The sequence below is a fragment of the Aulonocara stuartgranti genome (genome assembly GCF_965226115.1).
Source record: "Aulonocara stuartgranti genome assembly, chromosome: 12".
Lineage (NCBI taxonomy): Eukaryota > Metazoa > Chordata > Actinopteri > Cichliformes > Cichlidae > Aulonocara > Aulonocara stuartgranti.
The window spans coordinates 13,517,924-13,590,012 of record NC_138948.1 but is presented as its reverse complement, the minus strand read 5'-3'; the positions used below and the strand labels follow the sequence as shown (position 1 = coordinate 13,590,012).

Sequence of the window (72,089 nt, the reverse complement as noted above, 5' to 3'; positions counted from 1 at the left end):
TCATGGTTTATTTGAGATGTAAATATTAATCTCAAAGAGAAAAGCGTGTGCATTAGACATTATCAGAGCTGGGCTTGGATACAGAGGACTTGCTTCTATTTAAACCTTTTCTTATATAAAGAAACCTCCCATGCCTTTGTTGGTCAGTAAATTTGTAAACAAGTCAACACGTTCTTATTTAATCTTTTAGGTTTAGTACGTGCTATCTCTGAACACCATGTTCTAATTGTATCTACGTTTGGGAGAGTTTTATCTTCCTGCAGATGCATTTTCCTTGTTGCATGCCCCCCCCCCCTTCTTTTATATTTTGCTCCTTTTATTGATTAAGTTTGATATAAACATCTATAATTCTCCAAGGTGGGAGCGCACAGGTTGGTCCTTCTCTTGTAAAGCAGAAAAGATGCAAGATAAGATGGGTTATTATTAAAGACTTCTCACTGAATCTCCAGAGAAAGATGTTTATTAATCTTTCGTTATTCATCAGGGTCACTCGCTTCATATTTAACACTTTAAAAAGATAAGTGAAAACAAATAATGTTTAATTCATCTGTCCATTTGTTTAGAGGGCATGCATGGCTTTTATGTGTCCTGACGCTGGCGCATTGTTCCTATATTAAACGAATAAATTAAGGTGATGTGCAACGGCAATTAGACATTGGATTTATCTGCTGTCTGATTTATTTGCCTGTTATTTTGACACCGTGAGCTGAAATATATGACCTTATAAGCCAATTAAAATGCAATCAAAATAATGTTTTGCTCTCAGCCATTAGCTACAGTTACATGGTAACTTTAAAATAATACTTTCTGACTTTGAACACCAGACTTTGACAGTGTGTAAGTTGGGTCTTAGTTAAACAACGCGAAATTTCCATCTCAGTAAGTAACAAGCAGGATTAAGCAAGTGACCAACGAAGCAGCAACCTTCAGCGCTGCAGTTACTCAAAATGAGACCGGCCTCTAAAGCAAGTCAGTTCCCATAGAGGCTCATGGTTAAATTCCCAGCTTCACAGTAGAAATAAGCACGTTTACAGCGTGTTACGACACACCTGTACAGGTAATACAGTTTTGTATAACCCACCTCTGCAAATCTATTCACTTGGCTTTAATTTGAATCATTAAGATGATAATTTTTTCCTAAAATTGCTTTGAGAGGATGGGAGTAGGGGATTTTTTTAATTGCTGCTTTAAGGCTTAAATTTATGCATAATTAAAGGCACCCTGCTCCAAGTGATGCGTGGGTGCCCTGTGATCTCGTCCAATGCTTGATTGTGTTTAATTTGTCCAACAAGTAGGCTGTTTTTAGGTTTTAAGACAGCTTTTCACTGCTCAAATTTTGCATCCTGTTTAACAGTCAGACAGGGTTAGGATGATACAACTTGCTAATCAAACTAGCTGCAGGATAGTGCTTACTTTAGTTCTTAACTTCTGATCTTTTGTGTAAACATGGTAACTTCCAGTTTCAAAAGAAGAAAGACCAATGGCTAAAGCAGTAAACAAAAGGCTTTAAGACCAGAGTTAATACAGTACTTTATTAAATTAATGCTTAACATTGAAATTTGAAAAGTCATGGATATTTTTGCATAAAAATGCATAATTTCATGCTTGCACATAAAGGAGTAACCATTACAGAAAGATAAGCTGGTTGTAGCTGTTAACTGTGGTACCCATCTTTCATTAGGTGGTAATCTAGTATATTTGTTTGTAATGAATATGCTCTTGCACCTTTGTAAGTAGTCTCAAAATCCAGATTTGAATATCTGGATTTTTATTAAGCTGCTTGAATGGGAAATTTTTTATTTTAAATATCAGATGTAGCTGCACTTGAACTTATGTTTTCCTTTTATCTGCGTCTAAATTGTTGATGTTTGTGAAAATCGTCATGCGTCCTGTTCAAAGACACCAATGACATCAGTGCAACGGAAATGATCTAAGTTATTCAGCAATCACGTGACATGACAGGGTAAACACGAGTTGTGTCGTAAAATCATTACAATTACAAATTATAAACCAAATAAAGTCATATTCATTTCTCCACAATAGAGACAAATGATGAATACTTGTTATTTATAAGGACTGTTGTTGCTAGGTATTCCTGTGTCTGATCACAGGCGGCCAAAACATTTAATCAACAAAGCTTTTTAGAGTCACATTGACCAAGCAGAGGTGGATGAACCGCATCTGAGCGTTCAGTGATGACATGACTATTTGGCAAGATGTCTCACAGCTGTCCCACTGAACTGATAAGCATGAAGAAGCGCAGTGGCTACAGCCATGATGTTGAAGCAAAAATAGAAGCAGCGGGATGTTTTGATATGAATCAATCCTCAAATACTGGAAAGAAATCTCACGTGCTCCCACTTCCTGTGACAGGACCATGTGAGGATAGCTGGCAAAAGTTTTCAGCAAACGTTATTCAAAGCCAAATGAAAAAATAGAATAAAATTAGAAAAAATAAAATTGTGTGTGTGTGTGTGTGTGTGTATATATATATATATATATATATATATATACACACACACACACACACACACATGTTATATATATATATATATATATATATATATATATATATATAACATGTGTGTGTGTGTGTGTGTGTGTATGTTATGTAATATAATATAAGTATTATATATATAGATAGATAGATAGATAGATAGATATCTGAATGATTTGATAAAGCTGCTTCTTAATGGCGTAAGCATCAGTAATTTGAATGGAAGGTTTCCATTCAGTTACCTGCATTTCAAAGAAATGACACAGCAGGAGCTCACAAACAACATCCAGCATGTCCAAAACTAATTCGTAGACTCAGGGATTGGAATATAAATAAGCTAATTAAACGGTGTTCCTCATTTGTCTTGCTTTTGCCCTTTGGCTATAAGTTTGCTCCATCAGCAATACAGCTTCCTGCAGACTTTTTCCACTGTGCTCTAGTGGCCAAATATAGTCATCCGGTCATTTAAAGATTAGCAGAAAAAGTCCTTAATGTCTCTTTGGTTTGCTTTCCTTGCTAATGATTACCATCATAATGTCTTATGCGCAGCTTAAGAAAAGTAAGAGCTACAGTTTTTCCCAGGAATATCAATTGGCTGGATTAACGCTTCAACTTACCAGAATGTTGTTGTTTGACTGTTGCTACGATGAGTCACATCTACTTTGGAGAAAAACTTTCTGGAAGGAGAAGTGCTGTGTAACGTGTAAAACACAGACTCTTATTTGTCATTTTTATAAACTAGAGTGAGCCTCCTTCTCTGGTGTGGTGCGTACCAGCTGAGGAATAAATCACCCTATGAAGAGATATGTTCACTTTAGATGGATGTTTTAGTCTCGAATCTGACTGAAGGTCATGCTTGCAGGAACTGTGAATGAATATTTTTATAAGGTACACGTGATTAATTATGACAACTTCATCGACAGTCTAAACAAACTGGCAGAATCTGATCTAAAAAAACAAATCTTCAAAAAAAGGGACTTTCTGTTTGCAAGTTGGCAATTCAGTGCCAGTTCAAACAGTTTACATGTGATTCTCTGCGCCGTGGCTTTGTTATGCTGAAGGAGATCGCATACGGATGTTATCTGTAAATCAACCAGACCTCAAGATAAACACATCCTTGCTATTTCTAAACTTTACATTTAAAAACAAGCTGCAGGCAGAATGTCCTCAAGGACAACAATCCCGTCCACCTGGGCTTATTCCTGGAGATGCTGGGAATCTTTCGTCTGGTTTAAAGTAACTGTAAACTGCTCTGTTTAGAGCTACCAGGTCAGCCCCTTAAGCTCTGCGCTATTTGTTGATACATTATTGGGGGGAAAAATCATAAAGTAATTCAATAAGAGTTCCAGAACTTCAAGGCCAAATTGTCTGCCTAACCAAGACTGTAAAGCGGAGAGTAAACTGCAGTCTTATAACTGTTATTCTGCCCTCGGTTGCAACCCAAACACGTCTGATTCAGCAGAAAAGAATCGCAACGAACAAATCGTGAAATGATAAAATGTTTTTGAATGTTTAACACAAGCACTGCTGAGTCATAAGCATTAGTGCTGACTGTTTGTGGGTTTGTTTGGCTTTTTTTATTTTCCATATATGGTTTTTGTACTCCTCCCTATGACATTGCTGTATGGTAAACAGATTAAAACAGTTCTCAGTTTAGGAACAAGTTGACTCAACTTTTAAATGACTAATTAGAAATCTGGGGAATTATTTTGTCAGAGAAACCCATTCTTACCTCCTGTTCTATTTAATTAGTGAGATTTCCACCCAGAGGTCAAGAAACAAGTTGACACAAAAAAAAAGGTATGCAGTGGTTGTAGGTAGCCTGCAACCTGCAAAAAATATTGATTGAAGTTTAATTTCAAATATTCCCTGCAAGCATTTGTGTTAAATTCACAAACAGATCTGCAATTGTAGGAACAGTGTTTGGACATTTTGACACATTAACTGCTCGTTATTCAAATTAATTTAACTCTTTTTGTGAAGACTTCTGTGATGCGTGAAAGTATTCCAAAATAATCAAAAATATTATACTTGAAGTTCATTTTCACTTCAGCAATAAATCCACTCAGTGTTTAAATAGTTTGGCAATTTGAGAAATAGGTTATGTCCCTTATTCATCGAGTTGGAATGAAATTAACAATACTCTCTGAAGCCCAGAGCTTAACGATGCACAAAGTCCAGGCCTTGCCGCGTTTTTTGATGATTATCTTACAATAGCTCCCAGCTAAAGTTTTTTCATACAGATTTAACAACAAGAGATAACATGTTTAACATGAGCGAGCATTAAAAGGCTGCTGAATGGATTTAGTTACCTTTAGAAAGAGTAGCACAGAGTACTCTCTCACTCCAACTCAAACATAAACTTACAGCTGTTAGTTATGGCACATCTGAGAACCTGTCAAAACCTTTTCAAAATGGTGAACAAGCACATTATTACAAATTGCTGAGCTTTTCATGTGAGGCAGTGTGAGAGAGAGAGACAAAAGTGAGAGGTTACATATTTTTAAGCAAACATCTGCCTCTCCAAAGCTCTAGAGCAACATTTGTCAGTTATGAAACTGGTGGGCGTGTAGGCAGCTCATCCCTGCGTACAGGGAATTAAATAAGGAATGAAGACAGTTTTCTTTGACCCATCCCCCGAGCTATCAAATCTGTCTCTACCTGTCCTCAGCGATCATGCCGCTCTACGGGTAGCAGTCATAATCTTAGAGCCAGCCTAACAGTAAACCAAAACACAGGAGCATTGTTGCAAGGGAAATAATCCAGAGCAACGCCTACTGTAAATGCTGTAGCAAATACAGAGTGCCACACACCTGTAATAGCAGTTTTTCTTCTCTATAAATGACTGTTCTGGGAAACAAAACCATGGGAGAAAAATGTGCATTCCCTCACCCGTAAATTATAATACTTTGAGGACATAGGAATCTATAAATCCTTTCCACAACACAATGTAGTAATTGTTTGGCACAGGAATTAAAGCAAGAAGAAATGCTTTTGGGAAGTAGGGTTTTTTTTTGTGTGTGATTTGCTTTCTTTAGACAGTACAGCTCACACAAAAACAAACGTACAAATAGAAAAGCCCATGCAAAAACCACATTGTGCAATGGTCTATCTACAATAACTATCTACAGAATTGTATTTAGAGGAAAATTGATTATTTCAGTAGTGTTGGTGGTTATTACTCTAAGTTACAGTGCAGCTATGCTGCAGGTTATCTGACTTCAATACACAAATCCAGGAAAAGCACATTCATGTGAAACCTAATCTTTCCAATCTACTTACAGCACATTCGGATAGCCCTGAAACTAAACATAACTTCAGAGAAACAAACAACTGGAAGTTGTAGGGTATGAGTATGTTCACGCACACAGCTGTGTTTTCTGGTCGGGCTGACGTGTTAAGGCCAATTATGTAATACGGACTACATATGAATGCAATGCTAAAACAAACAAAAAAAAAAAACATTTTCAAGGCTGTAAAATGTCTGTAACTTTGACAGCAACAGATTGTGTTTTGATGGGGTCACTATAACAGGATGACGTCAGATAAGGGGACTCAAGGTCTCAAGAGTTCAACGTGTTCTGTCACAGTCTAGTTAAAAAGAAGCAGTAGCCAGAAGTTATGGACTCTCCCCGTGTGTGTATGTGTGTGTGCTTTTTTTAAAGGCTTGCACATTCACAGTAATCTTTACTTATTAACTTAAAACAAAAACAAACACCTTCCATGCAGACAATTTGTCCGTGCTGGTTTTGCACAGGTGACAGGTAGCTCAGGGTTAAGCACAGCACAGGCGACAGTCCGGCTGCATCTACAAGTGCGCCCGCACACTGACTGACCCCACCCACCGAAGCTAAGTGGCAGAAACTGTTTGTTTGTCAACAGTCCTTTATAATCATTCCTTGCCCTCACATGCAGTGCTGGGAAAAGGTATTTTCCCGCCTTCTGGTTTTTTGCATATATGTCCTAGTTACGTGTTTCAGATCATAGAACTAATTTCTGTATTAGACAAAGACAACCTGAGTACACCCAAAATGTGAAACTAAAAAATTTAGAAAGATTCGATTTATTAAACTTTGAAGTTTAAATAATTAAAACTACCGTAGCTAAAGTGACCTAGCCCCTTGTTAAATCATGGATTAACTGCTGTTAAAGAAATCTTTTGAAAAGCTGAGCTCAGTTTTTCTGGCCACGCCCAGGCCCAGATTACAGGCAGACTTGCTGTATCAGCAGTGTAGGTTAGTTGTCATTTACTTCAAGTTCAAGTGAACACCAGTGATTTCCAACACATTGTCCTGACTCAGGTTATGTAAGTGTATCATGGAAATACAGTGTTGAGGTCGGTACCTAAAAAAAAGTAATGTATTACACATTACTTGTTCCTTTTCTTGAAAGTAATCCAGTAGCATTCTTAAAGTTGGGTGGATAAAGTGATTCATAACACTCTTTATGTGACTTTCTCAATACTCTGCAAAATGAACTGAAAGGCTTTGTCACATAATTACCAGTTAAAAACATAAACCTTAGCTACAGTCCCACACACCACCACAAATCCCCATCTACAGGACACACATAGAACATAAAGCCAAAAACACAATGCAAAGATGAAAGAGATTTCAAAGCAATCGCTGCCATACCGACACTCTTCTACTTCGAGCCACTGAAGTTTTGAGTGCAGCACATTAGGATCAGTTGTAACTTATCGCACAATAGCAAATATACATAGAAAAATGTGTGACTGAAACACACACCCTTAGTAATTTAATCTAACAGTATTTTTGCTGACTGAATGGTACGACAATAACTAACTATGAGTAGCATGCGATTAGATGTGCATCTGACTAGTTTTTAAGTTGTTGCTATAAATACTCCAAAAATATATATACATTGTTGTGCTCACACTCATAGTAGGTATAAAAGATGAATGCACTGCTTGGGGAATTCACGCTATGAAGCCTCAAGCCGAGCATTTTGCAGTAAAAATCCTCATATTAAAAAAAACTGATGTGAACTGTGAACCAAGGGGACTCTGCATGCTCATTGGCTGACGACTTCTGTTTGACAAATCATTAGCCAGTTAGCATACTCTAGAAAATTACTCTAATACCAACCATAATTTAACTTCACGTACTGTTCAGTATGACCTAAAATTAGCAACTCAGCTTATAAAGCCATCACAGAGTATTTACTGAGGTGACACGTGAAGGAGGCCGGGATTATTATCCCATAGATTTCTGTACAGCTGATTGTTTGAAACCAAGACTCACCCCCTGCTGGCCATTAAGTAGAATGCTGGTAGAATCCTACATTCATCTACTGACAGTGATCAAACCTGTTTGATTTTTCCAGTACAGATGACAACATTTTGATTTTTCTGCTACCAAACTGGCCTACTGTTGCCATTTATGCCTACAGTATATAGTCAGCTAAATCAAAACATGTAGAATTCTTTTCCAAGATAAGGTAAGATAAAGATTCCTTTATTGCCGCTGTACATAGACATTGTACACTTCAGCTGGCATTTACTCGCCAGCTGAGGTTTGACATAGCAGCAGGTTGAAGGCTGAATTGCATGTGATTGTGGATTGTGTTCCAGTGTATCAAGTAGTAGTATTAAGTCACAGAAAACAAACATAAAAATTGCATAAATATTGGTTCTCCTAAACTGGAAGAACTTTCACAGATCGTGATGGACTCACAGACATTTTCATCTTGAGAAATGAAGAATCGGTTTGTGTGGCTCATCTGATAAATTTCAGAAACCCCGGAAACCCTTTGTAGACTGGTAAAACTTAGCTATGACTAACACTTTCCACTATTTATATGTATTATATATACCTGACGTTCTTAGACAACTAACTACCTCACTAATTCATCTCTACAGATTAACTACCATGTACATCTGCTGGTTTGTTTAAATGTCACTTTTGTTTTGATGTGTTTTGTGTTTTTTGACAATTATTGAAAGGAATTAAATAAAAAGAAGACTACTGCTCTCACCTTACCATCGTGTTTATGTACTCCACAGTGAAAATGATGGGTGCTTGTTTTGCCTTTAATTGAAACAAAATGTGTTTGGCGGCTGAATTTTAAGTTACTAATAAACTGTTCTCTTTAAAATATGATCATAGGAACAGAAAGTTTTGTTACAGCCTTATTCAAAGAGGCTGTTTGTTTGACATTTTATGACACTCTTATAAACATATGTGATCAGAATTAGACTGGAGACTAACTGATGTCACTGGAGCCTTTTCACATTTTGTTGATTTTTATCAGTACCTAAGGAACAAAAAGACCCTTGAACCAGTAAGCAAAATATGAAATGGTTGTAAGGAAGTCAGATTATCAAAGTATAACCTTTAGTTGAATTATTGTCTTATTTCCCATCACCTAATCTTGCGTATTTTCATGTGAATCGTTTGGTTAATCTTTGCGATCAATCATTTCTCAAAGTAGAATCCACCCTAACAGATCAAAATGTAAGAAAAATAAAGATTTTTTCCTTTTCTTCCTCCCTCCCTCTCTCTGTCCTGAAGTGGAAACTTTGAGAGCAAAAAACTACACTTTTATTTTTCAGACTCACTTTTGTTTTGTCCTTTTTCCCCTACCTAATAATGTTATACCATGGTGTAAAGAAATTGCTGTGAGTTGTGGTTAATCTCTGTGTTACAAAATGTGACCTTTTTCCTGAACTGCTGATTAGGGCTGTGAAGTAAAATGAAGGGGAGGGGCTGAGCCCAGCAAGACGCCAGAAGGCAGAGCCTCATTTCAATCTCTCTGGCGTGGTGAGTGAAATCTGCTTCTGTCTTGCACAGCTAGCTGAGGATCTGATAAGAAAGCACCACGGAGCTGTTGGTTACCACAGAGGCAGCATGCGGAGGATGCTTTGGGGGATTTTGTAAGTTTTTTAAAGGTTAGTTTTCAGATAAGAAAAAACTACTTTCTTATTTTGAAAATGCTTCCCAGGCTTCTTTCACTTGTAGGTAAGTTTCTTGCTCTGGACTGGAAATACAGGCGATAAAACGAGTTGCTTCACTTGTCTTGAAGTGCGTTTGGACTTCACAATGAATAATCAAACCACAGGGAGGACCATGGTCCCCACCATTCCGTCCATTATGTTCATTTTCGGGGTGGTTGGAAACCTCATCGCCATCGTGGTCCTTTGTAAATCTCGGAAAGAACAGAAAGAAACTACGTTTTACACGCTGGTGTGTGGCCTGGCGATCACGGACCTGCTTGGCACGCTGCTGGCCAGTCCGGTCACCATCGCCATTTATGTGAAAGGCGCGTGGCCCGGAGAGGACCCGCTGTGCCAGTACTTTGGATTCACCATGCTTTTCTTCTCGCTGGCAGGGCTCAGCATCATATGTGCCATGTCGGTAGAGAGATACATTGCTATAAACCATGCCTATTTCTACAACGACTACGTGGACCAAAAACTGGCGGGACTGACTCTAGTAGCGATCTACATCTCAAATGCTTTTTTCTGCGCCCTGCCAATTATGGGCTTTGGGCAGGTGAAGAAACAGTACCCACAAACGTGGTGTTTTTTAGAGTGGAGGAGCAACAAGACCAGCGATGCCGCCTACTCCTACATGTATGCTGGTTTCAGCTCTCTTCTTATTCTCTCCACTGTCATCTGTAATGTGTTGGTGTGTGTGGCTTTGATCCGGATGCATCGACGCTTTGTGCGTAGGATGTCGCTTGGCACCGATGTGGGACGCAGCGTGGACCCGCGAAGAAGAGCACGCAGCTTTGGTCGTCTGGCCGGTGCAGAGATTCAGATGGTTATTCTACTCATAGGCACATCGGTAGTAGTCCTCATCTGCTCTATACCACTTGTTGTAAGTTTAATTTTTTTTTCGGTTGCATGTTACCATTACGCACGCTTTACGCATGGTTCTTTTTCACACAAAAATGTTTTTTAAGTGCAGAAAACTGTTTAGTTAGGTTAAAAAAAATGTGAAAAAGAATAACTTTTCCTTTTACCTTTTCAGCCACAACACTTACAGTCCAGATTAATCACACTTACTCAGCACAGCTGCCGTATGCAGGATTATGTAAAAGTGTAAAACAGTTTACATTAGAGGTGAACTGACTCTCTTCCCTTTCATGTTTATATTAGTGGCCTCTCAAACATACGCATCCATATCTTTTCATTCAGTCACTATTCTCCTCTCCCCTGCAGGCTCAGGTGTTTTTAAACCAGCTTTATAAGACTCCAGTGGAGGTGCGGCTGGACAAAAACCCTGATCTACGGGCAATACGTTTTGCCTCTTTTAACCCTATCTTTGACCCCTGGATCTACATCCTGCTCCGCAAGGCTGTTCTCATCAAGCTCATTGAGAAAATCAAGTGCCTGTTCTGTAAAATGGGAGCAAGGAGGCAACAGAGACAGGGAAACTTCCCCTGTATTGATGCCTATCAGCTCTCCTCTGTGATCTCTAACAGGGACTCTAACTCCTTGGTGTCTAGTGACCAACGAGATAGCAACAGCACCTGTCAAACCTTCCTCTACTATAAAGATAAAACTGAGATGTGCACTGAAAAATGTCCTAAGTCAAACAAACTCTCTGCCTCACAACCACCTTCAGCAAGAAATTCACAAGCTTCTTACTCATCCCAAGAGGGCAGCGCTGAGGATCAGACCAGAGACGAGACAAATGCAATCACAGATCATCCATCATCTCCATGCCCTAAAGATCCAGCACTTCAGGTCACGCTGAACACCGAGACAGTAAAGGAGAAATGCATCTGACCCAACCAGAGAAATACCGTTTTATTTCTCTACAACAGACCTTTTGAAGAACTCAAAAATGGAAGTAGCACATAAATAATAAGTAACTCTTCTATCTAGTAGAGCCCATGCAGTGGGAAAGAGATAAGTGCTGTGAGTGATATCGTCCCGTTGTTTGTTTCAGCACCCAGCAATCTCTGTGATGACTGACTGTGTGAGCAGATTTTGCCATTTTGCCTAAGAAAGATGTTATGGTAAATGGTCTGTATTTGTATAGCGCTTTATTTGGTCCTAACACAATCATATACCCATTCACACACATGGGTGTGTTAGCTGTGGGCACTGACAGAGGCGAGGCTGCCGGACACTGGCGCAACCAGGCCCTCTGACCACCACCAGTAGGCAACAGGTGAGGTGTCTTGCCCAAGGACACAACAACACAATGACCGAGACTGTCAGAGCCGGGGCTCAAACCGGCAACCTTCCGATTACAAGACAAACGCCCAACTCTTGAGCCACGGTCGCCCCTATATATGTTCGCGCGATCGCCCCTATGTTAGACACATAACATTGATGAAAAAACTTATCATTCTCAATTTCATTTACTTTGTTCAACCATTGTGGAAACCTTTACTGTAAAGCTCTATTTACTGTCTCCAAACTGTGCTGACTACAAGCTTGTGGTCAGTGTAGTAAATGAAATAGTCCTGATTGTGCTTCTTGTGAGTAGTCACTATGAGTATTCACATAGTTATTGTTAGGACTGATTCATTTGGAAACTCTACTGTACAGTGAGTTTTGAAGGGCACAGTCATGTTAGCTCCATGACTAATGTAGAGTAGAGTTTATAAGGTTGTGAAAACAGACGTTTTTGTTCTATAGCCCGGAAAACACACAAAGATACTGTCTCAAATTATTAAAAAAACAAAACAAAACACAGCGAGGGCACAGAGGCTCTTGTTCCACAGTAGACTGGGAAATTTCTGCATAATTTCCACAGCTACAGAAAATGTTCTATAAATCAGTGGATAGATGCTGATTAATGAGATGCATTAAGCGGTCAGCTTGAGAAGAATCAAGTTCTAAATGAGCGATCTTGTGTAAAATATTTTTTTTGTGATATATAACTATTCTTCTCTAAGAGAAGGTCAAGATGAATAAATTCCAGGTCCAAAAGGATTACTCGTCCAAAAGACATATTTATGCGCAGTTATAAATTGTATCAGTCATGCAGTTTGATCAGTATTTACACTCACAAATTGTTGTCTTTCAACATCACTATCTATAAAGTCAGGACTCAAAATATCAAAGAACCTATTGAAAAATGTTTTGTATTAGTTAGGACTGAAGCTAAAGGTTAAGTTTAGGAGTAACACTTCTCTTTGAGTGTAATGTTTAAAGTGAGATGTTCAGTTTTGCAGGAAACCAAAGTTTTTGTTGTCAAAGACATGCTGTTTACAGTGAAACAAAATCAGGAAAAGTCTGATGATGCTCACATTTAAAAAGATGGTACCAGCACCTTTTTCCTCCTTGAAAATCACCAGATACCACCCAATATCAGATCTAATATGAATTATCCAAGATCACAAGTCTAGATTTAAATATTATTCTCAAGTTTCATGTGAGTATACAGCGTAATCCTCCTCTCTGTTGCATTTATAAGGCAAATTCTCCATTTTAATATTAAAAGTTAAACCTTCTGGTATTCTAACACTATACAGACTGAACTTTTGAACTCCTGCTGGTTTGAAGTTTTTCACTCAGATTTTCTTTTTGTCTGAGTTTGAACATGAACATTGTAAACATTGTACAGTGAGGGCAAAAGTTAGGGATTGACATACTAGTTGAAAACTTTTAATTTATTTTGAGTCATTAAATTATGCACTTTATGCTCAGTTGTGGTTCATATTGTATTGCAGAGTGAAATTTGTGTACATGCATATACTGTATGAGCTTTGAATTTATTTGCTGTGGTAATATATTATATCTGTAAATATGACTTGATGTACAAGAAAAAAACTGAGTGGAAATGACTGAGAACTCCTGTCTGATAAGAAATATATATGTCTACATTTATGATGCAGTTGTAAATGAACACTAACTGTTTCAGAGCAAACATCGCCTTTGACATGTTGTCATATTTTATTACCATAAAGCAGAACTGCTTAATACGAGCTTTCTTTCTCACAGTCACATTTTCCTTGTTTATATTTAGTGAGACCATCTCTTCAGCACTTCTCTCCTGAAACAATAAACACAATTGAAAGCTCCAGTTCACTGCAATTAAGCTTAAACAAGCATTGCAGTGGCTTAAGCAAACACCGGAGTGTGAGAGGATCCTCCAGTCTCTGGGAACAAGACGCGTTAATTTAATTAAACTGTGAAAATCAGGACTGTACCATAGCGGGAGATGGTGATACGTGGAACATTCATGAAGATTCTCAGTAATTTGATCATCTTTGTTCACCAGAGTCTGCAATACCCAATTAAATGTATTAATGGAAAAGCAACAAGACTGATATCTACCATCTGGGTGAACAGGTGCACAAGCACAGCCTGCACAAATGTTCAGGATTGCTTCAATAACCCCAAACAGGCAAACAAGTAAGTGGTGACGTCTTGATGCATTCTCAATCATCCAGATAAGTAAATCTCCAAAAATTGATTCTGTTCATCTGGACGTTTTCAGTGGGAGAAACGTTTCGTCACTCATCCAAGTGACTTCTTCAGTCTCAGCTCAGCTGACTGCAGGTTTCCTCAATCGGTCATTATGGAAGTGTACTGTTTATAAGACAGAATCAAATTTTGGAGAAGTAAGTGGTGAGACCATCAGCTTTAAATTTCAGCTGTGAAAGAATATCTCTGTGATGCTCAGAGAATTTGATCTCATGTGATGCACAACTTGACATGTTGTGTAAGTGGCAAAGCTGTGATGCTGCTTTATGTCAGCGGGGTCCTCTAGTGACAGTCTGCACACTGTCACCTCTGTGCTCATTGATAAACAACAGAAAGCACCTGTTGCTCAACAGTGTCTGCTGTCGGCCTCGGTTAAGGAGGAAATTAAACAAGACGAGTCTGAAAATATGTCAGAGCCAAAGCGGAGCTGAAGCAAGTCTTAGTGCAGGCGCTTCATCCCTCGGGTGATGGTGAAAAGAGAAATTAAATGTAATTCAAAGGGAAAATATGATCCTCTGTAGTGTGTTTGGAGCCATTCTTTTCACATCAGTGTGACAACCATCCTTTCTCCATGTGACATCAGTGAAGCCACACAAGCTAAGTGCTAATCTCCTCTTTTGTTACAGCAATTACATTTTTTAAATAAAGTTAAACATACAAATGCAAATAGATTAAACAAACAAATGGTATAAAAAAATTAAAATATGCTATTGTAAAACAATATTTTGATGAGGTAAAAATGAACCCAACATCAAAATATGGACAATAAAATAAAAGACATACAAATTGAAACATAGACATAAAGTTACAATATAATATACAACAATTAAAATATTTTAATTTCAACATAATTTTAAATGGCTTACTAAAAAAAATACAAAAATATATTTTAACAAAGTACTGCGGTCTGCATTAGGCTATAGCCCAATGTCAGCTCCTATATAACTCTGAGACCCCTTTGGGTCTCAGAGTTATATAGGAATTTCTTGAATGTAAATTTTTTTGTCTAACGATTGCTTGTTTACATTTTATTTATTTTATGCTGAGAGCACCACAACCAGAATCTGTTATGATGCCGATCATTTGCAGGCTGTATTATAATATCTAAGTTAATAAGAACAGCTGACGCAAAAATTTTCCCGTTGTGGGATCAATAAAGTCTTATCTTATCTTATCTCTTATCTTTGATGTGGAAATTGAAAGACATACTGGAGGTGTTGGATCATCAGTCCAAAATTATTAGCAACTGAAAGCAACTTGACAACTTTCAGTCTTCAGAATTTTTTGTGTCAGTTTTGATTGAGTAGGTTTTTAGCTTTGGTTAGCTAATACTACAACACAACATTTTAAATTCATATCTCTGGCTGGGATCATGATTGTGGGGTTTACTGCCTGCAATGTCAAAAATAAAGGGCCTGATCTTTTCGAGTGGTAGCAAAAATCTCAGAGCTAATCAGTAAATGTTCTGCAAAACGTTTGCACGTGCATACCTAAAGATGACGATATTTTATTTGATATTAGTTAACTGACTTCCAGCTAAAGCCTTGCTTTTCATACTTGAGACATGCTTTTTCATGCTTATAAGTGAAAATAAAAAAATACTTTAGTACTTAGATGACCACCTAGATTTCTTTCTTTTTTCCCCCCAAATTCTGATTATTATTGTCACATTTCATTCCATAGAAGACGATAGTGTGAACAGCTCCAGGGCAGAAATTCGTTAGGATTGGGCTCCAGACTGTGTTAAATCCCACACAAATATACAGAATGCAGGGCAACTTATTTCAAAGTTTTTTAAAACAGAATTATGTACAACAGCACGTTCCCATGAAACAAGCAACTAGTAACTTTGATCTCTGCTGTTATACAAGCAAATAGGAAAAACTTAACCACATGAGGTGACCTGTTAGGCAACAGACAGTGGAAAAAAACAACACAGTATGTCCTCCAACATATTTCTAAATCAGTTTTGTTTTTACATGGGAAATGAAATACTTCAACAAAATAAAAGTCTTACTGCAGTTACTTATCTGAATACAATAAATGTTGCTGGGAAACGTTTTACACAGTAGACAAAAGTGTGGAGTAACAATGAAAGTGTTACACCATGTGTTACTGTTGCTCCTCTGTGTCTGTGTGTTAGTGTGTGTGTGTGTGTGTGTGCCATGTTTGCATATCTTTGTGGGGACTAACAGCCTTTATGGGGACAAAATATCCGTCCCCACGGGCTTGAAAGCATTTTTGAGGCTACGTCCACACTAATGCATTTCGTTTTGGCCTCCCGTCCACACTGAGACGGCATTTTCACTCAAGGAAAACGCAGCGTTTTGAAAACGCTCTCGAGGACGCATACATTTGAAAACAGTGCTTTCGCCTGGCAGTGTGGACAGCGAAAACTGAGACTTTTTGAAAACGATGACACATTTTAGTCATGTGATGCAGTCAAGTGACCAATTAAACTAAGAGCAGTAGTTTTGTTTGCTCTCAATTTTGACAGCCCTATTAAAGATTAATATCAGTTTGTACATGCTCCAGATAGCTTTTCTTCAAATTCTGTAATTCTCACTCGCTTTTGCGACTTTGTACTTTTGTGTTACTCGCAGCAACAACTCCATCTCATTGTTAGTTCATTTAAAAAAACCTGTGCTTTTCCTTGCCATTTTGCTGCACGTTTCAAAGAGCAAAGTAAATAAACAGCAGACAGAATTGAGGCAGGTCAAATCAACTTGCGTTTCAGGCATGCGCAGGACTGGAACGTAAGCGTTTTCAGCCGTTTCAATGTGGACGCACAACTTTGTGAAAACGACTGATAAACAATAGTGAGGACGCGGAGCGTTTTCAGACGAAAACACCGTTTTCAAATCTATCTGGGCTAGTGTGGACGTAGCCTGAGACTCAAAATGTGGTTTAAGTGCCAGGATTACAATTAGGTCGTGATTAGGTTTAGGCTAAGGGTTAGGGTACGGCATTCTGTTTTGATGGTTAGGGTTAGGGTAAGCGGCTAGGGAAAGCATTATATCAATTAGATGTCCCCATAAAGATATGAAAACACGACTGTGCATGTGTGTGTGTTTGTGTGTAGTCCCCAGAGTCACATTTATCAAAGAACAGTAGGTCATTCCTGCAAGTTTAGAGTTCACAGAGTCAGTAATTTCCAAATGTGCATTTCAGATGAGTCACAGACCACCCAAGATTTGCTTTATTGCTTGCGCAAACTTCATATTATTAAGGAAATTAGCTAAAGCAGGTCAAATGTAATAATAGCAGTTAAAATAAGTGAGTCACCGACACTTGTAGGGTTGTTTATCTGACAAAAAAGTGTTGGTTTTTTTGGTAATTACAGCATGTCAAGATAGACATTCGCTTACTCAGGGCACATACTCCTAGTACCAAACCTCCACATCCTCTCCATGATGTGCCTGACAGTCAGAATCAGAATCAGAATCAGAAAGGGGTTTATTGCCAAATGTTGAGCAGGTTTACAACATTAGGAAATTGCTGCGGTGCTTCAGTGCAAACATAGTGTCATAAATAGCACTTAAATAGTGTCATAAATAGCACTTAAATAGACATGAAAAAATAAAAGTAGGGATAAGAATTAAAAGTGCTACGTAGAAAGATATGTGCATGAGCTATACATGAGATATATACATGAGAATAAGAATTAAGAGTGCTACGTAGAAAGATATATACATGTCACAGGAGCATGGTCACCAAAAGACCCATTTAAGCCATCAGACAACTTAGCAATAAGTAATAAGGTACAGTGAACCCAGCATTAACAGGGGATTCATACTTCTAAGTTAAATCTATACCGTAATTACATCATATTCACAGACCCCTCTGAAAATGTACAACATAACCCATATGTTGTGTTGATACAGCCTTAACCTATTAGGATGTTCAGTACTATTGTGTATTTCCAGCTACTTCGTCACCACAGTTTTAGAATTTATCAGTGACAGATGTCACCAAATTCCTGGAAGGATATTGCCAAGTACAAAGAGGTGAAAAAAACTAAAGAGACAAATATGTTTGCCTCAAAAAAGGGGGGGAGCTAGAGAGAGAAAAGATTAATCCCAGGAGGGAAAAAATGCCAAAAACATCACACAAAAACATGAATGCTGGTAACAATGTTGTAACAGTGTTGACCAGTTACATGGGTTATGTCATAGGCACTACAACATTCACCACAGAAGTGTAAATAAGCCATAAAGACGGCAGGAAGAGAACAAAGACAGGAAGTAAAAATACAACATGAAGAAATAACATTCACAATAAAACAGGGAGGAGTAAAAAGAACATGGAACTGTCATCCTGATTTATCAACACTACATTTATTAATGAATAACTTCAAACAGGTAGTCATTTATTAAATTTGAAACTTAAAAAGGGAAACAACAGAAACCAGCCCAGTAGTCCAAACATAAAGATTGTAAAATCTTTGCCATGGCCAGTAAAAACCTTCAAACTCTTAAAATAGCACCACATCACTGAGAAATGATTTATTAAGACAAAATTAAGTGTCTATATTTATATGTGGTTTAACCCAAAAAAATGCAATACTAGATTCTCGGCTCACCGCTTCAGGTCATCAGGGAGGTGCTCCAACAGAAAGTCACATGTTCACATACTGGAAGCTAGCAGTGCTTCCCAACTCTCACCGTTGTTTCTGCCAACTCTGGGGCCTCACTTAATGATTCTTGCAGCTCTCAGCTGTTTTGTTTTCTTAAGTCACCTAATATAAGTACATTTCTCTGTTGTTTTTTAATATAATAATTAGCCCCTGTGATCACTTATTACATGCTGAGTGGAATGACCCCTCATCGTTTCATTGCACCATTAATCACTACAAACATGTTTATTCGACTTCAAAAGCTTTACCAGATATTCACTGCTGAACTGCTTCGCTCTCCGGGAATCAAATTACTGAATCTCTTTCTGTGGGTTTTCCTTTAAACAAATGTTGCTCTGAAACAGTGTTGATAGCTTAAACCTGTTTATATCCTGATTTGTTTTAAAGTTTCAACGTCTCATAACTCAAGCAAAGCAGCACAGTGTGCCATAAATATTTAAACATATTTATTAATCACAGGCAGACGTACTGACGCAGCGAATGTGGTTATGAATCACAGAGAATGAATGTCCCGGTGTTTTTCTCACAGTTGTCTTGAGTGTTGTTATTTAAAAATATGGCTATTTTGTGCTGGATACAAGCTGAAGATTTACATGACAAACTGTTGTAAATTTGTTTGGTTTAAAAAAGAAGTGCTTGTCACATTAAAGCCTGTCAGGGGTATTACAACATAGCAGGCACCAGAAAAAATAGTGTAAATGAAAACAGGTTTGCAATTTGTAGAGCAATCCTCTAGCCATACTGACTGCTCTAAATGCTTTACCCGTTCATACAGAAGATCATTTATCTTCCCTCTTCACCTACAGCCCAATTAGAATCATCAATTGCCTAACACATCTTGGAGATGCTGGCAGACGGAGAATATGCAAACCTAGAGTTTACCACCACGGCACCACCAAACAGCCCAGGTTCATTTATGTGCACAGTGCTGACATTATACACAGACATTATCTCTGCTATCCTTCCCTATATGTGTATTATTCATGCTGATTTATTTAATCTTTATGTCTCAGTTTATTATAGGAGACAACTTTCGCTGTTCAGATTCAAAGACAGCTCCCTGTCTCAGAAACCTAGGCACATTCATGAGGTCCTTTTTGACTTTGACCAGGAGTCATGATTCCACAATTTCACTACAAACAGCACCGCCAGGAGTGCCTTTGCTGTTTTTTTCCTACTTTCACATGGCTCTGCAAAGTGAATTTGACCCCTAGGGTCAAACTGTGAACATGCAAATTTTCTGGACTGCAGTGTGTGATACCACGTATACGTTTTTTGGGCCTCATCAAGCTAAATGTTTCTTGGATACCTGAAAATGTAAAGGGTGCTGCTTTGACATATTTCAGAACATCCAGAGTACTTTGCAGAGGTTCATGTGCAAGTCGTCAGAACAGAGACTTTTTAAAAAGCCGCCCAAAGGAGACTAGTGGTAAGGGCGAGTGGACAGATTTAAATAACACATGGTTTTGGAATTTCTGTGGGGATGCACATTCCTGATCACACCTTGCAAATGGTCCTGTCCTTGGGCTAACAGATGTAATAAATTGTGGCAGTTCAACACACTACATCATACTTCAGTTTAAGATCAATAAGTCATCTTAAATATCGCTGAGTATATATTAATGTTGGGTTAGAGCTTTACTAGATGATGGTACAGGGTAAAGTGATTCAGATTTGAGGTATTTTACCATGATTTTTAATTTATCTGGCTTTCTTCAGGCTACTGTGATTCAAACAAAAAATCTGCTAAAACTTTGAATCACTGCAAATGGGCTCTTTAAATATCTGTTGTTGCTGCTGCACTAGCCGACTATTTGAAAACCATCTGTAGCTTAAGTAAGTTGTGTCTCTGAGCCAGCAGCATGCATGGGAACTTCTGATGAAAGGTAGCTTATTCTAGCATGATTTAGTGGATGGTTCATTTAGGCTGCTGAAATAAAACAACATCCACAGGTCATAAATCTGCTATTTTATGCCAGTTTGGAAAGGTTTATGAAATCTTCAACTTCAATAGGGCAAAAAAATTAGTGGGAAAAGTGCACCCCTCTGTATTTAATGAGTAAATTACTCTCAAAAGAGTACCTAATAGGCATGTTATTAATCATAATAAGTGTGTATTGCATGTGTTTTTGCTTGTTTCTATGTGCATTTGTGTGTAAATGGGAATTGCCCGCACTGCTCAGGTTTCGTGCTCTTGTGATTCTTGGGTTCAGTTTCTTTTCTTCTCACCAAAGGCAATGAAACGGTATCCTCATTTCAACTGCCCGGAACGGGGACCACTAATTGTAGACGGCACGGGTCAACATTTGTGTAAGTGCTTTAGCAGAGACTATGTATAAGCATGCTCATTTGCACACACTGTATCAGATGTCGCTTCTAAGTGCACTTTCAGCAGGCCCCCCCTAAAAAACTAGCAAAGAAATGATGGCATGAAGCAGTGCAGATGTGGAGCAAATGCATTTATATCAAATCTGTTTCTCTTTTTGTCACAGTCTGGCGAGGGCAGACTGTAAGAATTGAAAAAGGACCCAAAACGCAGACGCCAAGGAACAGGGAACAGAACTTGAAATGTTAACAAAAGGCGAGCCGTTTAATAAGGCTAGTAGAAGAGGTACAAACAAAGGGCAAGGCAAACTGAAGCAAAATTAACACAAACCTAAACTGGGGAATCTAAACAAGCAATAAGAAAAACCTAGGCAAGAAACTTGGAAGCATGGCATAGGAAACATGGCGTGGACAACAGACGACCTGACAATCACACACTGAAAACAGAGGACTTAAATACACAGGAGGTGATTAGGGGAAGTGGAGACACATGAGGAAACAGCTGGCACACATGAACATAATGACGTCACAGTGGGAGAGTAAAACTGAACATGATGAACACAGAACACCAGACCTCTTCACAATAAAACAGGAAACATAATGAGACATAGACATGACAACCCGAACTTGACAACGTAAGACACAGACATGAAACGCATGAAGAGCAGGGGAGATTTAACATGGTTGGAAACACGAGGGGAAAATAATAACTAGAAACACTTAGGCATAATAACACAAACACGAAGGGTGAGGGGAAGCTTAAATACAGGGGAAGAAAACACAAGGAGTCTAATAACCAAATGAACTTAGATAACCTAATGAACAAAATAAACTCAAACTTAAAACGCTGGGTCAAAAGACCCAGGACCATGACACTTTTGCACCCACACAAATTTCCAAACCATTCTCCGCAGAGGAAAAGGAGTGCTTTCGTAATGCAATTCTTATATCCTTTCAGGACATTAAATAATTAGTTTAAAAAGCCAAATACACAGAACCTTTGTGTCAGTCGTCCAGCAGTTTTCTGTAAACTGGATCAAGTTCCATGTAGCATTCAAATACAAACCCAGAAAGGCTTTTGCAGATAAACAGATTGAGTCACACATCATAGAATTCATACTAACTATTATGTTAAGCATGATGATTTCATTTTGAAGTAAATAATTTATTTACAGAATTTATTAACATTTTATAAATTAGTATTTACCAAGCTGCTCGCTTTGCTGGACAGTTTTTTTTTTTCACTTTACTTTTCCACCCTGAACCTCAACACTTATTTACAGCACTTTAAATGATGCATAAAGGGGTTTTTGGTTAATAATTTAAGTTGTGAAAGACCAAATATTTGACATTACATTGGAAAAATGGAAAAATGTGTATTCCTGCTCCATGACCTTCTCTTTGGTACACCTCTTTTTCTGACACTCACCTCTGTAAGATCTAATAAATACAAAACACCATCATTTTCTTTCGTAAAAGCCACATCTCACCCTGAGAAAGTAATCTCCTTGAAGTACCCGTATCTTAAATGCTGAAAAATAACAGGAAGCCCAGACTGAAGGTTGAAAGATGTTGATTAAGTAGAAGTTTGAAATAGATACTAAAGCTTATCTTCAAAGACCAGGATGTCTTTCTGTCTGGGCTTTGACGCTGACAACTCCACATTCTTCTTGTTTCTGCTGGTCAAGTCACAAACTGCTCAGAGCAGGGGTGCCCAATCCCGGTCCTCGAGAGCTACCGTCCTGCAGCTTTTAGATGCATCCTTGTTCCCACACACCTGAATCAAATGAATGGCTTGTTATCAGGCCTTTGCCAAACATGATGGCATGCTGAAGAGATCAAACCATTTGATTCAGCTGTGTTGGAGTAGGGATGCATCTAAAAGCTGCAGGATAGTAGCTCTCGAGGACCGGGATTGGGCACCCCTGGCTCAGAGTATGAAAACATACTTGTGATAATTTTTTCAAATATTTGGAACAGTTTTCAATAAAAGACAATTACTTTGGGGCAACCCAAAACTAAAAGATAAAGTTAAATGAATACCTTTCTTCCTATGAATGTTATGAAGTGGCTTAACATTTAGCTTACTACTACAGTTAATAGCTATCAAATAAACCAGCAGCACCACCTGATTTCATTCTCAGATGTTTGAAGTTGTTTAGAGGACTAGTTATATGTGTACAAATACCGGTTAAGTTGGCTACCTTTTCTTTGTCACTGATTCTGTTCATAATTTTTATGGACAGAATTTCTAGGAGTATCCAAGTGGTGGAAGGCTTCCACTTGGGCGGATTCAGAATCGTCTCTGCTTATCGTGGATGCTGTGGTTCTGTTGGATTCATTGGGTGAATGCCTTCAGCTCGCACTGGAACAGTTCGCAACCGAATGTGAAGTGGTGGGAATGTGAATCAGCACCTCCAAATCTGAGGCCATGGTCCTCAGCTGGAAAAGTGTGGAATGCCCACTGCAGGTCAGGGATGAGTTACTGTCCCAAATGGAGGAGTTTAAGTATCTCGGGGTCTTATTCATGAGTGATGCGAGAAGGGAGTGGGAGATCAACAGGTGGATTGGTGCTGCGGCTGCAGTGATGCAGACGCTGTACCGATTCGTTGTGTTGAAGGCAGAGCTGAGTGTGAAAGCGAAGCTCGTGATTTACTGGTCGATCTACATCCCTACCCTCATCTATGGTCATGAGCTGTGGTTAGTGACCGAAAGAACGAGATCACAGATATAAGCGGTGGAACCAGCTAGCACCTGTGTTCACTGAGATATTCAACATCTCTTTATCTCAGTCGGTGATCCCCACATGCTTCAAAGAGTCCATCATTGTTCCTGTCCCGAAGAAACCCCACCCTGCTTCTCTCAATGACTATCGCCCTGTAGCCCTCACCTCAGTAGTGATGAAGTGCTTTGAATGCCTGGTCAGAGACTTCATCATTTCTTCACTACCAGACACACTGGACCCACTACAGTTCGCTTACCGTCCAAATCGTTCCACAGACGATGCCATCTCTCATCTCCTCCACACATCACTCACTCACCTGGACACTAGAAAAGGGAATTATGTTAAAATGCTCTTCATCGACTACAGCTCTGCATTTAATACCATAATTCCCTCCACACTCACCACCAAGCTGGAGCACCTGGGACTCAGCTCATCTATGTGTCAGTGGATCTCCAACTTCCTAACTGGCAGACCACAGGCAGTAAGGATGGGCAGACATGTCTCAGCCTCCATCACTCTCAGCACTGGAGCGCCCCAGGGGTGTGTTCTGAGCCCCCTGCTGTACTCTTTGTACACATATGACTCAATCTACAGCAGGCGCTGCTGGACCAAGGCCAGGAATATCACGAAGGACCTCAGCCATCCCAACAATGGACTGTTCTCTCTGTTGAGGTCAGGAAAGCGATTCCGCTCCCTGAAGACCAACACAGAGAGACTGAGGAGGAGCTTCTTTCCACAGGCGATACTGTCTCTCAATCACACCACCACATAGTACTGACCCACACATATGGTTTTTACACACACACTGGACATTTGTTTACACTAGTGGCCACTGCACAACTACACTGTGTGGTCATTAAATCAAATCACTCTATCACAAGTCACTTAAATATGTGGATTGCAAAACCCTGGACATTACATTTCTTTCATTACCATTTATTACTCGTACAGCTGCTCTTATTGTTCTATATTTCTTCATATATTCTTATATATTTTCTATATTTTGTATTCTGTTGTACAGTTATTTTATTTTTAACTTTAATTTTTGTATTTTATTTTATTCTTTCCTAGTTAAATTTACCCTTTATTTTAATTTTCATATTTATTTCCTATCCTATTCATAGTCTTTTATTTTAGGTCACGAGCAGCTGTCTAAGCATTTCACTGCATATCGTACTGTGTATGACTGTGTATGTGACAAATAAAATTTGAATTTGGAATTGAGTTTCCTCAAGGGTGGCTGGCCTCTCCCTAAGAGATAAAGTGAGGAGTTCGGCCATCCGGGAGGGGCTCAGAGCCGCTGCTTCTCCATATCGAAAGGAGCCAGTTGAGGTGGTTCAGGCATCTCATGCGGATGCCTCCTGGGCACTTCCTGGGTGAAGTGTTCCGGGCATGCCCCATCGGGAGGAGACCCCGGGGCAGACCCAGGATATGCTGGAGAAATTATATCTGTCGGCTGTCCTAGGAAAGCCTTGGTGTTCCCCCAGACAAGCTGCAGGAGGTGGAGGAGAGGGAGGTCTGGGCTTCTCTGCGTAGGCTGCTGCTCCCACGACCCGGCCCCAGATAAGCGGAGGAAGATGGATGGACCTTTCCAATGACCTTTTGTGAAAAGTATCAATCATATACAGGTCTACTGCTGTCCTCGATTACTCTAGCTGATTGAAGCTTGCATTGTGATACTAAGTGGGATTGTAAAAGAGAAAATAAAACCTGATGTGAGTTGTACTCAAAAATGTTCTCGCCCAATTTCTGTCATAAATCCCACTTTTAAGTTTATATTTGATCTGTGTGCAGATGGTCAAGAGGAAGGAGATCTGATGTAACCATGACAACTGAGTTATTTGGGGTTTGTTTGTTTCTTTCTGTCTGTCTGTCAGTGAAGACAATGCAAAAATAGAGGAAATGCTGTAGAACGGTATCATTAATCAAATCAGTTGAAGTTAAGTCAGTTTTTATCACAAATGCTTGCATCTGGTGTCCTCAGATACTGTGACTGTGTTCATAATTAATAATAAGTATTCAGTTTGTTTACTTGCTAACATCCAAACATGCTGCTGAATGCTGCTTTGGTGCCACTGATGACTTTAGACCAGGAGTGGGAAACATTATTTCTCAGGGGCGTGAACTGACGGATAAAGCATGCAAAGGGCCACAGCTGGGTTAAAATGTAATGCACAGAGCGCTGAATAACAAAAGAATAAGTCAAGTCAGTGAAAGACTTTTCAAATGTAAACACTCTGAAGTTAAAATAAACCCACTGAAGTGCTCCATCAACCTTTAATCCTTTTAAACTGTTACGTTGTCTTCAAACTAGCATTTGATAAACTTTAGCTTTTAGCATGTTATGCTCAATATTAAGTTGTGCAGGGTTATGACTTAATGACTACAGAATTGAATTCATTGCATATTAAAGTATTTCATTATCGGTACATTAGCAGTGCAGCACTTCATCATTTTCCACATATACTGTGTATCATGCACACCGTCCCGCTTTGTTGATGTTTATCATTAAAGATATTTTTAAGTGAAACTGTAGTCTAATGTTCAACCGCAGCCCACAGAGACTGGGCAACGCTACCCCCAGAGAAATGAGGAATATGGGCTACATTACTATAAAAATATTGGCCACTTTAAACAAGAACATCTATGTGGGTGGACTGTGAGTGTGCAGAGGCATTAATTGTTGCAGACAAAATGACAGTTAGTGATTAAGCACGAAGTAGAATTGATTGCTAAAATGAATTTAGTAAAGCACCAGATGGGTAATTATACGAGCTCTCAACAATGATTGCTGCCACTTCAGGTGAGCCGACAAATTGGTATTCGTTTTAGTAGTTGTATCGGGAGGTTTCTGGCTTTATCTGTGGAAGAGTAAAATAAATTGGGATCAGAAAAGTGAAAGGCTTGTGATGACCTCTTCTTCGTCACCATCACCACAGGGCTGCATTTCTAAAAAGGAGAGAAAGCCTGTAATTTCCTGATGTCTACATTAGCTAGATTAGGGATTTAGTTCATTGTTAATGTAATTTCTTTTTACTAAAAGGTGAAACTATTAAACGTATTCTCTGAAAATATTACAGGATGTCACCTCCATTTTGGAAGAAGGGCAAGTTTAATCGCTGCTTTAAGGAAGCCCAAAGTATCAAGTAGCACCACCGATTGCCTCTAAATTTCCATGAAAGCATGCCGTCACACGATTGTGATGTTTTAGGTGCTTTACCATTGCACAGTGTTGTTTTGTACCCTCCTGAGCACAAAAGGGCTTTCCGGCTTGCTTGCCAACATGACACCTTTAACTTTGGTTTTCATTCTCATCTCTCCTTATGCCACCTGTCGGCCCCAGTCATAATACTATCAGCACAAGCTGTGACCTCTTTCCCTGTTGCAAAACCGCCACACAAACAAGTTGCTCTGAGAACGAACCAATCACCTTGTCCTTGTCAAATAAATCAGTGTTTAGGTTTCACCACAATCTGATCCCCTTGTCACAACATAACACGACCACAGTCATGGACTGAGGTAGCTGACCGAGCAACATGACAGTGCTGTGTTCCTCACGTATCCTTCTGTGGAAGTCGATTTCCTCTTCATTTCCTCCTGAGCATCCTGCGTGAACCCACAAACCCTCCAGTGTGTTTGTTTTGAATGACTTTGCGGAGTGTCTTCTGTGTCGCGAAGCCACGGCTGTGTTATCACGAATCTCCTTCTGGATGGGATAGAAAATAAACATTTGAAGTTTGGGAAACCAATTAAGCTTATAATCTACAGGCTACGAAAGGATCTGAAGTCAACATCACTTACAGGAGGATTTCAGACTCCCACAAGAGTTTACATTTCTTCTTGATGTTTATATCTCTAAAATAAATCAGGGTCAATCAGTTCATTTCCAAAAGCTGATAATGAATCAGGGTGTCGTGGATGTGCAGAGAGGAAAGATGCTCTGTTTGCTTTTTTTAACTACCCTCATCTTTTAAAGACACAAACGTCAAGGATATCACAGACTCTTGTGATTCTTGGGTTCATAGACTCTAAATTGTTTAAATAGATTAAGCTGTTTTCTTAAGTAGCGACCTGCGTTACACAAATGGCAACCACTTAAAATTAAGTAAGATCAGTAAGACAGTTTTAATCACTTATAAAATAATAAAAAAGTCACAAATATTCATCATAAAACTTCTGTGGAATCCTTAACCCTTGTGCCCTCCTCAAATTTTACACTCTTTTGACATCTTCGTGGACAAAAATGTACACACAAAAAATCTGCCATTAAATCCTCATATAACAATTGTTTTTTGTTTTTTGTTTTGTTGCTTTTCATAAACCAGTTAATCAACTTGAGTCCATATCAGAACGATCAAAAATTACATTATTTTCAGGATTTTAATCATTTAAATGCCAGTTCAAACACTGGAATGATTAAGGAAATATTTAAACAAGCATAAATTGCACACCTTATTTGTTTTTTTACTACATAACAAAATGTTTTTTCCCACGATATAACTCCATTTTGCTACTAACTAAAGAATACTAAATACATTTTTAAAAAGTGCCCGATTGGAGGCTCCACTCTGCACACCTCACCTCACAGGTATAACTGAAGCTTGTTAGTTTGGTGTGGTGTGCACATCACAGTTGAGATGCTTTCAATTGCTTCTCTTTAAGTTTAGGAAGAACTTCAAAAATTCTAAGACCAAGCCTACATTTAATTAAGAAGTAAAGTCATTTCTGGGCTTTCTTACCCGAGGATGACCGCAGCAGATTCTCTTGGATATGGATTCTCAAGAACATAAAGCTTTTCTTCTGCTCCACCTCAGGTCTGCCTCAGCTCATCTGATACAAACAGTTTGTCTTTGTCACATTTTTTCTAATGTCAGCAACCATTCCCTTATTTTTGTTGCTGTTGAGCAGTAGATTACAGGATTTTCCTACCGGTCACGACATGGTCAAATCTCCATGTCTGGGGGTGCATTCATGGTTGACTCTTTTTATCCCCTTGCTTAGGGCAAATGGATTTTACTAAAGTCATATTGTTTCGAATCAGTAGTTATTTACTTATTATGGGGTTTTTTGCTCCACACCTGAAATTTTCTATTCATTTGCTGTATAATGTCACTTTTCTTTTTTCCCAGTTTTTAAAACCCAATGATATTAACGTTGCCTCACATTTTGTATGAAGTTTGACAACAAGGTAGTGAATTTACTTATGAGGGGAGTCTTGCTCATTGAATCAAACTAGCATCCCAGGCTACCTGGAGCCTATCCCAGCTGACACTGTACAAGATGCAGGGTACACTCTGAAAGTTGCCAGTCCATCACCGGGCTGACACAGAGAGACAGACAACCTTCCTCACCTATACATACAGATCCACACATCCTCTATCTGGATAAGCCAACCGGCAGCTTCTTGAACAAGAACAACTATAATATGAGTGACCTTTAGTTGACTCCAGTGAACAAGCAGCAATAGTAATTGGCTGACTGCTGTACTAAGCTCTGAGATTCAAACTCTTTGAATCTATGTTCAAAGACATTTCAGATAAATGCTGAGTTTGATGTCCAGTATTTGGCCCCTGTGGACACAGATGACAGCTGATCTGCTCCTCTGTAGCGTAAACTTCTTCCTCTCTCAATGAATTCGAAAGAAATCTGTATTGATTTAGTGCCGTGAGCTTGTTAAGGTTGTCAGGACTGTCATCGTGAACTCCTTTTCCTGGATCCTTCACTGATATGGATCTTATAAACAGCCTCCTTACCCAACAGCTTTCCAACTGAGAGACTACACAGCGAGGGAGTGGGTCTCAATTATCTCTCTTCTCTTTTAACATGCATTTTGTTTATTTTACTGGTGTTTATTCAGTCAATAAACAGCTGTCTCAACAAACTAATGTTATAGTCTAGCCACTGAAGTGACAACATACATCTGCAGAAACAGTTTAACTGTTATTTTTTGTGTGTGTAAGCTGTGATTGCATAGTCATCAACTAATGAGGAAAATTAGGTGAGCAAATTGAACATTAGCTGTAAAATTAGACACGTTCAGTGGCCCAAATCACAGAATGTGAAACCATTTAAATAAGGCTGTGATCGTAAGTTACAACGTAACTGCTGCAATGAAACGCTAATGTGCCTGTTTCACAGATGCAAACATTAACATTTAGGTAATTCGAGTGAGTTTAACTATTTTGAAAAGAATCAGAACTGCATCAAGAGAATGAGATGTTGGGGGAAGAAGGCGGGGGGAAACAGAAGGAGGAAGATGAGGACATGGAAGAGGAAGAGCTTTCATTGTGGCTGAGCCCATCGTGTAAGGGAATATGTCTGCTGTACAGCCAAAGGAAACATTGCTGAAAATGGAGAAAAAACATTTGCCCAGACAGAAAATGAATACAGGATGAAGCTTTTTTTTTTTAACTGCTTATGTTGCAGTGAACAGATTCTTTTTCCAGTTTGTTTAAAACTAAATTTTCATTACAGATATTGTTTTACTTATTACAAGCAGTTTGAAGCACATTGTGATTTTAACTTCATTTATTAAAACCAGCTGGGATAAGCTCCTTTTGATAAGTCAGTCTGGATGACAAAAGCAATGGTCATCCTCTGCTGAGTGGGTGCAAACACAAAAAGCACACTTTGAACGCTGATCCAAACGTAAATATCTCCCTCTGCTGGTTGCAATTAGAACTACACGTACAAAACAGTTTTTTTCCCATTGCAGTATCTGTTTTTAATATCAATTTAAAACTTTTATTTTTTTTAAATGGCCTACATTAGCTTAGGACGTTTCTATTACTACATGTTACTTCTAATACATTACACTTTAGAGAGAAAGAATTACTTTCCACTCGATTATATGAAGTCCGAATTTGGCAGGATATTTAAAAGTTTAGGATGTTTGCATGTCAAATATATCAATAACTTGCACATATTAGAGAAACCAACATTAGCTAAAAACAACTGATTAAGCCTGTTATTTTAAGGTTTGTACAAAAAATTATGATTGTCTAACAAACTCAATAATTTGTGTAATGTTCAGCAGTTAGTTGATAATATAATAGAACAAAAAATCCTTAATTAAAAATTAATTAAAAAAATTAATTAAAAATACTCTGTTCATATTTTGTTTTACTGTTTTAGAGCATAAAGAGAAAACAGAATCTGGATGCTAAAAAAGAAACCTGCACATGCGAAACAGTCAACATCTGTTTTACTGTTGAATAACACATAACCATAAAATGTTGTTTATATTTTAATAACAGGCTGTAATATAATACCAGTCATGTAATACTCACAGGGTTAGTGACCTGACGCATATTTAACATGTATCAGTCATTTCATTTATTTACTTGCTGCCGTTGATCTGTAGGGACTTTTCTAGCAGGTCTCCATTCTGGGAGGGAACCTGCCCTATGCTCTGCTCAGGTTACTTCATCATTTCTCATGAGGTCATGAATAAAGAGGATAATCCCCAGCCACCTACTAAGAAACTGTGTAAACTCTGAGTCAGACTTGTCCTAGCAGTGGGTCATTCCTGTGCTGTCACGGGTCAGTTTAATCAAGTTTCAGCCACAGGAATTGGCTACGGTTACAAGGTATTAAATAAATTAAGATGTCTACAAAAAAGAAAAAAGAAGTCAGAGAGCAGTGGAGGAAACCTAACAGGTTTTTCACCAGATGAGTAGATGAGTGAGTCAAAGGAGACTGAAGAAGAAGAAGGACAAGGATGAAGCAGGATGTAATTCTGACTAATCAGGGTCTGATATGAGGAGCATCTAGAAAAAAAAGGAAAATCAGGTTAAGAAGACAAAAGAGTATTCAGCAACAATAATGAAGTTAATGACAGCAGAACCAAGGGTAGCACAAGAGGAGAAAAGTTTCCTGATGTGATTGAAACCACAAAGAAGAAGTCTTCAGTCAAAGATGGGATCAAAGGACAAAAAATCCAAGAAAGAGGAGGACCCTGAAGAAGAGGAAGGGAAAAAGAAAAAGAAAGACAAGAAGAAGAAAGGTTCAGTAAAGGGAGACAGTGATGAAGACACCAAGAAGACAAAAGGCAAGAAGAAGAAGATTGAAAATTATGTTGAAATCTATGAGAAAGAGCTTCGTACCTACGAGCCGGAAAAAGTGGAGAACTACGAGGATGAGTATCACAAAAAGAAAGGTAAACTTTTTTTCATCTCTTGTAAAATGCAGAATTCAAGATGAGGGAGCAGCAGGTGTAAAATATGTATATTCAGGAGAATCAAGGACAATATAATGTCAGTTCTGCTTCAGGAAAGTTATTCGACACCCAGAGGACAGGTGGATCTTTGCAGTTTCAGGAGTCTCACTGTCTCTAGCAGTGTCGCTGCCTTAGTTTAATGTTCATGAGGCGGATGGACATAGTGGCGTAGTGAACATAATGTCGTTAATCTTTACGTGGGGTGGTTTCACGTCCATCCCAGTCCACAACAACCCAAAGCAAAGTCACACTGAACTTAACAAAAAGAAACATCATCTTACAAAAACAAAGAAACACAATGAAATGCACCACAATATTGTAAACTTTAAATGTTAGCACTTTATTTGAGTGTTTAGACGGCTATTCACACTCACATTCAAGCAAAAGAAGTGAAAGAAAATGGATGGATGGATTTTAGGTTTATCTTTAAAGTATTTAATTATATAAATAAATCTTATTGTTTCAAGAAGTAAGAAATATAAAGATATATATTTGAGATTTGTTTCGTTTTAGCAATTTAATTTAGATGTAGTGGAGTGGAATCAAAAGTCATTTGAAGAACAATTAATCTTAAATCTTGTCATGTATTCGACTTGTGTGTTGTTTCATCATTAAATATTTTTTCATAATCTAAGTAAAACTCAGGTTAACCAGTTACATGTCATGATAGCAGCTCTTAGTTGTGCCTGTCCTCTGGGTGCTCCTGTTTCCTCCCACAGTTCAAAGACATGCTTGTTGGGTTAATTGGTGATCCTGAACTGGCTGAAGGTGTGGATGTGAGAACGTAGAGTAACCTGCTCGTTCCGTACCCCTTTTTGTCTAAGGATTAGCTCAAGCCCTCCCCAACAATTCTATTAGTAAACATAAGAAATGGAAATCTAGATTTAAAACACCTTCAACTTCATCAGATAAACACATCACTTGAATAGATCTTCATTATACCTGGTTCCAATGATAACCAACCAAAATGATGGACAATTTTGAGAGAAAAATAAGCAATAATCATAAGATTTGTATGTTTTATCTTGGATAGTGTGTCACAGTGGATAACTCCATGCCTCATATAGTCCAAAAAAAAGGACACATCTTAACAATTCATAGCAAACGGTCAGACATGTGGCCACTAGTATTATTCTTGGCTTACTTGCCCAGTATGATATTTCTTTTTGACCAGTTCAAAGCAATACTTATTGCTTCATAATCATCTAATTGGATACAGTGACTATCCTATATAAAATATTTAAGCTTCAAAGTATCTGTGAGAAACTTTTGAATTAGTGCATTAAATTTGGCAACCTATTGTCTTATCTGAAAACATAACTGGGAACATCTGTGTGGGTTTGAATAAATTAAGCTTACGATAAGTTTCAGAAGGCCAGAAGTACTAAAACACAAATGCACACTGTCACCTAGTATGTATGTATTTATGTTTACCACAATACCTTAATGCATCTTCACACTTTACTTGGTTTTATTGTTCTCTTCTTTTTGAACCCTGTAGTGTACGAGGTGGTTGCCATCACTGGTGATGAGAGAGGAGCAGGCACTGATGCCAATGTGTTTATTACTCTTTTTGGAGATTATGGCATCACACCCAAAGTCCACCTGGCTAGCAAGTAAGTCACCTTTAAAGATTAGTGGAGTTTAGATGTAAGCTTGTCTGCAAGCGTATAAACAGCAAAGAGTGATTACTCTAAGAGCCTCCAGTTCAAAATAAACCCTATGTCATTTCAGTATTTATTTTCTATATGAACTAAAACGATGTCTTTCCTCCTCTTTCACAGCACAGAAAAGAAGTATGTATTTATTGTTGTGTTAAAAAATTGCTGTGACAGCTTAGCCATCAGATTGTGCTGTGGTTATTGGTGGCACCATTTACTGCATGATTTTTTCAAAGTTTGCATGACTTTGGTAATTATTCTCCTAGATTTACATTTTTACTTCTGATTAGTTTGTATTTATTTTTTAGTGAATAGTATGATGTGTCAAAAGAGGATGACGTTCAGGTGACTTCTGAATTTTAACCTTTTTTGGTATTTCAGGAGTTGCACAGCATTCGAAAGGGCCAAAACAGATGTGTTCAGAATTAGAACTCACAATGTTGGATCCTTGAAAAAGATACGGTTTGTTAGACATGAGATATTTTTTAACACCCTTAACCATTTTTTTTTGACCAGGAACATGTAATTTATCCACATGTTTCTGTTTCTCCAGGATTGAGCATGACAACACTGGCCTTAATCCCAGCTGGTTCTTGGACAGAGTCGTGGTAACGGATGTGATTCGACCTCATCTGAGGTTCTATTTTGCTTGTAATAACTGGCTCAGTAAGGTAGAGGGAGATGGCCTTTACATCAGAGACCTGCTGGGCAGCATAGACCCCATGGACATACCCAAATGTATGTATGCATAGATAAAACCCTCTAAGTATCTGGTTGGCATTAGCAGCTGACATGCTTTTAAGAAGTTTATATATCAGGTTTGTCTTTAAACTCTGCAAAAATTGTGACTTTTTTGTACTTTTTCTTAATTTTCCAGATAATAAATTTGTTGTGAGTGTTTTCACTGCAGATGTAAAAGGAAGTGGCACAGATGCAGATGTCTTTATTAACATCTTTGGGGAGTTTGGAGATACAGGTAACACGTGCAGCATATCTGGTCACTTAAGTTTGAAAGAAGCACTTTAATGAAACTATAATGAATAAATGAAACTATAATATGTTTGCTATAATTTATTTATTTATTCATTGATTCTATTTTAGGGGAGAGGCGACTTGACAACGACAAAAATAACTTTGAAAAGGGCACAGAGGACAAATTCACCATCGAGGCACCGAACTTGGGCAAAATTAGAAAGATCACCATTGGACATAATAACAAAGGCTCCTCAGCAGGATGGTTTGTGGAGAAGGTAAGAAACAGGCACATAAACAGACAGGACAGGTATTGTTTACAAGACTGTTCCCCTATGAGTCTGTAAAATAAAATGATGTTGACATGATTCTAATGGTCAAAAGATATGCCCCTTTGTCAGTTTGCATTGTTAATGAAAAATGACTTTCATTTGTTATATAATACATTAAGGATTTTACTGTACATTATCTTGAAACAAAAGAGTCTTGCTGTGCCGCTGCCCTGCTTCTGCAGTCGTACTTAAGACATGCGATCTTCTTGTTTCCTGTCGGCCGTCTCATCCGAGACCAGCGTCCCTGCACCTCCAACACATACAGTGAGAGATGAGTTCATTCAAACAGACACGCGAAACACGCATGTCTTCATTCTACCTGCTGTGTAAAGGGACACCATGCCCCATTAAGAGATTGCCTTACAGCAAACAGACAGACGAGTCGGTAGATTTGTTGGTTACTGCAGCACAGGCTGACACCAAAGATCAGTAGTGGCAATGTTACTGAGTCATATTCTATTTGCATTTCAAATGTGTTTTGTGCAGCCACTAAATTACTTATTACACTGAGATAAATTCTGGACTAAAAGATTCTGAGCATTTATTTGAGGCTAGCTTTGTTTTTGTCATTGCTACTGAAACCTCTATAAGCAATATACATTAATTCAGTGTTAAATAAAAAAATGGACATTTTATTACAGTTTATCAGAAAATACAAAAATACATTCATAATCAAATCTAAGATAGCGAGCACATATAAAATAACTGCGGATGTTTTAAGACCGATACCGATATTTGGTGATTTATCTATTTTATCAAAAACATTTTAAGACACATGAAACACAAACATATTTCCATAACATTTGTTATGTGAAGTTAATTATGAGTCCTTACTAAAATAATATGACAGTGCAGTTAAAAGTCATCTTTTTTTTTATTGTTCCAAAAAGTTCAAGTTCAATTCTGGTCAGATTAGCTGGTTGTTGTGTTTGTGGTATTCTTCTTTGCTTCATAAATGTACATTTATCAGCTGTTATATTACCAATGTATTGACAAATGACAAATATACGCTGATACATATGAGCATGCTTACTTAATAAAAGCTAATAATGATTTTTAGTCTACAACATAAAAGGGAGGAATAGCTAGTGAGAATACAGGTGAAGTAATACTAATTGTGCACCATGCCCCCAAGACTAACCAAGACTAATCCCCTAAAGCTTAGGGGAAGAAATACGTAAAGCTGATACAAATATCTATATATATATCATATAAAAACACATGTCTAAGGATTGCGGTGCAAGTTGCACACACAACAAAAACACTGGTGCCATAAAAAGAGCAGTCCAGTCCTCCTAGATTAAGTTCTTGCCTAGAGCATAAAGACAAAATGGATGCTAAAAAGGAAACCTGCGCATGCAAAACACATTTGAATAAAACAGTCAACATCACATTCAGCACTCTAGGAAAGGAACAGCCACTAAGTGGATACTGAATGACAATCTTGCATGTTTCACCTCAGCAGCAGACAAATGTGCTCAGTCAGCTTTCCAGCCTTTAATTAAGAAACTGTAATTTGAAACTCGGACTGCTCTGCCTCATTTCATCCTTCTACTGCAACTTTCTCTGTAAGACTGATCATAGCATTGCACTAATGTGACCTGTACCGAGCAAGCACATGAGAAGATGAAGCACCACTATCTCATTTTATTTAGGTTTTTTGATATTTGTAGTTTCCGGTGTGACCAGTTGTACTGAATATTGCAGTTTTTTTCTACAGGTGATAGTAGATGATCTTGGAAACAAACTAGTGTATGAATTCCCCATCAGCCGCTGGTTTGCCATCGATGAGGATGATGGGAAGATCCAGAGGGATGTTTTGGTTGGAGGGAGTCAGCCCACAGGTGAAATTTGGAAAATTGGTTTTTAAGCCTGAGAAAATTCAACTGGTTTACACGATGGCAGCTTCAAGGATAGTTGACAATTCGGAGCTGTCTTACAAAATAGTTTCCCTCAGTTTTAATTAATTATTAACTATTAATGAATAACTGCAGACTAACCCTGCCAGAAAGCTGTGTAAGCATTACTTCTTGGATCAGACTACTATTGTTTAGATCTGGGTTATCTGGTCCTGCTCATATCCTTGGGAGTACGGGTGCTGTGAACCATGGCGACCCACTGGCACTACCTGTGATAAGCTAACATGTAACTGTATCCATCAGGTATTGTGTACAATGTCCAGATTGTGACAGGAAACATCCGGGGTGCCGGGACCAACTCCAAAATCCACATTGTGATGCACGGCACGAAAGGCTTGAAGAACAGTGGGAAGGTAAAGAGGAAATACAAGACACAGGACAGAAAGCATTTTACTAATAAGTGTTGCAGGAATCATTATTTTCATTTCCAGGAGGAGAGATTGTTTTAAGGAACTGAGCATGATTTATTGAAATAAATAAAGTTTTTGGCAATTAGACACCAATGAAGCCAGATCTCAGAGCAGAGTCCAACTGTGGTAGGAAGTAGGACAGGACCTGTGGAGACTTGATAAGGATCTCTGTCGGGCCAGGATGAATTGAAGGTGGAGTCTGAAAAACAGAATGACATAAGAGCGCTGAGGTTTAAAGCACAGAACAGAGGCCGACTGACTCGCAGAAGGCGGGCAAGAATATAATTGGACCAGAGTGATGATGACAGAACTGAGTTTGACAGAATAGACTAGCAGCCCAAACACCCAAGAATCTAGGCAGATGAGTCAATGCAGATCTTCCTTATTAAACTTTTGCCTTAAACTTGATTCATTTGAAAACAGAGTTGTTAAAAGTGGCCTTAACTTCAGTGGGTCTCTGCAGGTGTTTTTCTTTAACTCAATGATTTTCTGGTCTAATGCAGGGCACTTTTTATTCTGATTTAGTCCCATTTTTTTGCGACTACCTGAATCTAAAGTAGATATAAAAGAGGGGTCATTTTGAAGACTTGAGTTGAGAGACTGGTCCAGTCAAGTGGCTCCAATTAGCTGAGGTGCTGCCTCACCGCTTTCACTCTTCTTTTGTCACTCAAACCATCCCCACCTAAGCACGAATTAATTACAGATGAATCCACTATGGTTGATTTTACTCTCTATAGCTGCCACAGCCATACAGAGAGCAAACCCCTTTTTCCTCCCAGGCAGCACATTTTATTTATTCTATAAATTCTTTGGCATTGTAGGATTTAAAGAACTTTTTTTGGTCACGTTTGCCAGTTTACCAAGGTTGCCTCTTAATGTTAAAAGTTCATCACTTTCATTTTTATGTATTTTTGTAATAAATGTACTTTTTGTGTAATCAGTGTGACCATTTTATGTATATTTATTTAAATCTTGGAAATATGGTATCTAACCAGATACCAACTCTGGATGACATTACCTTGGCCTCCAGGAACCTTGTGAGGAATCATGGAGTCATTTTTGACCAGGATTAGTCCGTCAATGCACATATTAAACAAATATATAGGAGTATTTCTTCCTTTCTTTGTGGACAAACCAGACTTAAACTTTTCCCTGTTGTGCTTAATCAAGGTCTTTTTGGAAGGAGGAAAGTTTGAACGGGACTTAACAGACATCTTTAATGTCGAGCTTGCTGCACTCCTCAGTCCCCTGAGCAGAGTCACCATTGGACACGACAACAGAGGGCTTAGTACTGGGTGGTACTGCGAGAAGGTACATTTCCACAAGCACCCTTAAATGCATTAAAATGTGTTCATTTTCAATTAAATAGTTTAACAGAACTTGCGTTCTTTGCAGGTTGTGGTTTACTGCCCATTCACCGGAATAGAGCAGACTTTCCCATGCAGTAAATGGCTGGATGAAAAGGAGGGAGATGGGCTGATAGAGCGAGAGCTCTACGAGATGGTCTCACTCAGGCAGAAGAGACAGAAAAGTGAGCTGAATGTCAGTAATTACGGCTAGTCAGCGGTGGCAGCTAATGCTGTCATTTCCACGTTTATTTCCTGAACCACTCAGTAAATGAACTAACACAAATTTGCATACTGACGCAGTAGGCAGCCTGTCTTTATTCTGCTTTGTGTGAAATTGCCAGTGAAATTAAGTCCAATATCTATTTTGAAGACATGTAACCGCTGATTGCATTTGTTATGTATTATCTTAGTTTTCTTCTGGTTGACAAACATAAACAGCAGAAGTTTATTATTTCGAGATAAATTTGTAAAGTGGGCATTCCTTCACTGCCCGGCTTCATGCCCATTCACAATCACAAAAAATCACAGTTGGGAGCTGTCTGCTGCAATCACCTCAAAATGGTAGTTTCCGTCCTGAGAAGATTTTTAATGAGCAAAAATGCATTTTCTGCTGCTCCCCTGACATCTTTAAACTCTTGTCAAAAAATCCTTCCAGAGACTTCGTGTTCCTACTGCCCTCAAATGTGTAAAGCATACTTTATTTCACTCTGCCAAAGCAATCAGGGAGAATGGATGAGCTCTTAGTCACAGTGACAAACAAATTATGATGATGAAAGTGGGACACCATTAGTTTCTGAGGTATGAAAAGCTATGGCAGTCCTAATTTAAGATGATGATTTGAGTTCACTTTTCCTCAGAGCATCCCTGGTCGCTGTGGATCTGGACGTCGGACCTGCCCAGCGCAGGAACCGATGCTGATATCTCATTCCAGGTGTACGGAGAAAAGGGCAAGTCAGACGAGATCAGGCTGGACAACAAAACAGACAATTTTGAACAAGGACAAGTTGACAGATTTATGGTAAGTATCCTACAATTCAGTGCTACGCACATTAGTATCAGCACATCAGATATTGAGGCTGCACACAGTAATAAACTACTTTTACCTTGACTTAAAATCACAGGTTGAACTTTCTGATTTGGGAAAACTGACCAAACTCCGTATCTGGCATGAAAAGAGGAATCCTTTTGGAGGATGGCATCTAAGCAAGGTGAGAATTTCTCAAATCTAGTAATCGGATAAATTATCTCAGCTGTGACATTTCCATACCTATTTCTGCTAGTGATTTCATAAAAATCCTAAAATCTCAAACAGCCAGTTTTTAGACATTCTAGCCTAGCAAACACAAGAATGGTGCTAATATAAAGAAATCAGCATCCTCAGCTCCAACTGATACAATCAAAAATCAATATCATCTTTATTCATTCAGGCAACATTAATGAAAACATTAACGAAGGAGAAGTATACATTTCCTTGTGAGCGGTGGCTGGATAGTAATGAAGATGATAATGAGGTTGTGAGAGAGCTTCCCGCCACCGGAGAGCTTATTGCTGAGCCTCTGCCCTGTGTGTATATCCACATTCACCATGAACAATCCAAATCTTATTAGCTAAACAAGAAGAAGAATGTAAGTGACGATGAATTATGTTATTGTGCTCTGCAGTGATTAAATACAGAGTAACTGTCTGCACGGGGACGGTCGGTGGTAGCGGCACAGATGCATCTGTTTTTCTAAATCTAATTGGAGACCAAGGGGACACCGGAGATAGGGACCTGATCAACTGCAAAAACAACGTCAACAAGTTTGAGAAAGGAAGTGTATGTATATTTAGCACTGCACTGTTAAACATAGAGCTCACGAAGAAAGCTTCACTTCGTTTTGTTTTTTCATTTAAAAGTCACATGACTGATCTTCATCCAATCTTATTGTGTGTTTTTCTAGTTGGATGAGTTTCTAATTGAGGCGGTGGCCATTGGGCAGATCCGCAGGGTGAGAATTGGACATGATGGCAAAGGTGGAGGCTCTGCCTGGTTTCTTGACAAAGTGATTGTAAGAGAGGAAGGACAAGCTGAGGCAAATGCCGTGGAGTTCCCCTGTAACAGGTGCTCTCATCAGTCACAGTTGTTGCGGGGAAATAAAATCGACACTAACTAGTCACTTTGTTAGGAACACATCTTTAAAGACAGCCTGCCTCATTTCTTTATTTTGATGTGCACATAAACTAAAGATCCTGATCCTGAAGATTTTATTTGCTGCAGTGCTGGCACATGAATGAATGATTGGATGATTACATGTTCCTAAAAACATGTTTTGTATATACATAATAGTTGTTAAACTGTGTGTGTGTGTGATGGATGAGATAATAGTTTGTTTACTGAATGTGGCATGCAGATGGCTGGCCCGCAACGAGGATGATGGACAGATTGTCAGAGAATTAGTTCCGTTTGCAGAAGGACAGCGTCTTTACAGTAAGTTAAAGGAATCTGACATTTCAGTAACGTTTGAATTTTATTGTCATGCTTATATTTGTTCTCTGTGTGTGTCAGATACCAACTATCACATCGCTGTGAAGACAGGTGACATCCCCGGAGGTAGCTCTGACTCTGATGTGTTTGTGAAGCTCTATGGAGAGAAAGGTGACACCGGTAAGATGATGCTGGTGGTCTCTGCCAACGACCTGGGGAACTACTTTGAAACAGGCCGCGTTGACATCTTCACAGTGGAAACCTTTGACATTGGACAGGTTTTTGTCATTTGATGTTGATGCCAATGTAAAGTACTATGCATAAGTCTTCCCCTTCAATTCTTTATATTTTGTTTCCATGAAAATTGACTTTTTTTTGTAATTTTTTATGCACCAAAAGGTGATTCCCTTGTTTCAATTGTACAGACTGTGTTTTAAGCACATATTTTCATGTAGGTTTGCACATTTTTCAATAAATCTCTGCACCTATTTTCCAAATTTCCTTGCAAATTATAAAGATTATAAATAAGAGGTGGCTGGAGACTTTTACACACTACTGCAGTATTATGAAAAGCTTTACTAAAGACCTATTCTCACTTATGAAAGACACATAGCCTTTTGTGATTCATTCTATTTTATTATAGGATAATACTATCCGTATTCTAATAAAAAAAGATCTTAACTGTAGTCTAAATGCATTTGTACCCTTACTGCTAATTACTGTTGCTTAGTTACTGTTACAAACACATCATAGAAACAATGTTTGTAGTGTCTGTTTGTGGACAGTGGCTTAGCAACAATAGTTGTCAGTATTATTATGATTTTTTATTCAATTTGCTCCAAATATGAGAGGATATTTGCTAAAGTAAAATGGAAAAAACACATAACACAGATTCTATTGTTTTGTTTTTTCCTGTGAACTTTCAGAATTTCTGCGTGAAACGTCTAAAATGTAATTGGTGTCATTTATTTATTCTTCCAGATCAACCGTCTGTTGATTGGCCACACTAACAAAGGCATGCGTGCGGGCTGGTTCTTGGACAGTGTTCAAATTTTGGTTCCAGTCCATGGAAAGAATTACATGTTCCCCAGCCACCGCTGGCTGGACGAAGATGAGGCCGATGGCAAAACAACGGTGGAGCTCTACCCAAGCGAGATCCTGGATGTAGAACAATGTAGGCAACACATTAAGCACAGGAAGAAAAACACTAATAAACAGTATTTAAATGAGTGAGTAAGTCAAAAGTCAAATAGGGAGTCACCTTCACCTACCAAGGTTAATAATGGAGTCTTTTCTTTCAACCAGTCCCAGCAAATAGCTGCCCCTCCCTGAGGCTGGTTCTACTGGAAGTTTCTTCCTGTTCAAAGGGAGTTTTTCCTTCCCACCATCACCAAGTGCAAGCTCATAGGGGGTTGTCTCTTTGTTGGGTTATTTTAAAATATTTTTTAGACTGTAGGGTTTGGGGCCTGCAATATAAAGTACCTTGAGATAAAAGTTATTGTGAATTTCCACTATTTAAAAACAATTACACTGAACTGAATTATTATGTAAGGCGTTTTAAATATATGAGTTAAGTATATGAGTATGTGTTAACACCATTGCTGCATGAAAAATACTTCTGTTCACTTTCACATTCATCGATCTACATTTTCTAGTAATAAACTATGAGATAACAGTCGTGACCGGAGATGTGGTGTTTGCTGGCACAAATGCTGTAGTCTTCATCCAAATCTACGGGGACAAGGGGAAGACGGAGGTTATCACACTGGAAAGCAGATCCAACAACTTTGAACGGAATACCACCGAAATATTTAAGGTTTCAAATCTGGATTTTATGATTTCCAAAACTCCAACTCTATTGCAACAATTTAACGTGAATGCAGAATTAAGTGTCCAAATGTTGAATCAAAACTTTTCAATTGTTTGACAGATAGAGGCCAAAGATGTCGGAAAGATCTTTAAGATACGCATCGGTCACAATGGCGCCGGCATTGGATCTGGCTGGTTCCTGGAGACAGTGGACGTGAAACATCTCATCATGGCCTTGGTGCCCAAGGAGAAGAAAAAGGAGGACAAGAAAAAGAAGAAGAAAAAGAAGAAAGAGGAAGATGAGGATGAGGAGGGTGGCGAGGAGATGCAAGAAGTGGTGCTGGCATATCATTTTCCCTGTTCACGCTGGTTGGCTGGGGGAGAGGAGGACGGCGAGCTGGTGGTGGAGCTGCTGCCTGAAGATGCAGAAGAGATGGAAGGTACTAAATGAACAAGCTAAATGAAAGTTTTAACTGTTTTATTTAACACAGTTCATGATGATGATGATATATGTGATAGTAATAATCATCATAATAGTAATTCCCGGTAGTTCAGTGGCCATGGATTTGCAACATAGTACAAAACAAAACCCTTTTCTCCGTGCATACTCCACAATAAAAATGCACCAAAATCACTCTTTCAAATATACCACCTGCAACAAAATGGAGCTGCTATTCATGCACGGATAGAGTCAGGCAAACACAGCTTTGTTCGCTGGTCCATGAACCCTCTCTTTAAATTATATCAAAAATGCAACAGCATAAAATGCATTTTTAGAAATTGCATATGTTCTTTAAACACTTCTCTGAGTTTGGAGCATATTAAAGTTTCAATGCGTGAGATTTTCATTATAATTTTTTTTATATTATTAATGACTTTTTGCAGTCTCACTGACTGTGTGCAATCCTTAGTTACCTCCCTATGTGGAAATCTAGTCATGGAGGTAATCTACCATCTGCACTGAATTCAAATGCCTTTTCACATGAATAATGCATTCAGAGCAAAGGAAGCATACCAGTGCTGGATGAAATTCATGATTACATTGCACGTAATAATATTATTAAGTCAACCAAAACTAAAAGATTTAACATCATGTCTTTAAAGTTAGAGAGAAGAAAAGGTCTGTTTTATTCAAAGAGCACCTCTTCTTCCCATATGCATCCCTTCTCCTCACATAGTTAATTAATTTAAGACATAGGCTTAAAGCAGATGTATTTTCTATCAGTTTTCCAGTGAGCACCCACCTGTCTGCATTTATCTTTTTGAACAAGACTTCCCAGTACCACCTTATCCCATTTTTAGTCATTTAAGAAATTTCAATTAGCTACAGCTAATAAGCAATAAAGAACTGAAATGTATTTTTATTTACGACATCTTCATTGTGTCTTCAGTGTTGTGTTTTAGCCATAATTGGTTCACACATTTACTTGGAGGGCATGTATGACAGGTTAACAAGGTGTTAGTAATTGAACCCTTGTTTTGTCTGACAGTCAACACCTACGAAGTGTGTGTCTTCACTGGTGACATGATGGGAGCCGGGACCGACGCCAATGTCTACATTAATATTTATGGAGAGAACGGAGACACTGGAGAGCGCTGCCTGAAGAATTCTGACAACATCAATAAATTTGAGGGAGGGCAGGTAATAAAGGAAATACACAATCACTTCTAAATTTGTATGATTATAAAAATGATGATTTAGATTTAAAGATGTCAATTGATTATATTTGTGATTATGCTCTATTGTGGCAAGTTCTACGAATTGATATTCTTAAAAAAAATATCTTAGTAGCTTTCATCACAGCTGAACACCTTTATACATTTGTTCAAAAATGTGTCATGCTGAAAATTAACCAGCAGTTAGTCAAAGATTCAACCATGTTCGCGCAACATGAGTCTTCCACTGAGGTGTGGGTGGGAGCATATTCTGGTAGGGTTACAAACACTCCTGCAGGCAAGCCGGCTTGGACTCACAGGAGTCCTCTGCGTCATTGAACCCGTCCTACTTTTACTCCATACTTTATCCACACCTGTTAATTAATTATCACAGCTGGCCCTGTAAGAACATAGAGCTCACTTCAGTGGAAAATGGGTCTGTTTCTAAGACACAAGTAAAAAGTCCATTCGGTGAGTGGGAATGTTTGGTCTGTGGCTGACAGACATCTACACCTTTTCTCTGTTTAGTTCTGTTTAAAATCGTTTTTTTCATTAAAGATACTTTAAGAGGCATATATATAATAACAAAATTTAAGAAAGAGAGTTTATTTATGACCAATTAAAGCTCCTGAATAAACAGTGTCACCCTCAGTTCTGTAAAGGAATTGTTCTTCTTTTTTTAAAAATAAATAAATAAATAAATACTTTTATGTGATACAATGTAAAAAAAAAAAATACTATATTTTACTCATGAGTGAGTGCCTTAACAGTGAAATAAACTGAATATTTCCTCAACAACCCCACCTCTCTTTCTCTCTGTCCTTTTCTTCCTTCCTTTTTTGCTTTCTTTTACTTTTTCTTGTCACACTTGGTTTGTTTCGTTTATTGCTAGTACCTTTTTTTTCTTGAGCTATGCCATCACCGGACATGTTGCTTGGGAGACCTGCTCTGTTTTCTCGACCCCTTATTACCATTTTTATTAAACGTGCTGCAGTTGCATGACGACCGGAATAACAACAACAGACATCCCTGCAGAAATCAGAGGATAACAAGCAGGGGATGTGGAAGTAGAAGGAAGCTACAAGGGAAAAGAAACAGGCCCAGAAAACAGACACTGTCATGCCTGTGAGATGGCTGGACCACAGAGAGGCTAACAGCTTTTGTGAGAAATGAGGGGCCCTTCATGTGTGTATTATACTGAGTGTCACAGAAACACATCTTCAAGAATAATTCAAGATCCCGTCACTAACATCAACTGTTTTCAGATGATTCGGGAAGACAGAAATAAATCCAGGAGTGGCAAGTGGAAGGGAGAAGGGAACAAACGAATGGTGCCATCTTTGTCACATTACCATGAAGAAATTTAACTGCAGCTCACATATTCATTTAACTGTTTTCTGTGGAGTATGACCAGCCGTCTTCTCCTTTTTTAACATAATAGGAAAGGTGAAAAAAATGAATTGACTTGCAAATCACTTAGTGTATTTAATTAAAAATGATAAAAATGATGGAAAACATGCCCATCACTTCCTCCTCTCTAAAAATGTGAGGAACTGTATGACTTAATATTAGTGTGCATTCTAAAAGCATGAGTAACTTGCACATGGTAGGCACTGTTAAGGCTGAAGAGCACATACAAGTTATGGAGAAACATATGAATCCCACCAGATGATTCCAAATCATATGCAGCCATACAGATGATGATTTCTCAGGACAATGTCAAACCACATATAGGTACCTCTGTGACGTGAACAACATGACTCAATTGTAAAAACAAAAGTAAAAGAGTCTGTTGAACTACCCTGCCTACTTTCAAGACTTTGGGAACATTATAATATACATATCAAATTCAACTAAAGTTTTTTTTAAGTTGTCTTTGACTTATTTTTAGGTAAATATGGGATTTTGCATTTTGTTCTTCTCTACATTTTACACAGCATCGCAGAAACAGGGAGTTTTCATATTACCTTGTTTTTGCTTACATGCTTCTTCTAATAATATATTTGTGATGTGGTCAGATATACTGTAGCAACTCTGGATGGATTGCATTCCATTTTCATATATTTTCTGTCTTTCCCTTGTAAAGTTTCAAAGCTTTCATATATTTCAGTACTGTTTCAAACCAACTTCTCTTCTATCAGTTAACACTCTTGTGAGTCCCGATTCATTTCTGCTCTGGTATCACTTTGGACTATCAAATAAAAACAGTTAAATTAAAAGTGATTTGTAAAACATCTAGTTGCTGCATTTTGCAGGAGGATGTTTTCATCGTGACAGCCGTTGATTTGGGCCCTTTGAAGAAGCTACGAATCCGTCATGACAACTCTGAGTCTTACTCCTCTTGGTACCTGGATCGTGTTGAAATAGTGGACACAAAAGAGGATACAACGTAGGTGCCACAAACATACAGCCATGTGGGTTTTGCTTAGTTATTCAGCTGGATTCCAGAAAAATCCTACAGCAAACAAGGATTAAAGATTTTGTGTGATTAGGAGAGTAAATTAACAAGATTATATCTTGGAGTGTTGAACAGAGGTGTTTCTTCTGTAGATACTACTTCCCTTGTAACCGCTGGCTTGCAGTTGATGAAGACGACGGGCAGATAGCGAGAGAGCTGGTTCCCGTGGATGAGGCCTTCATGAGGAAGGATGATGATGATGAGGGCACGAGTGGTACTCTGGGCCTGGAGCAGAAATGTAATGAAGCTTCAAAGCTTGTTTACGCCTCAGTGGGATAAGATTAGTGGAAGACCAATATGACAAGTTTCATGTACTTATATGATAAATTTATCCTGCAGCTATGTCTACTACATATACTCTTAAGATAAAAACTGGAGAAAAGAAGTATGCTGGAACTGATTCCAACGTCTTCGCCATCCTCTTTGGTGAAAATGATGACACAGGTGCGATAATTCAGCATCATCCCTGCATTATGGTGGCATCCCTGTTACTGGCTAAATATCAGAATTTTAAAAAAATCTGCATGTCACCCACAGGGATCATCAATCTAAAGGCTTGTAAAAACTACAAGAATAAGTTTGAACAGGGGATGATCAATGAGTTCACTGTGGAGGCCGTGGATCTGGGCGACCTGGTAAAAGTTCGAATCGGGCACGACAACTCAGGTGGGGAAAGAACGTACTGTCCAAAAACAAACAAAGCAGTCATATACATAAGCACTGCACTGTACAAAAAAAATAAACTTTTTTTTTCTGAATCAGGGGGTTCATCTGGTTGGTTCTTGGACTGGATCGACATTGATGCCCCTTCACAGGGTCAGAGGATGCGCTTCCCATGTGGCCGTTGGCTGGATAAAGGGGAGGATGATGGTGCAACTGTGAGGGATCTCTATCCTGCTGACTTACAGACTGAATTCTGCACACCATGTGAGTGAACAGCAGTGATATAAGCACTCAAATCCATTAGTAAACGTAGAGTAGGCTTATTGAGAAATCGTCCTCTAAAAGTGCTTTATGCAAAATTTCACTCTGATAAAAGAGCGGAAGCATTAGCAGTAAAATGTATTTTAAAGCAGTCTGCCTGAAGAATGGTGCTTAACTCCAACCTGTAATGAATGTTATAAAGCTGCAGTGGTGTCCTGTCTTTTTATTATCATTCCTCCAATGAAGGCTTGTTTCTGCCCTTGAAAAAAACATTTTCGATTGGCAGAGCTAAGTCGAAATTTCAGGTTATTTTCCAAAAAAAGATTATGACTTACTCACTCAAACTTTAGACAAAATTACTCAGAATTTAAGTTATTTGAGTGCAAATGGTTGTCTGTGTCTGTGTGTTAGACTGGCGACCTGTTCAGGGTGTACCCTGCCTCTCGCCCTATGACAGCTGGGATAGGCTCCAGCCTCCCCTTGATAAAGTTATTTTCTCATTAGTTTGAGTTAATAAATCCAAATTTTGAGATAAAGTTTGAGACAACAGCCCGAAATATTGACTTATAGAGTATAGTTTGTTTTTTATCAATATGTATGCAAACTCAACTTATGCATTATGATCCATTCATGTCAGTTAGTTTATACAAACAACAAGAAAGTAAATAAATAATATTGCAGTTTATAAAGCGGGCTCAAAGACTGTTATTATTTAATCAATGACGATAATTTAATGCCCTTCAATATAAGGGCATTTTTATAAAGCAGGCTCTAAAAGTTCAACCAATTTCAGGATATTATAGTAGCAATTATCTATAGATATAATTTCTACACATTACTTTGTATTTTCATTCAGTATCTTACCAGTTAGATGTTAACTATTTAGGACAGCAAATGTATTAAAAGATCAAATGATTCCTTTGAGTTTCAACAACAAGTTAACACTAAAACAGAAAAATGTCATCAGTGACAATAAAAACATTTTAAGCCAGCAGTTATGCTATCAGCTAGCACAACTGTGATCCCTCTCCACAGATAAATAACCACATATACTACACGACTTTCTTCCTAAACTTCTTGCTTTTAATTGCTTATCAATGCTTGTAGTAAGAATGATGGACAGTTATTACAGTTAGATAGTTTAGTCTGATATGTTTTCTGTAAGGCATAAAAGCACGTCTGGTGTCATAACTGTAAACGTTAGCTGTGAATACTAATATAGCCTTTCCTAAAATGCAAATGTTTCTTATATAAAAGACTAGATTATATGCCAGCCTGTCCTCCACCTTCATCCATGACAGCCTGGCATGTTTCCCACCCACACTGTCCTTCAGTGAAGAGCAAAAGGGGTAGCTCTGTTTTGAGCAAGGGTCTTACTTCTGAAGCACTAAAACCAAATAACAGACAAGTAATCAAGGTGGGATAGAAACAAAGACTATTATACACGTTTACTTGTGGCCTCTGAAATTCAAAACGCAAGCTTTTGAATATTAAGTTGAAATATACCCACTCCTACGTCATCAATATGAGTTAACCATGATAGTGTTTGCTCATCAATAAATGGTGAAACCGCCAAAGCAGTTTCAGTCTTTGACGCACTGACATTTTTTTGTAGTGCGTCTAATACATCCACAACAAGATTGTAACACCTTGTTTTCTCTTTTTCATGCAGCTTTTGTGTTTTACAAGTCTTAAAATAGTTGTTTTCTTTGCTGACTCTTGGTTAAAAAGAAGGAAAGGAAATCTGAACACAAGTGGTCAGCTGTACCTGACACCTGATAAACCGAAGTGTAAACGATGATGGGACCAGTGTGTGTACGGCTCAAAAAGGGTTCTTCCACCTTACCTGTCAACAAAAAAGCTTTTCCATTTTTTTCAGTTGTGCCTTATGAGATAAAGATATACACCACCGATGTATTTGGAGCGGGAACAGATGCTGACGTGTTTATAGTCTTGTATGGCCATAAGGGGGTGTGCACTCAGCGGAAGCACCTGTGTGTCAACAAGAGAGAGCGACGCTTGTGCTTTGAGAGGGGAGCTGAAGACATGTTTATTGTGGAGGTAAGTGTAATGTGTGGCTACTCACTGATAGAGCTTTTCAAAAAGTGGCGGCCGGTTTGCGAATGATAAGTTGTCTTTAAACAGCTGGAGGACATTGGTGATGTTATAGAGAAAATCAGGATAGGACATGACAACAGCGGCACCAATCCTGGATGGCATCTTGACAGAGTGGAGATCAGGCGACAGCTCAGGAAAGGAAAGGTAAGCAAAAGCCACATGAGATGACACCATAATAGCGGCATTATATTGCCAAAACTATTCACTCACTCATCCAAATCATGGCTAAGGTGTTCCAGTTACTTCCATGGCCACAGGTGTGTGTATAAAATCAAGCACCTAGGCATGCACACTGCTTCTACAAACATTTGCGACACAATGGGTTGCTCTCAGGAGCTCTGTGAAGTCAAGCACTACTAAGGATTCCACATTAAACTTTTACTGTTATTATTATTATTAAGTGGAAGCGATTGAGGAATGACAGCAGCTCAGCCACAAAGTGGTAGGTCACATAAAATCACAGAGCACATACCGAGGCACATAAGGTTCATAAAAACATGGATGAGCGAGTCTGGTGTGAAAGAATTTGATTGTCCTGTACAGAGTCCTGACAGCACCCTTCTCATCCAACATCACAAACGCTCTTCTGGAAGAGTAGTCAAATATTCTCATAAAAACACTCTTAAACCTTGTGGAAAGCCTTCCCAGAAGAGTTGAAGCTATTATAGCTGCAACATCATGTTCAACCCTATGGATTAAGAATGGGATGTCACTCAAGTTCATATGCCTTTGAACGCAGATGAGTGAATACTTTAGGCAATGCACTGTAAGTGCATCGTTAAGAGATTTCTTGTCTGTGGCCTCATTAAATTATTAACAAATTAATAATTTAACATCTTCTGGCTCACACAGTTCATTGAGTCTCAGCTAGAGAAACATAGCTGGTGCCAGACTGAAGAGTTGTGTGTGTTTAATGGCAGGGTTCTGAGACGACTATATTCCCTTGCGAGCGCTGGCTAGCTAAGTCTGAAGATGATGGTGAGACGGTGAGGGAGCTTGTCCCCTCAGACATCATCACACAGAAACTCCTCAGGGATGGGACACTGAAAACGACTGAAACTGAGGTGGAAGATGCTTTGGAAAGTAGGTTGAAAGTTATGTCACCGGTGGAATGTAACTACACTTGCTTTCAAGTGCTCTGTCTAAGGAAACATTAGAGGTGCTTATTTGTATTTCAGCTGTTGCATGGTGAAGATGTTGAACTAGCATGGAGCAATATAAGCCTTGGTAGATTTTGCTTTTCAGCATCCTAATATGCTCTTCTAGCATGCACTTTTTCAAAGCTGAACTCAGTTTTGAAAGGGTTAGTGGGGAGAACGGTTTAAAGTCCAATTTTGAGACATTCTTCTTCTTTCAGCTGCTCTCTTTAGGGGTTACCACAGCCGATCTCGCACTATCCAAAGCATCCTCTTCTGTCACACCAACCCTCTGCATGTTGTACAAATTTTTTGAGACATTTTGCTGTATAAATAGACACGCTGTGAGACTGGAAACAACACAGTTGGAAAAAAAAATCTATTAGCAAACAAGGTCTGCATTTACCGACTTCAAAAATTTTCCTCCCTCACAGCTCACACATACACGGTGTCTGTGCGGACAGGCGATATGTACGGAGCAGGGACCGATGCCAACGTTTTCCTCACCATTTATGGAGATTTGGGAGACACAGGAGAGCGGAAACTCGCCAAATCTGAGAATAACAAGAACAAGTTTGAGAGAGGAGAGGTATTAGAGGAGAAGTGCGAATCGTTATGTGATGTTGCACAAAAATAAATCTAAATCTGTTCAATTCCTTTTGCCTTTTAGGTGGATAAGTTCAATATTGAGGCCGTGGATTTGGGGCAGGTGTTTAAGATTCGTGTTCGTCATAACAACTCTATGATTGGGGCTGATTGGTACCTGGACCAGGTGGAGGTGCTGGATGTGGAAACAGAAGAGGTATACATGTTCCTGTGTGAGCGCTGGCTATCAACGAAGAAAGAGGACAAACAAATAGACAGGACCTTCTACGTCAAGGTTGTGTTTAAAGACAGTGTTTTATTATTTTCTTCTTTGTATGTCAGAGTTATTCCAGAAAAGAAAATTGATAGCTGTGTTTATTTTGTGCCTGTTTCAGGGGTATGAGGGTGAAAGAAGCTCTGATCCATATTGCAAAATGATTGCTCAGGCCAAACTGGGACTGGACAAGAATGCCAACAAGAAGAAAAAGAAGAAAAAGGCAGTAGTGGTTGAAGAGGGTCCAAGTAAGGTCTATTCATTGTGTCTCTTTGTGAAATGACGTTTCTGGAAGTGGACACAAATATCAGGAAAAAATACTGAAATTCAACATGATAAATAACCACAATATCAACAGGAAGAATCAATGCAAACTTATAGAAATTTGATAAATATAGGTAATATCAATCAGGTCATAGTTCACCCTAATATTTACACCAAATTAACCAACATTAAAGAAATTTGTGCTTGGTGGCTTTCATTTTAAAGTGTTTAACTTACCAAAGTTACGCCTTGTGCCTGAACTCACTCACCACAGCACTCCTAAAACTGAGACTTCTGGAAGTCCTGCCAATGCAGTTCTGACTTTTTTTAGTGTGGAAAGGAAAGCAGAGACATCCACAAAATTGTAGTACGCAGACCTACAATTGCTTCAAAAAATGAGAAAAAAAGACAAAAAAGATAGCTTGGCTCAGACACCTTTTGTAACCTCATCCTCTATAATCCTCTTTGTACCTCTCTACCAGGGATGCTAAATGAACTGGTACTTATGTAGTGCTTTTCTAGTCTAAGTGAGCACTCAAAGCAATTGATTATTACAACCCACATTCACACACACATTTGAGCTATATTTTCTGCCTCTAAGGACTTTCAAACACACACACGAACACACTTTTTGAAGGATGCACGGGAAGGCGGATTTGAGGGTCAGTATCTTGCCCAAGGACACTTCAACGTGCAGAATGAAGGAGGAGGAGGGATTGAACAACTGACCTTCTGATTAGTAGTGGAACTGCTCTACCTCAGGCAAAATAAATCTCTGATCTGAAACGTTGCTGTTTCTGTTCTTCTGTATGATACAAGACACAAAACAAGCATCCCTCTGCTCTCTTTCTTTGGCTGCACATGATAGTATGTGTGTGCTAAAGCACTAGAATAACACTGATGTAGCCTTAATAAAAGAAAAGCATCTACAAACACCTTAAAGGCTCATTAATTAACACAACATGTTTCGTCTAAGAAGAACAGCTGTATGCTTTTACAGTGTATAGTGATGAAGGATTATTTCCTGACTATAAGTCTTCGTGCTATGCTAAGGTAAATGGCTGCTGGCTACAGTTTTAAAAGAGTGCTAACAATCTTCCACCTTAATCTGACTTTCTGTAAGAATACACCTTTCCCAAAATGTCAAACTACTCCTTTAAGATAAACTTTAATATTGTCTCCATCCATATTTGAAAAAGATCAAAAGGTCACACTCAGCCTGGAGCTAGATGATAGTACTAATATTAAAGAAGTAGGAATGGTCTCTGAAGTGGCTGAGACATCAGACTGAATTTTATATGTGGAAAAAAATCTCAAAGCAGTTTTTCTCTCTCACCCAGTCATCCCTTATCACTTCACCCTGTCCACGGCGATCGAACAAGATGCCAGCACCACAGCGAGGGTTTATGTCATCATCATTGGTCCCAATGACGTCGAGACAGACCGGCTGTGGCTGGACCTGCCAGAGGGAAAGAAATCCTTCACAGCTGGCTCCATGGAGCACTTTGTGTGCTATGGAACTGACGTGGGAGAGATCAAGAGGGTGGAAGTGAGAATCTGGGACTCTTTCTGTAGCTAAATCTGTGAAACTGTCTCCTCTCTGCTGTCTCTTCAGATGCACTGCTATTAAAATTTTAATAAAACCATTCTAGCTCAGCAATAATTAATTCTAGATGTGCCTAGATCAAACAAAAATCAAGTGATATACAAATTCCCTCTCCATCTCCTCTCCCTTCTCTTCCCTCTCAGCTTGGCCATAATGGTGTCACACCAGAGAGCTGCTGGTTGGTGGATGAGCTGTCGGTTGCCGTGCCAACCAAAGGTATCAAGTACATCTTTCCATGTAAGTGCTGGCTGGCTAAAGACAGGGGAGATGGTCTGACTGCCAGACTGTTCAATGTGCTGGACTCCAGCACGATCAACATTATCCGCAAAGTGAGTCACCGCACCTAAAATATGAAGTGTTGGAAAACATTCAGTTAATGTGTTACATAAAAACTGTATCTGTATCTCTGTGTACTGTATTTTTTTAGGTTGTTTATTCAGTCACGGTTGCCACAGGTGACATTCAGTATGCAGGAACTGATACCAACATTTTCCTGACCGTGTTCGGAGCCAATGGGAGCACAGAGGAAATGCTTCTGCCCAAAAATGAGGATAGGTCAGTTCACAGTGATTACTTATCAGTAAAGAAACAGTTGATACTTTCAGTGCAAATACTGGAAATGTGGGATGCCTGAGTTTAAACAAACAAAATGAGCTCATCAGCACCTTTAAAGTTCAATAATATATGTGTTGCATCTCATTAATGTGACCTAATTATAAAGAAATGTCACTTATTGTGTGGTATTTTGGATCAAAGCAGTGATTTCCTTTATTGGCACTAAGATCGTAATAACAAAGAGTCTGCCATATAAATGCCATAAGCACCACATGTTTCTGAATAAACACAGTGTTTTATGTTAATCTGTGCTGTTGCCTATGGACAAAATTGGACAGGCTGTTTCACTGTTTATGCCGTTTAACCTAAGATAATCTAACCAGCTGCTGTGTACAGCTACAAAGGCATGAAAGTTAAAATGCAATTAAATGTATCTTCAGAAAGGTTAAACTATTTAATTAGCACAGTCATGTCTTTAAATGCAGCTTAATCCATATATATTGGTTCATTCAGGTTTGAAAGAGGGCAAGAAGACACATTTACCTTGGAGATAGATGACATCGCTCCTTTGAAGAAGATCAGAATTCGAATAGATGGCACCGGAAGCCGCCCAGACTGGTTTCTTGACAGGGTAATGCAAAGAGAGTCTGATGCAACACGTCTACAAAATGTAAGAAAGAAGGAATGATAAGAAATAATTTGCAATTACCGGAAAGCAGATGCACATTTTGAGGTAGCACAAAACTTTCACATCAGTTTATCATAAATATTACGTGTTACACTCATGTGCTACTTTATAAGGTACAGTTTGCTAGATCCCCTTTTACATTCAGAACTGGCTTAATTCTTCATGGCATAGGTTCAACAAGGTGGTGTATACATTCCTCTGAGATTTTACCCATTACTGACATGATACCGTCAAACACTTGCTGCAGATTTGTTGGCCCCACAACCATGATACAAATCCCCCGTTGAGCCAAATCCCAAAGGTGCTCTGCTTGATTGAGATCTGGTGACTGTAGAGGCCATTTGAGAACAGTGAGCTCATTTTCATATTCAAGCAATCAGTTTGAGATTACTTGAGCTTTGTGATATGGTGTGTCATCCTTTTGAAAGCAACCATCAGAAGATGGGTACACCGTGGCCATAAAGGGATGGAAATGATCAGCATCAATTCTCAGGTAGGCTGTGGCATTTCAATAATGCTCAGTTGGTACTAAGGGGCCCAAAGCATGCCAAGAAAATATCCCCCACATCATTAAACCACCACTAGCAGCCTGAACTGTTGATGCAAGCAGGATGGATCCATGTTTTCATGTTGTTTGCAACAAATTCAGACACTACTATCTGAATGTTGCAGCAGAAATCAAGAACTCATCAGACCAGACAACATTTTTCCAATCTTCTGTTCTGTTGATCCCATGTGTATTGTAGCCTCAGGTTCCTGCTCTTAGCAAACAGGAGTGGCACTCAGTGTGATCTGCTGCAGCATTTGATATTTTGTGCTTTCAGAGATGTTTTTCTGCATACCTTGGTTGCAAGGTGTGGTTTTTTTGAGTCACTGTTGGCTCCCTATCAGCTCAATGCAGTCTTTCTCTGGCATCAAAAGGCATTTTCACTGCACAGAGAACAATCAGATCACTGGATATTTTATCTTTTTCTGTCCGTCCTCTATAAACTAGTGATGTGCAGATCGATCCTGAAATATCGATTCCTCTGATACCAATCATTTATGTTCTAGAATCGATTCTCACATTAAAATATCGATATTTTAGTAGTTTAGAGTAAATTTGTAGTTTATCATTAACAGCAACACAGTGGAAAGAAACTATAACATTCGGATTGTCTACATTCAAAGGCACTACTTCCTCTTCCGCCTTTCATAGTCATGTGCGAAATACGGCTGTATAAATGTCTCGCAGCCGCTGGCGTGTGCACTCACAACAATGGCTGAGCGTAATTGGAGTAATTTGCGGACGTACAGTGGGGCAAAAAAGTATTTAGTCAGCCACCGATTGTGCAAGTTCCCCCACCTAAAATGATGACAGAGGTCAGTAATTTGCACCAGAGGTACACTTCAACTGTGAAAGACAGAATGTGAAAAAAAAATCCATGAATCCACATGGTAGGATTTGTAAAGAATTTATTCGTAAATCAGGGTGGAAAATAAGTATTTGGTCAATAACAAAAATACAACTCAATACTTTGTAACATAACCTTTGTTGGCAATAACAGAGGTCAAACGTTTACTATAGGTCTTTACCAGGTTTGCACACACAGTAGCTGGTATTTTGGCCCATTCCTCCATGCAGATCTTCTCGAGAGCAGTGATGTTTTGGGGCTGTCGCCGAGCAACACGGACTTTCAACTCCCGCCACAGATTTTCTATGGGGTTGAGGTCTGGAGACTGGCTAGGCCACTCCAGGACTTTCAAATGCTTCTTACGGAGCCACTCCTTTGTTGCCCGGGCGGTGTGTTTTGGATCATTGTCATATTGGAAGACCCAGCCTCGTTTCATCTTCAAAGTTCTCACTGATGGAAGGAGGTTTTGGCTCAAAATCTCACGATACATGGCCCCATTCATTCTGTCCTTAACACGGATCAGTCGTCCTGTCCCCTTGGCAGAAAAACAGCCCCATAGCATGATGTTTCCACCCCCATGCTTCACAGTAGGTATGGTGTTCTTGGGATGCAACTCAGTATTCTTCTTCCTCCAAACACGACGAGTTGAGTTTATACCAAAAAGTTCTACTTTGGTTTCATCTGACCACATGACATTCTCCCAATCCTCTGCTGTATCATCCATGTGCTCTCTGGCAAACTTCAGACGGGCCTGGACATGCACTGGCTTCAGCAGCGGAATACGTCTGGCACTGCGGGATTTGATTCCCTGCCGTTGTAGTGTGTTACTGATGGTGACCTTTGTTACTTTGGTCCCAGCTCTCTGCAGGTCATTCACCAGGTCCCCCCGTGTGGTTCTGGGATCTTTGCTCACCATTCTCATGATCATTTTGACCCCACGGGATGAGATCTTGCGTGGAGCCCCAGATCGTGGGAGATTATCAGTGGTCTTGTATGTCTTCCATTTTCTGATGATTGCTCCCACAGTTGATTTTTTCACACCAAGCTGCTTGCCTATTGTAGATTCACTCTTCCCAGTCTGGTGCAGGTCTACAATACTTTTCCTAGTGTCCTTCGAAAGCTCTTTGGTCTTGGCCATGGCGGCGTTTGGAGTCTGACTGTTTGAGGCTGTGGACAGGTGTCTTTTATACAGATGATGAGTTCAAACAGGTGCCATTCATACAGGTAACGAGTGGGGGACAGAAAAGCTTCTTACAGAAGACGTTACAGGTCTGTGAGAGCCAGAGATTTTCCTTGTTTGAGGTGACCAAATACTTATTTTCCACCCTGATTTACAAATAAATTCTTTACAAATCCTACCATGTGAATTCATGGATTTTTTTTTCACATTCTGTCTCTCACAGTTGAAGTGTACCTCTGGTGCAAATTACTGACCTCTGTCATCATTTTAAGTGGGGGAACTTGCACAATCGGTGGCTGACTAAATACTTTTTTGCCCCACTGTATTTTACATCCACAAACAGCCAAGACGTGGTTTGCGATACATGTGGCAAAAAGTGAGGTGTTGTGGCCATACTTGCCAACCTTGAGACCTCAGAATTAGGGAGACATTCAAAAAGGCTGTTGGGGGGTTGATAAATAAAGTTTACAGTGTTTATTTATCGGATAAAATACGTTAAATGTCACCGTTATTATTGGCCGGCCCGGAAACAGCGGGGGTGTCCAAATTCAGAGGCTGCTTCCACCTGAGACTCTGCTCCTTGCTATCTAAAATATAACAGGGCGCTGACTTAAACTCTCGATCGTCTCACACTTCTGTTTAAACAGTTTTCTGTTTGACGTTTATTCAGCTGTGTGAAAACCCCGGAGGAACCCTCTCGAGGGATTAATAAAGTTAAATTTAATTTAATCTAATCTAATAACTTTATTCTCAGCCAAACCGATTTACTCGCGAACAAATAAAACACTGAAAAAGCCAAACAAGAACATTTTTAAGTTATCAAAGTGACTTATATATCATGTTTAACGACCGCGGGGGTTTGAAGACGATGTGTCGGTTGGCTCAGATATTTGAAGTTTACACAGCTACATTCTCACCTGAAAATATGTTAAAAGTTTTTTTGCGACCCAGAAAGAGAAATAAGAGTAATATTAAAACTAAGTATCTGGAAACTGGAATAGGCTGGGCCGCGCCGCGCTATGAATTCTGCGACATGGTTTTTCAATTTTGATGTCCGGGTGGAAAATCGGGAGAAATTCGGGAGAATGGTGGCTCCAGGAGATTTTTGGAAGGGGCACTGAAATTCAGGATTCTCCTGGAAACATCGGGAGGGTTGGCATGTATGGTTGTGGCAACATCACTAACCTTGTCAAACACCTCAGAGCAAATCATATCACAGAATATGACGAGCGTATGTTGAAGCGAACTGAAGAGGAGGAGAGGGACAGGTGCTGCTAGGGCGAGACTCTCACGGAGTCCTTTAGTGATGCAGGCAGGCAAGGTGTTCAAATAGCGCACAACTTCAGTTTTTCTATTTCTATATGATGAACTCATCTGCATTATTAAGTGATAAGAACAAGAAATCTGATGTCCTGTAATCATTATGATGCTATAACTCAGAGGTGTGGACTCGAGTCACATGACTTGGACTCGAGTCAGACTCGAGTCATTAATTTTATGACTTTAGACTTGACTTGAAAAAATGTTCTAAGACTTGTGACTTGACTTGGACTTTTACACCAATGACTTGGGACTTGAATTGGACTTGAACCGGTTTACTTGAAAAGACTTGATATTTTACCCCAAATATAAAATTTAACATGCATATTATATAGAGATTGAAAATGTGACGTCATTCACGGGTAGAACCGCAAAGGATTCTGGGAACTCGTGGCAAGCGGTACTAACGCACGCAGGCTTTCAATTAAAATCAGTTACACAGCGATAAAAAGAAACACAAAAATGGCAAGAAGCTGTTGTATCAATAACTGCAATAGCCGGTCGCATGACAGCCACGGGAAGCCGACGGGTAAAGAGATCGGTTGTTATCGGATTACGTCGTTGAAGAGAAATTGTTCAGCCATGTTTCCGAAGTAACAAAGACGCGACTGGATTGCAGCCATTCTAAGACCAAATATAACGTCCCAGAACCCTCCAGCTCACAGGTTAGTCTGCTCCAAGCATTTACACGAAGGTCAGTGTTTTTTAGTAGTTAATACGTCATTTTCATAACATAATTGGTGATATAGGTTACAAGCAAGTCTGGCGCTGAACAGAAATTGTCGCGCTATGCTCCTTTGTTTATTGTGCATAAATAGTGAATTGTCCTGACACAATATTGCGTTTCGCTTCTGTTATTATGGTACATTGACAAAAACATATACTTTTATTCACAGGATAAAACAGGTTTTTTTGTATCACTAATTGCCCAGTACGATTACAGCATACAGTATTATTGTCACTGCTACATTTCTGTGATGGGTACCAGAAATTATTTCCACTGCTAATTAATTACCGTTGAGCTCAAAGTTCCCATTAATAAACGGTTAATGAATGTGTATTTATGACGACAATTTGTGAGACTGGTAAACTTATGATACGTACGATGGTCTTTCGTTCTACACGGTGCATTTCAAGGTCCTGTACCCATCCGTCGGTAAACTGTACCTGGGCTTGTTGCAGTGACCTGAAGTTACTAAACTTCATGAGTGTATGCACTCACTCCAAGAACCGTATGATTATAAATATGCATATAAATATGCTACAATGAGATAGCTGACTTCATCTAACTAGCAAATGTTGTCCAGGCTACGTTGGTGATACAGTTTTTTTTAATGTGTATGATATTTTTGTCATGCGATTTTAAAGCTGGTCCTACAACCGCATCCAAGAATAACATGCAGCTTATCTCAGAACTGTCGGTGAAAATTATTCTTGGAGCTAAGTTTAATTGAGCTGCATTTTAAAGAGGTGCAATTTCACAATTTGTGTATATTTTCTACATTCACTTTTGTCATGTGTTGAGAAAAACACAGATTTAAAATTACATGGTCTAATATTTACATTTAGCATATAACTGCAACATTATTTTTTCGTTGTTTTTTTTTTAAAGACTCGAAAGGACTTGAAATTCAAAGTTTCAGACTTGTGACTTGACTCGGACTTTTACACCAGTGACTTGAGACTCGACTCTGACTTGCCTGACATTACTTGAGACTTGACTTGAGACTTGAGGATAAAGACTTGAGACTTACTTGAGACTTGCAAAACAATGACTTGGTCCCACCTCTGCTATAACTTGAGATCAAACTATCGGTATCGGATCAGTATCGTCGATACCACCCTGAATATTAATTGGTATCGGATCGGAAAGGAAATCAGTGGTATCGCACATCACTACTATAAACCCTAAAGATGGTTATGTGGGAAAATCAACAGTTTCTGAAATACTCAGACCAGCCCATCTGGCACCAACAACCATGCCACGGTCAGTTACTTAAATAACTTTTCTTCCACATTCTGATGTTCAGTTTTAACTTTAGGAGGTCATCTGGACTATGTCTACACACTTAAAGGCATTGAGCTGCAGCTGTCTGACTTACTAATTAAATATTTGCATTATTAACCGGTTGAACAGATGTACCTAATGAAGTAAGTAATGATTGTACAGTATTTGTGAAATTATATAAATGTTCCTATTCAGGTAATGAAATGAGGTGGAACACTGAACAGTTTTCACAAGTTAGTAAATTTCACTTGCGTGTTTGGTATATCATTGCAGTGGATGGCGCTGTCTCTAAGCTGTAATTAAAACAATAACTCTTGTGATTTTTAAACCACAATCTTTTAATTTGCTAATTTAATAATGAAGCAATTTCTTTTTTCAGCCTTCGCAAATACCGTTAATTAATCAGATTCTTTTGCAGTGGAAACAGATGAATGCTAGGTTAACTTTAGTGTATTTGTGGATTGTTTAACATTTTTCAAGCCACAAATATACATTAATGCATTTATTCCAAAATCACAGTCAATTTCCTCCTCCTCTGCTGCAGCTAAATAGTAGATTTCACATGTGGACATTTGTTTAATGCGAATTGTGAGGTCATCGTCTGATTTAAAATGTTAGATCCTGATGAGAAACCTGACCACAGAGGAAGAGTACCTGTTCACCTACGAGAACTGGCTGTCCAAGACCAAAGGGCCCAAGAGGACAAAGGTGTGTGAGCTGGCGGCTATGGTGGATGACGAGGAGATGGTAGAAAAAACAACTTACATCATCCAAGTCCAGACTAGTGACGTTGCAGGTGGGTCACAGAATGTTTCCACATATATTTAGAAAGTTGACCACTGACGCCAAGTGAACTCCAGGAAGCCCTGATAAGTATGCCCAATAATAAGGCTCCAGGTCCAGACGGCTTCCCTGCAGAATTCTACAAAGAATTCTGGACAATTTTGGCACCAGTATTCCACAGCATGTTGCAGGAAATCAAGGAAAAGGGCAGACTACCACCAAATATGAATTCTGCCAACATTAGTCTCCTGCTAAAACCAGGCAAAGACCCTTTATTTCCCTCAAGCTATCATCCAATTTCTCTTTTAAATGTAGACCTTAAAATAATCTGCAAAGCTCTCTCAAAGAGATTAGAGAAAATGACCCCCCTCTTAATTCATCCTGACCAAACTGGTTTCATAAAAGGTCGGCACTCCTCAACAAACACTCGTAGATTACTTAATTTAATAGACTACTCATACGATAAAAACATCGAAGCCATAATATTATCTCTAGATGCAGAAAAAGCATTTGACAGAGTTAATTGGAAATTTTTATTCGCAACTTTACACAAATTTGGTTTTGGAAACTCTTTCATAAACTGGATAAGAATATTATACAATTCCCCAACGGCTCGTATCAGAACAAATGACCAGACATCCTCCAGCTTCTGTCTCCTGAGGGGCACCAGACAGGGATGCCCACTCTCCCCCTCACTTTTTGCAATTTTTATCGAACCTCTAGCAGCAGCATTTAGACAGGCTACAACAATTAAGGGCATAAAATGTAAGAACATAGAACATAAAATCAGTCTCTATGCGGATGATGTGTTGCTTTTTCTGCAAAACACACAAACCAACCTCTCTGAGGTAATTACTTTAATAAACTGGTTTTCAAGAGTTTCAGATTATTCAATTAACTGGCCAAAATCTACAGTTCTCCCCATTAACTGCTCCTTCCATAATTCTTCCTCTGCCCCACTGCAATCCGGAAATATTAAATATTTAGGTATTAATATCTCTCCTAAGCTTTCAGACTTAACTAAACTAAACCACATCCCACTTCTAAAGAAAGTAGAAGGCGATCTGACTAGATGGAAATCTTTACCCATATCACTCATGGGAAGGGTTGCCACTATAAAAATGATGATCTTGCCAAAAATAAATTACTTATTTTTGATGATCCCTAACAAACCATCACAAGATTGGTTCAGATCTCTGGATTCATATATTTCCAAATTCCTTTGGAAAGATAAACCCCCGCGTATTAGCTTAAAAACGCTACAAAGAACCAAGGATAGAGGAGGATTAGATCTGCCTAATTTTCACCAATACTTCTTAGCCAACAGGCTTCAGTTCATCTCAGAATGGTTAAAACATACCTTCTTAGTTGAGCCCTGGCTAGATGTTGAACAGGCACTATGCAAGGATCTAGAGATTTCAGACCTACCATTTATTAGCTCAAACATCAAAAGACATGAATGCTTTAAAAGTATCAACATCAGCTTTTCTCTAACAGCATGGTGGGAGTTTCTAAAAATAACGGAGTCTTCATTAATCCCATGCAAACGTACACCTATCTGGAATAACCCTGACATATTACAAAACAATAATATGATTAATTTCCCAGAATGGAGTTGTAAAGGAATTAAATACTTAGAACATATATTAGAGGGAACAGAATTTATTCCATTTGACAGACTAGTTGAACAATATGGGATCAACAAGACAAGGTTTTTAGAATATCAACAAATTAAATCCATAGTAAAAAAGAAATTTAACCTCAGTCAAGTTGAATTACAAACACCACTAAGTGCGGCACATTTTCTTACTCTTAAATCCCCCAAATTATTATCTAAAATATACAGAACACTTTCTAAATTAGATGAATCAATATCCCTTCCTACTGCAAAGTGGGAAGCAGATTTATCAGTCAACCTAGACCAAAACTTCTGGTCTCAGATTTGCTTAAAAACTTTTAAATTAATTAAAAATCCCAGTCTGCAATTAATACAATACAAAATACTTCATAGAGTGCACTATACAGGTCATCGGATGTTCAAGATGGGCTTTACATCTTCCAACAACTGCTCACACTGTCAAGGCAATACACCAGACAATTACATCCACGCTCTTTGGTTCTGTCCACCAGTGCAAAAGTTTTGGCGCGAGATATGTGAAGACTTATCAAAATGTCTGAAATGTAACATTCCAACCTCCCCCTTAGTGTGTTTGTTGGGCAGCTTAGATAATGTCACTTCAGAAAAGAATATAGCCCATATGATCTTCACTGCCCTATGCATAGCCAAGAAAACAGTCCTCATGAACTGGAAAAATAAAAATAATCTTAATTCTAACCAATATAGAAATTATCTATTAGATTACATTAGTCTTGACACAGCCTCTGCCACCACATTAGATCAATTGCTCTGGGCCCCTTTTATCAGCTCCATCACCTAGTGGGGGTGGGGGGTCATAGTTTGGTCCCGCCTTCACTGTTGTGATTGGTGAGGGGGTAGGGACAGGCTTAGGGCGTCGGGGGGTTCCCCGGAGGCATCTTCCTTGGGGGGGCTCAACCCGGGGTAGCGGTCACGTCCGGTTGAGGGCTCTGTTGGCTCTCAGGTGACTGTTTCCTCGCGGCTGCGTGCAGCGGGGCTAGGGGAGGGTCTGTGCTGACGGACGTGGGTTACTGACCTGGCAACCTGGCTGCCCCTGGGTGGGTCCGGGATGGGCGTGAGGTTTTGGGGGCGCTCCGTCTCTGGGCTGGGGCCCGGGCCGGGCCTAGGGGGCTCGGGTCCTGGTTGGTGTGTTGCCGGGGTTGTGGGCGGGTGGGTGCATGGGGGCCCGGCCCTGGAGCAGGGTGCCGCCGGTGCATCGAGCCGCCTGGGGGGCTCTTCAACTGGTGGGGGGGATGGTCACATCTTGCAGGAGCTTTCTTCTCTCAGGAACTCTCTGCAGGAGGGGGAGATACAGGAGAGGTGGAGGAAGATCTCAGCCTGGGCGTTTACCGTCTTATGTAGTCTGGAAGATGTGTGGTTGGTGGGGTGGGTGCAGTTTTCTCTGTGGTGGGGTTGGGTGGACTGTCCAGGGCTCTGTGGAGCCGGGGGGCGCTACTGCACTGGGCCCCGGTCTGATGGGCCTGGGCCCCCCTTCCCTGGCGGGTCGCGGAGGGTGGGAGTGCCTACTGGGGTCAGCGGGGGAGCTGGCCCCAGGGAGGGGTTACCTGCCCCTCCCTTCCTTCCCTCCCCATCTCCAGCTGCCTCCCTCTTCCCGCTCCTCCACAACCACCCACACATGCAGGGCCTTGGAGTAGGGGTATGTCACCAGGGTGCAGAGGAGGCTACCCCCCCCCCCCGTCCCCCCCCCCCCCCGTCCCCTTCTGGCTGCCTCTGCCTCAATTTTATCCCACAACTTAGACATTCACATTATTCACACTCTCATTACACATACATATAGGATCTTGGGGGTGGGCACAATCACGGAGTCCAAATCACCATCAGGGTGTATACCTCACCCCTGACGTCGTTGCCCACCTCTCAATTTTAAATACACTTAGTCATTGAGGGTTAGCAGGAGGGACTATGCGCTTACCTGCTGCTCCTTGGCAGGTAGCTCCATGCCCTCCTGGGTTTTAATTGCACCTTAGAACACATATGCATCAACACTACAATGAGCGGGTGGAGGGAGGTTTGGAGTCTTCTCCCACCCCCATTCTCTGCGGCCTGCTGGAGCGGGAGGGCTAGTAGGAGGAGTTGGCCGTCCGACTGCGGTCTGGGGTGTGGGGCCTCCCTGCTGCTGCGGAGTCGGGGTGGTCTGCCTCTCCCCACCGCAGGGAAAAGGGTAACACCACCTGGGTCTGGGTGCAATTCCCCCCTCCAGGGGCAAGGGTACCTAGACCCGGTTTGTAGAGTACGCTTGGGGAGTGTGATTGTGTGTACAGCGTCTCTTTATGTCTGTCTCCACGTTGGTTGAGTGTGGAGTGAGTGCATATGAGAGCACGAGGGTGGGAATGGATGTTTGTGTCTGTGTGTGCCTGTATGTCTGTGTCTATATGTCAGGTTGGGTATCAGACGCCACCTCTCTGGGGACACCTCAGGCCCTCCAAGGTTTGGAGGCCTATCTCCACCCACCACCACTTCCCCTGCCGGTGGCGGACTCCCTCAGGTGTCGGTGTGTTGGTGGTTCTTTGTGTCTGGGGGTGGGCGTCCGGGTGCACACCGGCTCACTCCTTGGCGGCCGCTTGTCGGGGCCTGGGGCCTGGGGCTCGCTCGGGCCCCTTTGGAGGTGGGGTGCCCCCGGCCTCTCGGCCTAGGGCTCGGTCACTCAGGCGCAGCTGGGGGCCGGCGGAGCTCACGGGCGCGTCACTGCAACTCCCCCTGACTTCTGCTCCGCGGCTGCTGGGCGAGCCCTCATCTGGGACTCTCCTCAGCTCTTACTGGGACAGTGGCGCGGCTGCCCCTCTGTTGGTCTTCCATGGTCTCTTGTGTTCTGGGGGCCTCTGGATGTCTGGAGTTTTGATCTCCTCCATACCCGCTTCACACCCTGGAGGACGGGGCTGTGGCCCCCCCACACTCCCTAGCAGATCATTACATGGAGAAACCTTTGGAATGCAAGCATGCTGATCCACACAGGTATGCACACATGGGTATTCACAGACGCGGACTAAAGCTTTCTTGGCTGCTACCTCAAAGCACACTGTGCGCTGTCTATCTTGCGTGCTGCACAATATCGTTTATTACTTAGTAAATACTGATATCTATGACTAGCTAGTTTATTGTGATGGTGCTTTGTTTTCTCTATTATTATGTTGCTCTTTGTTGTTTGCTGTCTCCTCTGTTTGTTTTTGTTTGTTTGTTTGTTTGTTTGTTTGTTTTTCTCCATACAGGTGACCCAGGAGTTTTTTTTTTTTTTTCTCTCTCTTCCCCCCCCCTTCTCACCATCTCTTCTCCCCTTTGGTTTTCTTTCTTTCTCTCCCCCTCTCTCTCTCATTCATTCCCCCTGTCCTATTTATTAAAAAAAAAAAAAAAAAAAAATGACAAAGGATGAACTGAAGCTCTGCCATCACGTAATGTCGCATACTGCTGTTTCTGATGTCATTTAGAGAAAAAAAAAAAAAAGAAAGTTGACCAGGTTAAAGAAACTGTATCAGTCAATTTTAACTTAATTTGTCTGCTTGGAATAAAGTTTAAAAAAATAAATAAATAAATATCAATATTCAAAGTTGGGGGTTTTTTCTAATCATCCCAGAGCCCTCTTTAACTGCACAAATTTCTTCCCCAAATTTTACGTTTGTTGAACTTCTATGAGTATTTTACATATTTTTTAAGTGTTAAATAAGACACTGAGTGCTTAACTTCAACAAGCATGTTTACAACTACTAATAGATTTTCTCATAAGTTAAAGTTTATTGGAGTTCTGTTCTCTGATCTTTGCAATATTCTAGGTGCTGGCACTGATGCCAACGTGTTTCTGATTGTGTTTGGGGAGTATGGAGACACAGGGACGCTGCCTCTGAAAGAGAGCACCAACAGAAACAAGTTTGAGCGAAAAATGAAGGACGTGTTCAGATTTCCTGACATGCTCAGTCTGGGCGAACTGTCAAAAGTCAGAGTGTGGCATGACAACAAAGGTAAGGAGACAAGGAGAACTACAGTCATAAGTAAGCACATAAGAAAGGAAGGAAAGTTTTAGCAGTTTGGAGTAATCTGTGACGGCCTCAGAGGTTTTCTAAGAGAATACTGGGAGCAACAACACCATGAAGTCCAAAGAACACACCAGACAGGTCAGGGTTAAGGTTATTGAGAAATTTAAAGCAGGCTCAAAAAGATTTCGCAAGCCTTGAACATCCCACGGAGCACTGTTCAAGCAATCATTCAGAAATGGAAGAAGTATGGCACAACTGTAAACCTACCGAGACAAGGCCGTCCACCTAAACTCACAGGCCGAACAAGGAGAGCGCTGATCAGAAATGCAGCCAAGAGGCCCATGGTGACTCTGGACGAGCTGCAGAGATCTACAGCTCAGGTGGGAAAATCTGTTCATAGGACAGCTGTTAGTCATGCACTGCACACAGTTGGCCTTTATGGAAGAGTGGCAAGAAGAAAGCCATTGTTAACAGAAAACCATAAGAAGTCCCATTTGCAGTTTGCCACAAGCCATGTGGGGGACACAGCAAACATGTGGAAGAAGGTGCTCTGGTCAGATGAGACCAAAATGGAACTTTGTGGCCAAAATGCAAAATGCTATGTGTGGCAAAAAACTAACACTGCACATCACTCTGAACACACCATCCCCACTGTCAAATATGGTGGTGGCAGCATCATGCTGTGGGGGTGCTTCTCTTCAGCAGGGACAGGGAAGCTGGTCAGAGTTGATGGGAAGATGGATGGAGCCAAAACAGGACAATCTTGGAAGAAAACCTCTTGGAGTCTGCAAAAGACTTGAGACTGGGGCGGAGGTTCACCTTCCAGCAGGACAACGACCCTGAACATAAAGCCAGGGCAACAATGGAATGGTTTAAAAACAAAACATATCCATGTGTTAGAATGGCCCAGTCAAAGTCCAGATCGAAATCCAATCAAGAATCTGTGGCAAGATCTGAAAACTGCTGTTCACAAACGGTGTCCATCTAATCTGACTGAGCTGGAGCTGTTTTGTAGAATCTCTACATGTGCAAAGCTGGTAGAGACATACCCCAGACTGGCAGCTGTAATTCCAGCAAAAGGTGGTTCTACAAAGTATTGACTCAGGGGGCTGAATAATTACGCACACCCCACTTTGCAGTTATTTATTTGTAAAAAATGTTTGGAATCATGTATGATTTTCATTCCACTTCTCACGTGTACACCACTTTATATCGGTCTTTCACGTGGAATTCCAATAAAATTGATTCATGTTTGTGGCTGTAATGTGACAAAATGTGGGAAAGTTCAAGGGGGCCGAATACTTTTGCAAGCCACTGTATATCAACCCAATTGAAATGCCACAGCAGGGCCTTAAAAGAGCTGTGTATAAGCAATGAATTGAAGCAAAGTACTTTTTTTTATTTTCAACTTTTTGACTAAAAAAGCTGACAAAATGTCTTACAAGGATACTTGGAAGATGGAATAACAGAATCTTGCTTAGATACTGCAAGAGTGGATGTACAGCACAGTGTTAATGTTAGCTTGTTTACTTCAAATCTATTTTATTTATAAAGTACCTGTTCACAATAGTAGTCATCTCAAGAAACTTTATACTGTATATACTTTACCTTTTTTTTGTTAAACAATGGAACAGGAAAATTTAGATCAGTGGTTGAGATAACATTTGTGCACAGATGGAATAAATTCACCATTGACTGTTGCTCTTACTGTAAACAGGCCCTGCTCCTGGATGGCACCTGGAGTACCTTGATGTGAAAGATGAGGCCCTGGACAACACCTTCAGGTTCCCCTGTGACCGCTGGTTGGCAAAAAACGAAGATGACGGGCAGATTATGAGGGAACTGGCTTGTGCCAACAATGATTTTGTAGACCTCAGTGACAAAACAAGTTAGTAATCCTGAGAGTCTGTAGGCATAATCATGGGTTCTGTAATTATCTGAGATGAATCACTTGCAGTAAATTACAACCATTTGTCACTTGTAAAATAATGCAGCAATTTGTGTCTCTGTGCATGGCCACAGAATATGAAATTGCCACAACAACTGCTAACGCAGATGACGCCTCCACAACGGAAAATGTCTGGATCCTGCTGGAAGGAAGGAAAGCCCGTTCCAAGGAGTTTGTTCTGGAGAATAAGAAAAAGAAGTTCTTAAGGTAGGTCTTCAGAGAGTCCAGGGTTCACGACTCATGGTAAAACCCTCTAATGTGGTCTTACATAATCGCCCTCTTTTACACATTTTTTTCTACCCCCTTTTATCTTGTAGCTTCATTTTCTCTTTACTCTCAGGAGAGATAATCCCATGAGGTGAAACAGAACCTCTCAGGCAGACCACAAAATTTAACAGTTTAAAATCAAAACCCTACACACACTTCTCTTGCACCCTTCCACAGCGGTGCCACTGACACGTTTGAGTTCTCGTCGAAGCACGTGGGGGAAATCGCTAGCATCTGCGTTGGCCACATCACAAAAGACGGCAAGAAGGTGAAGAATGAGGCTTTCTGGCATGTTATGGAGGTGGTGGTGACAGAAAAGGAGCTGGGAAACAAGTGAGTAGACTCTCACAACATGCATTATGTTATATAAAACTGATGGTGCTGAATCAATGCATCCTCTTGTGGTTAGGTATTTCTTCCACTGTGATGCACAAATTCCCCTGGCAGCCAAAAAAGACCAGTTCCAGACATTCGAGTGCTATAAATCCATCGAGAGCTTTGCAAGCAAAGTCCGCAACCTGGTCCCTGTCAAGTATGAAATCATCGTCATCACCGGGGACGTCAAAGCGGCCGGCACAGACGCAAATGTTTTTATCACCATGTATGGCGTCAATGGTGACTCAGGCAAGCGTCACCTACGGCAGAAGTTTCGCAACCTTTTCGAGCGAGGGCGGACAGACCGCTTCGTTCTGGAGATGCTGGACCTTGGGGAATTGCTGAGGGTCAAAGTGGAGCACGACGGCACTAGCCCCAACAGTGGGTGGTATTTAGAGTGTATTGAGGTGACCAACACAGCCAATTCAGTCACAACAATCTTCCACTGTGGAAAGTGGTTGCACACTGCTAAAGCTGATGGACAAATTCAGCGAGTGCTCAATCCCAGATATTAGAATAATGCTAGAAAGAAAGAGTGGGTGAGCATTTGCTTTTTCCTGTTTGACTCATTTGTTTTGTTGGGGGTTTTTACCAATTGTAAGAGAAACATTGCACGGAAAAGTTAGAGTTAATCCATCTGAATATAAATGCATTTCAACTTTTTCAGGATAAAGCCAGTTTTTTGTTTTTGTTTGTTTTGTTTTTTTTTTAAGTTTGTGCCAACTGTTTAGGCTGTCACTCTTCAGAAAAAGCCATTTGCTTCCATCTCGCACAAATAAACAGAACTGAATATTACCCAGCTCACCACAACAAATATTTACCTAGTATTACACATGGACCAGGGAAGGCGAATAGCCAATCGTAGCAGCAAAAACAAAGACAACTCAAAAAAAAACGCGGAATGCTGTTTAACATGTAAATAAAAAAACGAATGCAATCATTTCCAAATCTCATGAACCCATATTTCATTCACAACAGAACATAGAGAATATATCAGATGTTTCAACCAAGACATTTTACTTCACGACCATCTGCGCCCCCAGTCTATGGATCACCTGTAACTTAAAAGGCTGTAAGGTCAGACACCAACAGGTGATTCGGGCGTTGGCATCCTGCATGTGATGGAGCCACTGTAGCGGAGCGTGATCCGAACAGAGGATGAAAGGGCAGCTCAGGAGGTAAAAATGAAGAGAGTCAACCACCCAGCAGATTACCAAGCACTCCTTTTCAACTGTGCTGTAGCAAGCATGCAATGGCTGCTGTTTTTTACACCTGAGGGCGCACCGGCCCGCCTCCCAAGCGGTACCCCAAATACTGTACCTCCCTCCGTCCAACCGTACACTTCTTCTGGCCGTGAGCCACACGTGCCTCAGGGACTCCAGGACCGTGGCCACCCACTGCACATGCTCCGCCCAGGTGTCACTGTGGATGATGCCAGCCACAGTGACATCCGGGTAGGCGGCAGCATATGCAGCCTGCGGATGCAGCACCCAGTCCATGAGGAGTTGGAAAATGGCTGGAGCTCCAAAGAAGGAAGTGTGACAAATTGGTACAACCTGTAAGGAGTACACAAGGATGCTTTTTCCTGGGAATCTGCCAGTAGCCCTTGGTTAAATCCAGAGTTGTGAAAAACTGAGCAATGCCTAACCAGTTCAGGAACTCGTCAACCCGGGACATGGGGTAGGCATCAAACTGTGACACCTCATTCACCTTGCGGTAGTCAATGCAGAACTGTATAGACCTATCTTTCTTCACCACAAGGACCACGGGGCTATACCACCCACTGTATGACTCTTCTATTAGTAGAGATATCATCTGAATTTCAGGAGCAGGACCACTCTTCCTTCACGCCTCAGGCTATAAAAGCCCCCCTCTCCAATACCTGCTGTTCTCATTTTCATGCCCCATGCCCCCCCCCCCCCCCCAAATTTTCCCCTCCCTTCTCCTCCTCGAGAGCCTTCGCCAGTCCCCTTCGAGGCCTTCCCCAAACCGCAGCACCAGTTCACACTTCCTCATCCCTCATCGCCCATCATTAACGAGGATGTGGTCCCAGCTAGTGAACTCCAAGCTTTAGCATTTCAGCCATTTCCCTCTGAACAATTAGCCTTTTATGTTTAGGAAACCTGCAGGGCCATGAACGCACCATCATGCCTGGGCATATTTCAAAATGGTGCTCTATGAGATTGGTATGTCTGGGCAGG

The 72,089-nt window shown here is 39.9% G+C and overlaps 2 protein-coding genes and 1 long non-coding RNA gene across 4 annotated transcripts; 2 read left to right on the top strand and 1 right to left on the bottom strand.

The window, feature by feature from the left end:
* Positions 1-9,197: 9,197 nt before the first annotated feature.
* ptger4a (prostaglandin E receptor 4 (subtype EP4) a) lies at positions 9,198-13,405 on the top strand. Of its 2 annotated transcripts, XM_082555419.1 has the most exons (3): positions 9,198-10,091; positions 10,191-10,338; positions 10,683-13,405. In XM_082555419.1, the coding sequence occupies exons 1-3, from the start codon at positions 9,559-9,561 to the stop codon at positions 11,250-11,252; spliced, it is 1,251 nt and encodes a 416-aa protein (XP_082411545.1). In that variant the 5' UTR covers positions 9,198-9,558; the 3' UTR covers positions 11,253-13,405. The 2 variants fall into 2 exon arrangements, with proteins under 2 accessions (XP_082411545.1, XP_082411544.1); XM_082555418.1 differs by having other exon boundaries at positions 9,198-10,338.
* An 18,105-nt stretch (positions 13,406-31,510) lies between these two features.
* Positions 31,511-70,676, top strand: loxhd1b (lipoxygenase homology PLAT domains 1b; the record flags this gene model as incomplete). The annotated part of the gene is made up of 43 exons (XM_082554314.1): positions 31,511-31,751; positions 33,313-33,427; positions 33,596-33,607; positions 33,854-33,934; positions 34,026-34,210; positions 34,350-34,448; positions 34,574-34,722; positions 36,497-36,620; positions 36,939-37,048; positions 38,276-38,416; positions 38,501-38,636; positions 39,312-39,472; positions 39,576-39,662; positions 39,882-40,017; positions 40,116-40,270; positions 40,395-40,555; positions 40,845-40,921; positions 41,000-41,196; positions 41,900-42,092; positions 42,574-42,734; positions 42,849-43,167; positions 44,218-44,369; positions 46,639-46,772; positions 46,934-47,079; positions 47,181-47,285; positions 47,379-47,507; positions 47,604-47,768; positions 49,645-49,826; positions 49,911-50,027; positions 50,804-50,966; positions 51,454-51,608; positions 51,690-51,899; positions 52,000-52,126; positions 53,483-53,691; positions 53,892-54,077; positions 54,176-54,303; positions 54,817-54,934; positions 61,512-61,689; positions 67,098-67,283; positions 69,016-69,186; positions 69,321-69,453; positions 69,691-69,846; positions 69,923-70,676. The coding sequence occupies 43 exons, from the start codon at positions 31,511-31,513 to the stop codon at positions 70,401-70,403; spliced, it is 6,771 nt and encodes a 2,256-aa protein (XP_082410440.1). The 3' UTR covers positions 70,404-70,676.
* On the bottom strand, positions 53,550-58,880 carry LOC309718767. The gene is made up of 3 exons (XR_014280071.1): positions 58,751-58,880; positions 54,847-54,964; positions 53,550-53,601 (listed from the first exon to the last, which is right to left on the bottom strand). It is a non-coding gene; the product is annotated as an uncharacterized lncRNA (long non-coding RNA).
* Positions 70,677-72,089: the final 1,413 nt, after the last annotated feature.

What these genes read in the sequence shown, in the direction of transcription:
- ptger4a (XM_082555418.1), top strand. Translation starts at nt 9,559, where the DNA reads ATGAATAATCAAACCACAGGGAGGACCATGGTCCCCACCATTCCGTCC. An exon ending in TCTGCTCTATACCACTTGTT is followed by an intron (nt 10,339 to 10,682) that starts GTAAGTTTAATT and finishes TCTCCCCTGCAG; the next exon opens with GCTCAGGTGTTTTTAAACCA.